Here is a 61421-nt window from a genome sequence, read left to right on the forward strand (position 1 = left end):
TCAATTACCAAACGATGTCTCAAGTAATTCACAATCCAAACACAACTACTAATCAACCAATAACTCAAATATCACTGAAGAACAATATCAATCCAAATGACAATAAGAATGATAATATGAATGCAAATTGGAATGCAACGTAATCATACACACATGCTCCGGGGGACGATGTTCACCTCTCGATAGTCATGACCCATGGAGGACTACTAAGTCCATGTACCGTCATTCCGTATCACACAGCCTAATATGACTCCTCCATCCAATATCTTTGCTAACCACTCTGTATCACACAGCATAGAGATAGCTACGCAAATATAGTAATGTCGCATGAATCATACTTACCTCCGTCATCACCATCTTCCAATATCAAGACCAAGACAGATATATTATGGATATGAGAACGTATGTCATGCAATGAGAATATCATAAATAACATATGGATTCCAGTCAATTCATATAAGGACAGTCATCATAGTACAAGTATTACATGAATCCGTTCTTTCCAACCTGTCTCCCATAATATATATAAACCACCAATTCACATGAGAAAAGCCAAGCATAAACCTATGGATTCTACAGGCCATGTACCCGAACACACAAGTCACACAACAGTACCAACCTAAGAATTCCATCCCAAACATCATACCTGAAGTTTCACATGATGTATCTAACAATTCCCTAATACTACATACGAGTCGCTAAACGAAGTCTAACAAAAAAGGTAAGCCATAACCTACCTGGAGTGTCGAACAGGAATCCCAAACAAATCATGCGAGCGCCTTGCCCTTCCTCAATTCCTCCAAATACTCAGGGTCTATTTATAACGTAATCTTGATTAGAAATTATGAAAAACAATACCCATATTGCTAGGCTTCTAATTTGGTCAACTTAAGCATATGGAATTTGGGAAAATAGGCCCACAAGGACAAAACGGGAACTTCGAAAGTGAAACATGCTATTCAAGTCTAAGTGATCAAAAACCATCAATCAAATTCTAAGCCAACTCAATATGAAGCGAAAATCATATTTAAAGAGAAACCCCCAATTTTGGGTATGAGCCCTAACTCTCAAATTCATAAATTGGTTACTAATAATGAAGGATTCATGATTAAATAGCCATTACTCATCAATTCCATACTAATATAAGCTTATTCCATCAAAAAATCAAGGTTTGATAATCAAAAGTTTATTCAAGAAAGAAACCCCAAAAACTCTCTTTAATCCTTAAGTTATTGGAAGGCTTTAGCATGAATTAAAGAGTTTCTAAGGTGGATTATGAATCATAAATCAAGAATAGGGTTAGATGAACATACCCCCATGAAGAATTGCCTCATAATATCTTGTTTTGCTCTCAAAATAGCTCTAGAACCGAGAGTAATGAATGAGGAGTGATAGAGTTTTAAAAAGGATTTAAGGCATTTAAGTCCCCGTCTACCGCTACAGCGGTCTGCAGTCCGCTACCGCAGTGACATGATCGTTACGGTGGTCACTTACAATTTCTCTAAGAGACTTTGGCGGCAGGGCCATCGCCACAGTGATACCGCTGCGGCGGACATTAGTCACTAGAACAGTATTGGTTTTTAACCATTCTCAACCTGAAATTTGACTATCACCCGAGGCCCCATAGATATAACACAAACATGTAAGCACACATAAAAATGGACTACGAACTCACCCGTGGCGTCAGATTTCCCAATGGGGGTCTCATTGACCAAGTCAACCCCCAATACCAAAAAACTAACTTTCCAACCCAAGTCCCAAAACGCACTCTAATGCGTTGGGAAACAAACTGAACATACCCGCAAGTCACAAAGGACCATCTGGACCTCTCAAATTAACGAATTTTCAAAAAAGGTCCGTTTACCTAAAAGTCAACTTTGGGTCAAATATTTTTTGCTCTAAGGCTTATTATCACAAAAATAATCTAGTATTCAGCCGATGACCTTAGAAATCGTACCACTTGTCCCCACAAGTCTAATATAAGCTAATGAAGCTCGAAAAAAAAACTCAACAAGCTCAAAATTACCGTAGCGTCCAAACAGGTCATTACACACCTTATCCCGGATGTCTTCATTCCTAATCCTTTCTCTCCTAATGTGCCCACACATCCACCGCAAAGATTCTCATTTTCGCGACTTTCATCTTTCCATGAGAGTTCTTGACTGGCCAACAATCTGCCCTGTACAACAAAGTCAGTCAAATTATCACTTTGTAGAACTTTCCCTTAAGTTTTGGTGGCACTTTTTTGTCACACGGCACTCCGGGACCGAGCCTCCATTTCATCCACCCTGCGCCAATACGATGTGTGACGTCATCGTCGATATCCCATTTTCTTGTATAATAGACCCAAAATACTTGAAACTTTCTTTCTTTTGGATGACCTGGGTACCAAGCCTCACTTCCACGTCAGCCTCATGAGGTACGCCACTGAACCTGCACTCGAAGTACTCTGTCTTCGTCCTACTCAACTTGAATCCTTTAGCCTCACTCAACTTGAATCCTTTAGCCTCCAACGTCTGTCTCTAACCCTCTAGCTTAGAGTTAACTCCGCTACGAGTCTCATCAATCAAGACTATGTCATCCTCGAACAACATACACTATGACACCTCACCTTGAATTTGTCGCATCAATCCATCCATCACCAAGACAAATAAAAACGGGCAAAGAGTTGATCCCTGATGCAAACCCATCAGAATTGAGAAGTGCTCCGAGTCTCCTCCTATTGTCCTTACCCTGGTCTTGGCTCCATCATACATGTCCTTGATCGCTCTAATGTACTCCATAGGTACACCTTTAGCCTCCAAGCATCTCCATAGAACCTCTTTCGACACTTTGTCCTAAGCCTTTTCTAGGTTGATGAATACCATGTGCAAGTCCCTCTTCCACTCCCTATACTGCTACACCAATCTCCTAACATATGAATGACTTTTGTAGTAGAACGCCCCAGCATGAATCCGAATTGGTTCTCTGAAATAGACACGCCTCTCTTCACCCTCATCTCTACCATTCTTTCCCACACTTTCATAGTGTGGTTAGCAGCTTTATATTACATAAAATTGACATGAATAAAAATTCTCATTTAATCTAGTCAAAGTAATCTCTTAATCCCCAAAATTTATGCTCAGATATTTAAAATTAAGAGCACTTGTCTCAAACTTTAAATGGAGGGCAAAATTGCACCATTTCAAATAGTTCAAGAGCAAATTTGGTCTATTTTCTCTTGTTTTGGAGCAGTATGAAGGGCACTCTTGAGCCAAAAACATAACAAGAAGGGCATTTTGAGCCAAAAACATAATGAAAGGTAAATTTAACCTATCTCAACTAGTTCAGAGTTATTTCGGGCCCTTTTCCTTTAATTGAATCCTATTATATTTTAGGGTGAATTGAAAATAGGTGAGGTCCCAAAGTCAATTTAGTATTACATGAACGAAAAGGCTATTTCCAAAGAAGAGGAAAGAGAATACATAAAACCTTCGATAAAGGAGATCTGGATGGACACAACTTAGAGGGGAAAATTTTCTATTTTCCGAAACATTTGTTGGAATAGCAAAAGAAATTGCAAGAACAACAAGGTACATATATCTGCATGGTGATAGGCCATGGAATTCACAATACCAATGTTAAAAATACATCTCCAGAATACTTTTTGAGCCTAACAATATCCCTAATATAGCATCGGTTTTCAAATAACTTTATACCTAAAAATTTACCTCATTATTTTGGTTTTACGTATATACTAACTCCACGAGATAGTCTTCGTCTCATTAGATTTTATGGAAGTATTCTATCTATGATTGGATTTTAGATTCATTTGTGGTTGTATCAATCCAATAGTTAAATTAAAAATTTCGACCATTATTTTTTTCTTTAATCCGAATGATGAAGATTAACGTGTTTGTAGGTCTCTAATTGCGGTTATTGAGCCATAAAAAGTAGCATGCGCACGTATATCAATTGCTTCAAATTTTAACATTCAATTAATGAATTTCAGCAATAAAATGTGATTAGGCATGTTAAAATTTTCAAGAAATCAGCAGCATCGGGTTAGTGTGAGAATGTGGAAATAATTTCAATGTGGTTGAGTTATAAAGTTGAAAGTAAAGTATGCAAAATGTCTGTGTTGTCTTTGTTGTTTTTGTAGTTGTAGATTATAGTTGTAGAGTTCTTACGTTATATTCTAACAATAAGCACCTGTTAGTGAAAGTGCTTATTTTCTTTAAAACAAATACTTATTTTAGCTAGTTGAATGTGATTTAATTTGATATCGGTTAACGAAGGTAATTTTTAACCAAATCCAATAGATCAAAGGCAGTTTCAGCCCTTTTTTGTTTTATTTTAAATCGCCCATTAGTTTTTAAGGCACTTTTGGGCTAACAACCAAATACCAAGGGCTTTTTTGATTTAATAGGTGGATGGAGGACATTTTGTACCAACTCTAATAAATCAACGGCATTTTTGACCCTTTTTAATAAGCTTAATGGGTAATCAAAATAATTAGTCAAATCTAAATTAGAATCACTTGCGCATATCATCCTTTGAATCTCCCAAAACTGAGTCCCCAATATTCAAAAGTAATGCAATAAACATAAATTCCTGATTTGTCACCTTTCATACTGCCTGACACTAGTGCCTTACGATCACGAAAGGGTACCTAGCAATCACGAAGAGCAACTAGGCGGAGACCCTACGCGATCACGAGAAGCACCACTCGACCGCGATGCACCAAATCATAACCCTTCATGATCACAACTCTAGGCCTCGAGATTGCGAAGGCTTGCAAGTTTACCAGGAAAAAAATTGATGCGATCCATTGGAGGTTTTGGGTTCCAAAACTCACTTGAATCCCTCGGGTCCCAACCTTAACCCCTCAAACAAGTTCCAAATAATTATTATGACATGTTCAATGTCTTCAATGTAAGGATTTTCACAATTATATATTGTAAACATAAACAATCTAGTATGAATCCTAACAATAATTTCAGGATCACGGAACTATATGATTTTCACAGGATGTACAATAACAATGCTTTAATCAAGAAAACTTACTTGAATCCATGATGTGTTTTCTTGGTAATCTTGAACGGAAGCCTTCATTGTTTGTTCTTCTTCATAAAGTATTTTCCCCTATATTTCTCTCCATTTCCTTTACTGAATTTGTTCAGAATAGAGTGGATGGAAATATGTTATTCTTCAGTTAAAAAGACAAAGAGAGGACCAGTTACTTTAGTCCCACTCTCCATCAAAGTGGATAGTGGGGAGTTATAACCAAAATTAACTTCCCCTATTTATCCAATTAGAATTTAGCTGATTAATAATTTATTAAACCAACTATTAGTATGGGCACGTGAGTCAAATCTTACATTCTCCCACTTGGCGCGTGTGACCTTAAACACTTAATGGTTTAATAAATATACAACTCATTATGTGCACAATTATATGCTAAATTCTTCTTTGATTGGAAACATCACTCATTGCTATTGAATAAATCAACTAACATGAGTCATGGCAGTCATACATCCTTTTATTCGACATAGCCCCTTCCATGTACTACTATATTAGTAGTCAATTACCCAACAAAACGTTTAGAAATACATAATGGTCCACCAATAATGCTTAGAATACTTAATCAAAGCCAGAACCTGTCATCGTCATTCTCAGCATTATGTATAAAAGAGAAAACACGTAACAACAGAAACATATATATGAATGAGCTCAGAGTGTCAATTACGTAAACACAAGTCTTTTCATAAAGTCGTTCATTGCAATCGATAATGCTCATTCTTTCAACATGTTTGATAAATGTTTTGAACAATCATCCTTTCGTCAAAGAATTTGCAATCATAAGATTGGTGCTAAAATGTTCAATTGACACTCAATGTTTCTGGATGTCTTCTTTAATGACAAAGTAGTCTAATTTTATATGCTTAGCACCTTTCATAAACTTGTCGTTTATAGAAGAAGACTACTGTAGAATTATCACAATAAAGTTTCAACGGTCTACATTAATGTCGGCTAGTCTAGGTCCTGAAATAAAGCTCTGCAGCCAATTAGCCTGAACTGTGGCCTCAAAGCATGCCAAAAATTCATCTTTCAAAAATTGCTCCTCCAACTAACAGGAACAAATAACAAAATGTGAATTTTCTTGTATCCACACAACCAAAGATATCTGAACCTGAATTTCTGACTGCATCATAATGCCCATATTTTCTATAAGTGAGCATATAATCTTTCAATGGTTTAGATATTTTAAACACTTTCTTTGCAGCTTTTCAAAAATTCATTCCTAGATTAATTTGATATGCCCGACATCACAAACATCTAAACTGATGTCTGGTCCCGTACATGTCTGGGCATACATTAGGCTCCCAAATATTGATGCATAAGGAATATCTTTCATTTGCTTACGTTCCAATTCATTTTTTGGACATTGATTCAGACTAAATTTATCTCCTTTTTGAATTGGAACGGGACTTGATGAGCATTTTTCCATTCTAAATCTTCCTAACACTTTATTAATATAGGCTTTCTGAGACAACCCCAACAATCCTTGTAATCTATCCCGGAATATTTCTATCCTAATCACATAGGATGCCTCTCCGATATCTTTCATCTCAAAATTGTTAGAGAAATTTCTTGGTGTCATGTAACAAACCAAGATCATTAGTAGCAAGCAAGATGTCATCAACATACAGGACTAACATAATAAACTTACTCCCACTGACCTTTAGATATATACACCGATCAACAATGTTTTCCTTAAATCCAAAGGTGACAATAGTTTCGTTAACCTTAAGATACCATTGTCGAGAAGCTTGTTTAAGTCCGCATATTGATTTCTTAAGTTTGCATACCATGTGTTCCTTGCTTTAATGGAAAACCCCTCAAGTTGATCCATATAAACTTCCTCCTTTAAATTCCCATTTAGAAAAGCGATTTTCACATTCATTTGATATAGCTCTAAGTCATAATGAACTACTAAAGCCATTATAATTCTGAGTGAATCTTTTCTAGAGACTGGTGAAAATGTCTCCTTATAGTCAATGTCATCTTTTTGAGTGAAACCTTTGGCAACAAGTCTGGCCTTGTGGCGTTCGATGTTGTCATTTGAGTCGTGTTTGGTCTTAAAGATCCATTTACACCCGACTCTTTTGCAACCTTCTGGTAATTCAACAAGGTCCCAAACATCATTCTGTTCCATAGATTTCAACTCATCTTTCATAGCATCTATCCATTTATCAGAATTATTACTTTCAATGGCTTGTCAAAAAGAAACTATATCATGATCAATTCCCAAATCAATTTCTGACTTGTGTAGAAATACCAAATAATCATTCGAAATAGCAAGTCTCCTTTGTCTTTGAGATTTTCTTAATGCTACTTCTTATGGTTCATCTACTGAAGGTTCATTAATTATGGCTTCATTCGAAATAGCAGGATCATTTATTTGTTGTTCTTGTTGATTGTTAGACGGTACAAAGAACTTCAGGAACAACAAGTTTAGAAGAAGTGCAGGGTAGATGAATTTGCACCCTAATTTCTTTAATTTCCAGATTATGTGGTTCATCACTCCCACTAACTTTACCATTCTCAATGAACTTAGCATTCTAGTTTCAACTATTCTTGTACTGTGATTAGGATAGTATAATTTTTACCCTTTTGATTTTTTCTGAATAACCAATGAAGATATCACTGATTGCTCTTGAATCTAGTTTCTTTTCTTGTGGATTATAAACTTTAACTTTTGTCAGACAACCTCAAATAAGAAGATCCCTTAAACTAGGTTTCCTTCCAGTTCACAGCTCAAAAGGTGTCTTCAGAACGGCTATATTAGGAACCCTATTTAGCAAATAAACGGCAGTCCACAAAGAATACATCCACAACGAGACGGGTAAAGATGAATTACTTAACATACTCCCGACAATACACATTAATGTACTATTACGCCTTTTTTCTACACCATTTTGTTGTGGTGTGGCAGGCATTGTGTATTGAGCACATATGCCACTCTTTTCAAGGAATTGAGCAAAGGGATGAGGGTGTTGTCCAGTTTCATCATATCTTCCATAATATTCCCCACTTCTATCTGACTTGATTATTTTCACCTTTCTTTCTAGTTGTCTTTCAACCTCATTAATAAATACCTCAACAGCATTTACTGCTTAGATTTTTCATGCAACAAATAGACATATCCATAACTTGAAAAATCATCAATAAAGGTGATAAAGTATTTTTTCTTACTAAAAGATGCGACATCAAAAGGACCACATATATCAGTGTGTATAATTTCAAGAAGTTCTGTGCTTCTTATGGCTCCTTTCTTTGTGTGTCTTGTTTGTTTTCCTTTAATACAATAAACACAAATATTAAGGTCTATAAAATTGAAATCTAGAAGGATTTTATTCTTAACTAATCTTTCCAGTCTTTCTTTGGATATGTGACCTAAATGTTTATGCCACAAGTAAGCAGATTGTTCATCCACCAAACTTTTTTTGGTTCCAGATTCAGATTCAGAAATGGTTTCTTATAGACTTAAGTATACTTCAATCAATCCTTAGATCATAAATATAGCCATTGTCATATAAAATAACGATGAGTTTGAATCCCTAAAATTCATAATTAGGGTTCACAAAATTAATAGAAAACTTTAATTCCATTGGGAAACTATTAGTTCCAAAACCTGGCACTGATACCACATGTAAGGATTCTCACAATTATAGATTGTAAACATAAACAATCTAGTATAAATCCTAACAATAATTTTAGGATTGTGGAACTATATGATTTTCACAGGATATACAATAACAATGCTTTAACCAAGAAAACTTATTTGAATCCATGATGTGTTTTCTTGGTAATCTTGAGCGGAAGTGTTACACCTCAAAAAAAAAATTATGCGTCGTTTGCGTTGTAAGTAATCTAACGTAAGCCCGGAGAGGTTATGGAACTCTTATAAGGTTAAGTAAGACTTCAGAAAAGTGATAAGCAAGTGTTCGGGATCAAGTGAATCGAAGAAATTAAGTTTATCAAAATTTTGGAAAAAACTTGGCAGAATTTTGGACTAGAAATTCTGGTCCAAATTGAGAGAGGTGTATCTCCTATAATATGAGGAGTTATGGAATGTCTAACATATATAAATTGAATTTCATTAAGTCTAGTTTTCAACGCAACAAACCGTTCGCCGATACGGCATCGGAATAGGAAGTTATGGGCGTTTCAAGACACACTGCCAGAGGCTTAAAGACCTTCACGTTCGCGAGCCAAAGGCCTCGCGATCGCGAAGGCCAATTGTGAGGCTGTGGAACCGACTATCAAGGGGTATAAATACCCTCATTCTCCCCATGTTATCATCATTTACACTTCCCTTGAGCTCTAGAAATCTCCATATACATCTCCTAAACACTTATAGCCCCTTAGATCAAGAATTCAACAAGATTTACACTAAACTAGTTCATAGAAAGTGTTGGTTCTTGCTTCTAGATAAAGTTGTGGTGAATAAGCTTTGGAGTAAGTTGGTGTGGCTAAAGTTCTTCAAGTATAAGGTATGTTATTCATCTTGACTTTGATATTGAGTTGTTTTTAGAGGATTTTAACGGTTTAAAGTGAAGAAAAACATAGTATAAAGGTCGTAGTTTGATATCTTGATGTTGTTGGCTGATGGATTGATTTTTGAAGGAAGTCTCAGACGGATTTGTATATGTTTGTCATGTAGTATCCTAATTATGTTACTGTTGATGTTGTTATTGGTGTTTGGTAGCTGTTTTGGAATTGGTTCAAAGTAGATAATATTGGGGAAATGTTGTCCGAATTCTGTTAACTTATTAACTAGCTAAGTTTGAGTGTGTAAGTGTTTCTATGGCCTGATTGTTGTATGAATCATCTTGGATGTAGATTTGCAGTCTCGAAAGGTAGACTTTGAGTGGCTAAGTAAGCAACAAGGTATGTAAGGCTGTCCCTTTCTTTCTTATGACATGATATTATTGATACACACCCATTCGCATGATATCCATAATGACCATATTCCTAGAAATACTAGAAGCCTATGGTTCTTGATGTTCTTACGATATTATTGATGTTGGTCTCATCTTATGATTATTGTTCCCTCAAGGTGAGATATGCCAATGATTTTAGCTCCATAATGGAAATCGGAGGTATAACGACCTTACGTCACTCCAATGAATTCAGAAATGTCTTCTCAAGGAATGTTTTGTAAGACATGAATAGTATGCTAGTTATAAGATTCCTAATGAGGTATTTAATGCTAGAAGATAGGCTTATGATGCATCCAGGAATTGACTAAAGTTTAGTTAATTCGGGAAGAAGTCTTAATGCCCTAGAAATGTGCTATTGAGTCTTATGTAATCATGTGGGCATTAACGGATAGCTAATGACCATGAGAAGTGCAGAGGAATTACCCATAGAGGTCTGGTTATGATGTTGATTATAGTTACCACTGGTCTACGGCCAGTTGAACAGTTATGTATTTACCACCGAGCTACAGCCGGTCAGGCAGTTACCACTGACCGATTGGGTAGATAGCACCAGGATGATAAGTAGGTCAGAGACACAGTATTGTACATAGATGTAGTTAAGCACATGAGAGTATAAAGAGACACACTTGCATTCATATTTGGATCGGGTTGCACGTTCCGCAACACATGTATTCATATTTGGATTGAGTTGTATGTTTCGCAACACACGTATTCATATTTGGATCGAGTTGCACGTTCCGCAACACATGAATTCATATTTGGATCGGTTTGCACGTTTCGCAACACACGCATTCATATTTGGATCAGGTTGCACGTTCCGCAACACATGCATGCATATTTGGATCGGGTTGCACGTTCTACAACACATGTATTTCTGTTTGGATCGGGTTGCAAATTCCGTAGCACATGCATTCATATTTGGATCGGGTTGCACATTCCGCAACACATGCATTCATATTTGGATTGGGTTGCATGTTCCGCAACACATGCATTTATATTTGGATTGGGTTGCATGTTCCGCAACACATGTATTCATATTTGGATCGGGTTGCACATTCCGCAACACATGCATTCATATTTGGATAGGGTTGCATGTTCCGCAACACATGCATTTATATTTGGATTGGGTTGCACGTTCCGCAACACATGCATTCATAGTTGGATCGGGTTGCAAGTTCCGCAACACATGCATTCATATTTGGACCAGGTTGCACGCCGCAACATATGTTTGGATAATGTTATGATAATAAGCTAACCAGGGCCATGGTAGGGTATAAAGACATAGTGGAGATTGCAAAAATTTGAAGAGGTATATATATATATATATATGTAGGCTAGATTTACATCGGTAGCTCGGAAGTGTCAGGTTGATTCTTAATCTCCTTCTTTGCAGTATATGTTTATTATGTTACATTTTCGCCTTACATACTCGATAAATTGTTCGTACTTACATCCTTTTTCTTGTGGCTGCTGCGTTTATGCCCGCAGGTATAGACAGACGAGGTGAGGACCCTCCACAATAGGCTGCCTCCAGGTACCAATTTTGATTGGTGAGCTCCACTTCTTCCTGGAGCATTGCCGAGTCAGGGATTGAATATGTATTTTTGTGTTATTGGTATGTTGGGGGCCCTCTCCTGATGTATATACTTTGGTCATGTCCTTAGAGGCTTTTGCAAACAGATCATGTGTATAGTCTAGTCATGTTTTGTCAATAGTGATGTCGATCTAGTAGACCCTTATATTTATACATACATACATATATATATATATATGCGTATTTTGGGAATGATATTTACAGAGATATATGTTGACCTTGAGTTCACATGCTTAGTTTTTGTATGACATTATACTCATAGGTTGGCCTCGTTGGCCTAGCTTGTCTTTTCGGACATAGATGATGTGAGTTATAGCTTGGTTCGCTCAGCCCTAATCAGGTGTCAGGTGCCAATCATGCCTCACCAAGGTTGGGGTGTGACAGGAAGACTTCATTGTTTATTCTTCTTCAGAAAGCATTTTTCCATAAATTTCTCTCCATTTCCTTTACTAGTTTTGTTCTGAATAGAGTGGATAGAAATACGCTATTCTTCAGTTAAAAAGGCAGAGACAGGACCAGTTACTTTAGTCCCACTCTCCATCAAAATGGGTAGTGGGGATTTATAACCAAAATTAACTTCCTCTATTTATCCAATTAGAATTTAACTGATTAGTAATTTATTAAACCAAATATAAGTATGGGTACGTGGGCTAAATCTTACATTCAATCCCAAAATTAAGCGTTTAAATTAAAAATTAAGGGCCAGGTTATTGCAAATACCAATCCCCTAAACTTGCCACAAAATTTTAATGGTATATCTAAATTATTCATAATCATAATTATACTCTTGACTAGGCTATTTAATAACTTTTACCCCTAAGTATATTTCCATAAAACGGTTTAGTTGAATTTATAGACGTAGTCAGGGACAGGTAGATCAAAGTGAACGATACGATTATGATGTTTGTATCGAGATAACGTAAATATAAGTAAATAAAGTAAGTAGAATGGAAAAGCCTGGGTAGAAGGTGACGATTCAGGACTTAGATTTCTCTGTTTCGGTCAGGCCGTGCACCGGAGCTTAGGAAATATGACAATAAGATAAAGTTTATGCAAAGAATAAGTGTGAGAACTGAGTATATTAGCTTGTACCTCGTCTCTTTACAATAGGAATGACAATCTTTATTATACTAAGAGCTAGGGGCACATATTCCATGTATTACGCCCCTGCCCATAATGAACATTAATTGGATATTAATAATGAGCAATGAAGAGGTCCATTAAGCATAATCACACCATATCCGTAATGCTCGAATTGACTCATAACGGAAAACCGTTATGCTCTCGACCGGGGCTATTCTAATGCCCCGCCAGGCCTAGCGCTTTCTCTGGTACCATGATTCTACTACCGGTGATAATGGTGCTGACTCACCTTATGACTTGTCCTCTGTGCCATGTGTCCTAACCGCATTGGTACAGCTGTATTATCCGCATTTTGCCCAATACAAATAGTCCCCCCACTTCTCGATATTCAAAAAGATTTTCCCGGAAAATGGAAGGATTCAAATTTATCCAGAACACACCGGATCCCGAAATGTTCTAAGACCTCAATCATCGCGTCAATCAACCAAAGCTTTATAAGGCAATGAAGATGACCCTTGGCACTTCACCGTCCCTACTGACGGCTCGATTTCAGGTGTTTCAAAGATTTTCTTCCTTACACAAACCTCAAATCTTTTCCCAATCTTTCCACTCAAGAAGATTATTTCTTTCCTTGCATGAAGTTTAGATTCCCTCTACTTAGGACTCAGACCTTCATTTCTAGAATATTAAAGTCAATTTTAACCATGGCCTTGTTTCTATAAAGCCCGGTGAATTCAGTCCCTTCTTTCTCTTTTCCCTCTGATAATTCCCCAAAGCTGGGATAGAAGAAGAGCCATGAAGCATCCATTTCCAAAGAAATCGACCTAGGATCCCTTGCCACATAAATTCTGCCCTTTGACTGCGTGTACAGAGGAGACTTCTGCATAGACACTCGCCATAAATCTGTGGGTGAGATTAATTCCCTCGTAACCAATGAAGATCTGCCCCAAGTTTATGCCAACTGTAATTAGGGCCGGAGGTCTTAGCCCTCACTGTTGGTTCTGAGGACAGGATGACTCACCATGTCCAGAGGTAGTCCATGGTTCATACTTACCTCTTTACCATCAGGTTCACCTTACCAGTTACCTATTTAATTGAGACCTTCTGCCGTAGGTATAAAGTTTTCTTAGGCCAACTCACTCCTCAGCTATGGAGGACCGTTTACTACATCCAGGAACTCACTGACCGCGCCGGACTCGCTTCTCTATTGATCACCTGATGCAGCTCTACTCCCCGTGCTTGTTCCGGGGTGGAATGATCCATTTGTTACCCCGCGACTCTCGTGGGCTGATTACAGTGTCGAAGATGACTTTGACTGGGGCTGGTATGAATGGTTTGTGATAATAAGAACAGACCTTCTCCACCATGCCTCTCCGGATCCATTCCCAGAGACATGGAACAACACTCGTAAGTTTGTAAACCCTTCCTTCCAAATTTTCCTTTGTCACCGCATAACATTCCCTAACTTTGCGTACCCCCCCGTGGCTCACGGTTTCATCCGAGGTTGTTTGATGATCTTTGGACTTCTTGCCGAGAGCCACAGCAGGAGTAACCAGAACTTGGAAAAGCATGGCTAAAGAGTGGTAGAGAGGAAAGAACCACATTCCCCGTGCTTCTTCATCTTTCATGACGGAACTTCATGGCTACATGCAGGAATCCCCTCTCGAAGATCATCGACCCGGAGAATTCCCTCAAGTGGTACCACATTTTAAAATATAATTTTTGCCACTACTCGGCACTATGATTGCCGAAAACACAAAGTTGAGAGTCCCTTACAGGTTGCCAAAGCCTCGACTGATGGGATAGACTCCCGAGTACGGTCCCGATGCCGCCTTGTTGAGACTTGGAAGGAGGTGCAAGAAAACCAAGGCATGATCAACCTTGACGGTGGAGAGGAGACTCCCTCTACCCCGGGAATAGTAGGGCCGGATGTCCCATCTGAGCAAGAAGGACCGGCAGATCCTTTGGAGCATGCATGTCCTAACACCTTACCATTGCAATTCAACACTAACGAAGCTGGTGAGACCTCTACTCAATCAGGGCCACACAGTCGGTCCGAACACCGAGGTCATCTCGTATCGGCTTGCTGCATCCTCGCATGCCATACCTCCACCACCTCCACAATAGCCGCGGTGGGGAAAATGCAAGTGCTGGACTCCGTAACTACTAAAAATCGCCAACTGCACCGAAGGGTAAAACGCTCCGAATAAGATGCGGTGAATCAGAATCCTTGAAGCACTCCCTACAACTGAGTTATGATGAAGCCAAGAAACAGTTGGACGACGAAAACAGGTCATTGCAGGCCAAGAATTCTGATCTCCAAAACCTACAGGTGCGAGTCCGCCGTCTGACAAGCGAACTGGAGGCCACCCGGGGTCAGCTGAGATGTTCAGAAGCTTCTCGGGCCCGTCTCTAAGGAAGGTGAGAAAGTTTACAGTGGCGCCGAGCTGACTGGGAACATAAGCCCAGTCTGATACGCGACGTTACCTTTCTGAAGTCCTACCGGGATGCCTTCCAGAAGGCCTTGGATAAGAAAATGGACCAGTCAAAAGCCTTGCTATATGCCGACATAGATTTATGGCTGCTGAGTCTACAATGGCAAACCTATGATCATCCGAGGATAGCAGCTCTGAGAGTGAAGGCCCGGGGGCTCCTCTTCCTGCTGAGCATGGTCTGTCCTCCCCCTAACTTTTAGATTCTAGTAACTTTGACGAGCCTGTGCGCTCATACTTTGTTTATCTTAGGGCTTGCATGCCCTTATTTTAATCCGCTTTTGGACAATTGTGTTTGTTGTTTTTGTTTTATATTGAGGTCTCCGCGAAGTATGGTTTTTATAGCTTCTTTTGCGGGCCTTGAAATTGTCTCTTGACTCCGGGCCACAGAGAGATTTTACATAGATATAACTTTTGCATTAGCTCCGATATTCTCTTATCTTTTCAAAGAACATGAGGAATAAATTTATAAGCCCAAAACCTCGAAGGCTAGGCACGTACGTTGTTTCTACTCTTCGGGTACAGGTCACCTGATCATTTAAGGCTTATTGTTTTAAAGATACCCCTTACTAAATCAGAATAATCTTCGTCCGACTCGAACTTTATGCTGGACTTCCGGACGAGCTCTTATGATTTCCGAACTTCGCCTTCTTTATAAGAAGTTTTATCATTATAAGAGAGGGCCCTTATTTCTTGGTGCTTAGAAATGGACGTCTCCTATTCGCTTTGGCACAAAATTTTCGGTATGACGCTAGTCGCATCCGTTCTTGTATTTTGCTTAACATGGAAAAGATTGATCATAACAGGAAAATTTCATTTATTTCCTTAACTTTGACTTGAGTTATAGAACTTCGGCTGCCATCTAACGTGGTCAGTCGGGTTACATCCATGATATTATTTCGTCCGGGCAATCCCCGGTGATGATCTTTCAATTTCTGTTTGAGCCGAAGCCACAATTGCTTTCTTTTCAGTCTTCAGTATATCCATATGTGTAGCCCCCAGTGTTTGGAAGTAAAGAATGAGGTTCCAAACATTGTAGAATGCCTTACAGAAAAAAACCTAGTAACGACGCGAAGCTTTCCTCATTAAAAACCTTGCCGAAAAATCGATTGGGGTAAAAACGAGTCGAAAGGAAAAAAAGTACGTTTGACCCGCCACAATTTTCAGGCTAAGCATAATATCTTATTAGGAAACTGACATTCCAATTACTAGGGACCTGATTATCATCTCCTTCTTATAGTTTGTATGACCCTTTTTCCGAAAATGCCGATCACCTTGTACGGGTCTTTCAAATTTGGGCCTAGCTTTCCCGTATTTGCGTCTCGAGTACCTTGTGTTACCTTCCGTAGCACTAAGTCCCCGATTTTGAAATATCGGAGGTTGGTGCGACGATTTTAGTAGCGCTCCATCCGTTGTTTTACGTGCGACCATCCGGACGTATGTGAGGTCTCTATGTTCCGCCAACAAATCTAACTGCACCAACATCGCTTCATCGTTGGATTGTTCTTGCGCCCAGTCGTACCATGGACTGGGAGCTCCAACTTCTACCAGGATCAACGCCTCTGCCCCATATACAAGGGAGAAAGGAGATTCACCGGTACTAGATTTTACCGTGGTTCTGTAAGTCCCATAGTACCTCCGGTAATTTTAACTGCCACGCCCTTTGCATCTTTCGACTTAACTTTCTTCAAATTTTTAGAAAGGCAAATGTTTCGTTGATTTCACCTGGCCATTACCGTTGGGATGATAGCGAGAAGAAATGATTCTTTTGATGTTCAATTCTTTGAGAAAATTCATTGTCACGACCCAATCAGAGGGCCATGATGGGCACCCGGAGCTAACCTCTCGAGCACCTCTTCTCATACATCTCATAATCATATCTAGGTGGACCACAAAGATAACTCATAACTATCATAATCTGTAAAGGCATGAGTCAAAAAGATAAATGCACAACTATATAATCATCCTTAACTAAGCCCATATGCACAAGCCGACAAGGCTGCCAAAAATGATACACAAAAATATGAACCGATGAGGTTATAGAACATCTAACTATATACATCTGTCTACGAGTCTCTACATAGAGTGCATGAAATCATAAAGACGGGACAGGACCCCGCCGTGCCCAAATATGTACACACAAGAATAATACCACTAGACTGCAGCTCCGAAGCGAGTGGAGCACTCTACGAGAAATCGGGCGATGAAGCACCTATGGATCTGATCCGTCTCCCAAGCAAAAGGACGTCAGCACGAATAATATACTGAATACGTAAGGCATGAATAATAACATAATAAAGATATGGAAAGTATCATGAGATAAGAGAGATAACCGGTACATCTGATGCCTCTTAAGGCGGATGTCAAGCATGCTTATCTTTTTTTCAAAAAAACATTTTTCATACATATATATATATATTGTGGAACGTGTAGCCCGATCCATATATCATATCATCTTGTGTCCGGGGCATCCCGCCTTCGGGGTAAAATCATAATCTGCCCACTACAGTGGTGTGCACATCTACATGCCTACCCGGCTGACTATAGCACGGTGCGGTGTGAAAAAATACATACATATATATAAAGTATGCATGAGAGCTCAAATAAAAGCTATGACTCTATCGGAGTGACATAAGGTTTGTAAACCTCCGATTATCACTATGGAGCTATCATCATGAACATATCTCACCTTGAAGGAACAAAATCATAAGATGAGACCAACATCAATAATCATGAAACAAGATTAATAATATCACGAGAACATCAACTATAAGCTTTGGTATCTTTAGAAATGGAATCACCATCATCATAGGGAACTTTTATCAACAATACCATAGGAACCTTAAGAATTATGAGTTTATAGAAATTTTAGGAAATAGGACATTATAGATATCATGTATGGGTTCACAATAAGGGAATCATGCCTTTAGAAAGAAAGGGTTAGCCTTAACATACCTCGCCTTATTAACATACCTCCTTGTTTCCTTAACTACTCAATGCCTATCCTCCCAAGCTCGTAAATCTACATTCAAGATGATTCGCACTTCGGGTAAGTCATTAAAATGCTTATGTGGTCAAACTAAATTAATAAATGAGCTAACGAAAATTGGGCAGCATTTCCTCTTATATCTTCTATTTTCTCCAACTCAAAACAACTCCCAAAAACCACAATAAAACCATCAACAATTCCATAATCAAAATATTACATTCCAATCCCAAACTTCTTTTCATGAACAATCCATAACAACAACTTCAATACAACCCCTTATACACTTGTATACCACACTTCCTCAACATCATTATTACCCCTCATAAAAAAATTACACCCATAACATGCTCACAATTATATTTCAATTTAATTTGCAACTCAAAATATCATCAATTCATATTTGAACTTTTCCCCATACCTCTTTTCACTTTCTAAGACTTGCTAAACATTCAAATCAAGTTAACATAAGAGATAAGATGAAAAACATACCTTGAATTTAAAGAATTTCAACCATCGTCTCTACCATAAGCTCAACTCCTTCTTCTTGAAAATATACTGGAGAATCTTATAGTTTGTATAAATATCAACATGAATGCATACAGATAATGCCTCCACATCTTCAATGCATGAATCACCGCGGCTAACTCTAGATCATTTGTTGGATAGTTTTTCTCATGTTTCCGCAACTGCCTTGAAGCATAAGCTACAACCTTTCCATGTTGTATCAACAACCAACCTAGCTCAATGCCTGAGGCATCACAATAAATAACATAGCCCTCCAGTCCTTCTGGAAGTCTCAGAACCGGGGCTGAACTCAATCTATTCTTCAGCTCCTGAAAACTGCGCTCACAAGCATCCGTCCATTAAAATTTAGCTGATTTCTGAGTCAACTTCATCAGTGGTGCAGAAATAGAAGAAAACCCTTCTACAAATCTTCTGTAATAACCTGCCAAACCCAGAAAGCTATGAACTTCAGTAGGTGTTGTAGGCCTTGGCCAAGTCTTCACCACTTCAATCTTCTGGGTATCCACCCGAATACCCCCCCCCCCCCCCCCCCCCCCCCCCCCCCCCAAATAATGTGCCCCGTAAATGTCACGAGAATTCAACGAACTCACATTTTGAGAACTTTGCGTATAACTTTCCGATCTTTGAAGAACTCTAAGGACACCACGTAAATAGTCTGCATGCTCTGCCTCAGATCGTGAGTATACTAAAATATCATCGATAAACACAATCATGAACAATTCTAGGAAAGGCCTTAATGCACTGTTCATTAAGTCCATGAATACTGCCGGTGTATTAGGCAATCCGAACGACATTACCCGAAACTCAAAATGACCATATCTAGTTCTGAAGGCCGTCTTCGGAATGTCTTTCTCTCTGACTCTCACCTGGTGATACCCGGATCTTAAATCTATCTTTGAGAACCATTTGGCACCTTGTAACTGATCAAATAAATCATCAATTCTTGGAAGTGGATACTTGTTCTTTATTGTCACCTTATTCAGCTGCCTATAAACAATGTACATCCGTAACGAACTATCTTTCTTTCTTACAAACAACACAGGTGCTCCCCACGGTGATGAACTAGGCATAAAAAAGCCTTTCTCAAGAAAATTCTTCAGTTGCTTCTTCAACTCCCTCAATTCAGCAGGTGCCATTCTATAAGGAGGAATGGATATTGGCTTAGTATCCTGTAACACGTCAGTGGCAAAATCAATCTCCTATTCTGGTGGAAGGCCTGGAAGTTCGTTCGGGAATACATCTGGAAACTCATAAACTATTGGGACAGATTGAAGAGTCGGCAATTTGCTTCTGTATCCTGAACCCGAACCAAATGATAAATACAACCTTTAGCAATCATCTTCATTGCCTTGAGATTGAAAGTAAACCTACCTCTCGGAGATGCTGTATTACCCTTCCACTCTAGAACTGGTTGGCCCGGAAATTGGAAGCGAATCATTTTTGTTCTACAATCAACATTGGCATAACAGGAAGCTAACCAATCCATACCCATAATAACATCAAAGTCTACCATATTTAGCTCAATCAAATCATCCATGGTATGACGATCACAAACTACAACCACACAATATCTATATACCCGTCTAGCTATCACTGGGTCACCAACGGGTATAGATACCTCAAAAGATTTAATCGACTCAGGTTTCACCCCAAACTGACCGGCAACATAAGGAGTAACATATGACAATGTAGAACCTGGATCAATCAATGCATATACATTGCGAGAGGATACTGATAATATACCTGTAACTACATCAGGTGAAGACTCGAGATCCTATCACCCAGCTAGTGCATAGATAAGGTTCTGAGGACCGCTAGAACTGGATGCTCCCCCTCTGCCTCCACCACGGCCTGCCGGTGTCTGTGTACATTTCCCCAGAGGGTACATCGATGATGAAGAACCAGCTGCTAATCCCGTGGGCTGAATCATACCTCTATCATCTCTCGATAGATAGTCGCGTATCATATGGCCTGTCTGGCCGCAAACATAGCAAGAATTTGATCCCAAATGGCACTGCCCTGAATGTAGCTTACCACACTGAGTACATCGTGGTAAAGGTTGTCTCACCTGGCCAGAATCACCCCTATACTAAGAACACGAGGATTACGGAACTACGGCTAGTAAAAAATAAATAGGGCGATCAGTCTCTTGCCTACAAATCGAGAAGGTGCACTAGCCACTGACTGGCCCGAGTACCTAGAATACTACTGCCTCTAACCCTCCCTTCCCTGAAGTCACTAATAGCACCTGAGGATCTGGGTCTCTTACTATAACCCCTATCATAATCACGCTCACTCCTCCGCTGTTGCTATCGTTCTTCCAGATTCAGGGCATGGTCCTGAATATGAGAAATATCCATACCCTCCTGAAGTGAGGCCGTCAAACAATCATCAATCAAATGGGGTCCCAATCCATTCACAAATCGGTGAACTCTATCTCCCATATCAGCAACCATAGTTGGAGCATAGCGACCCAAGGAATTAAAATGAAAAGGGAATCCCGTTGAGTTCTTACCCTTTCATGTTAACAACTCAATTCATTCAATTACTACAGGGATGAACCCGCTATATGCCCGAGCAATCATATTCTCCTCTCTGAGGTTCAGGAACCTATCAGCTCTGGCCCCTCAAATCTCTGGCAATAAATAGTGTCGGAGAAAAACATCTACAAACTCCTGCCATACCGGTGGGGGTGCATTTACCCCTCTAGAAGATGAAGAACCAGTTGTTGATCCCGTGGGCTGAATAATACTTTTATCACCTCTCGATGGGCAGTCGCGTATCATATGGCCTATCTGGACGCAAGCATGGCAAGCATTTGATCCCAAACGGCACTGCCCTGAATGTAGTTTACCACACTGAGTACATCGTGGTAAAGGTTGTCTCACCTGGCCAGAATCACCCCTGTATTAAGAACCCGAAGCTCTGGAACTCTGTCCTAGTCAAAAATAAATAGGGCGATCAAGTCTCTTGCCTACAAATCGAGAAGGTGCACTAGCCACTGACTGACCCGAGTACCTAGAATAATACAGCCTCTAAACCCCCCTCCCCCCCGAAGTCACTAATAGCACCTGAGGATCTGGCTCTCTTACTATAACCCCTATCATAATCACGCTCACTCCTCCACTGTTGCTATCGTTCTTCCAGATTCAGGGCATAGTCCTGAATACGAGAAATATCCATATCCTCCTGAAGCGAGGCCGTCAAACAATCATCAATCAAATGGGGTCTCAATCTATTCACAAATCGGTGAACTCTAACTCCTATATCAGCAACCATATTTGGAGCATACTGAGCCAAGGAATTAAAACGAAAGCTATATTCCCGAGCACTCATATTCCCATGTCTGAGGTTCAGGAACCTATGAGCTCTGGCCCGTCAAACCTCTGGCGGTAAATAGTGTCGGAGAAAAATATCTACAAACTCCTGTCATACCGGTGGGGGTGCATTTACCCCTCTAGAAGATATCCAGGTGTTGTACTAATGAACAACCACATCTCGCAATCTATAAGAGGCCAACTCTATCGACTCAACATTCGAAGCATGCATGACCCGCAATGTCCTCAATATCTCATCTATGAAGTTCTGTGGGTCCTCATCTGGCTTTGACCTAAAGAATGCTGGAGGATTCGAACTAATAAAATCACGGACTCTAACACTGACAGTTATATCTCCATGGCCCGTACCTTGCCACTGAGCCTAAGCGGCGACTAACTGGGTTAATAACTGGACTGTGTCTCGTAAGTCCTGATCTGGAGCAATAGGGAGAGGGGCTAGAGGCTGAGGGGTCGGAGCGTTTGGAGCCCTTCCATGCTCTTCTACCGCTGGAGGAGTAGAGATAACATGCGAGGGAGTAGCACTCTGAGTCTTGCTATTTCCTAACTCGATCGGGGGTTCTCAGCTAGTACCTTCTCCAGCAGCGCCCAGTATTGTACTGACTTTCTTCTTTCTCAGAGGCATCACTGAAAATTAAACAGGAAAAACTTAGATAGTTGCATTCTTAACTGGGCTCTATCGCACGATCTAAGATGAGAAAGAAAGGTCAATAGTTCCTAAATACTCTGCAGCCTCATGTTTATAAGTGTGGCATGCTTCACCCCCATAAATAAGACTCTACTGGACATGACTTGTAGACACACCCTAGGAGGAACTGCTCTGATACCACTTCTGTCACGACCAAACCAGAGGGCCATGACGGGCACCTGGAGCTAACCTCTCGAGCACCTCTTCTCATACATCTCATAATCATATCTAGGTGGACCACAAAGATAACTCACAACTATCATAATCTGTAAGGGCATGAGTCTAAAAGATAAATACACAACTATATAATCATCCTCAACTAAGCCCATATGCACAAGCCGACAAGGCTGCCAAAAGTGATACACAAAAATATGAACCGATGAGGTTATAGAATATCTAACTATATACATCTGTCTACGAGCCTCTACATAGAGTGCATGAAATCATAAAGCCGGGACAGGACTCTGCCGTGCCCAAATATGTACACAAAATAATAATACCACTAGATTGGCCTCCGAAGCAAGTGGAGCGCTCCTGAGAAATCACTGATGAAACACCTATGGATCTGTTCCGTCTCCCTGCCTACCTGCGGGCATGAACGTAGCGTCTCCAAGTAAAAGGACGTCAATACGAATAATATACTGAGTATGTAAGACATGAATAATAAAATAATAAAGATATGGAAAGTATCATGAGATAATAGAGACAACGTGTACATCTGATGACTCTTAAGGCGGATGTCACGCATGCTTAGCTTTTAAAAAAAAACATTTTTCACACACACACACACACACACAAATATATATATATATATATATATATATATATGGAACGTGTAGCCCGATCCATGTATAATGTCATCCCGCGTCCGGGACATCCCGTATCTGGGGTAACATCATAACCTGCCCACTACAGTGTTTTGCATATCTAGGTGCCTGCCCGGGCGACTATAGCGCGGCGCGGTGTGAGAAAATACATACATATATATAAAGCATGCATGAGAGCCTAAATAAAAGCTATGACTCTATCGGAGTGACATAAGATCGGTAAACCTCCGATTATCATTGTGGAGCTATCATCATGAACATATCTCACCTTGAAGGAAAAAAATCATAAGATGAGACCAACATCAATGATTAACATCAATAATCATGAAACAAGCTTAATAATATCACGAGAACATCAAGAACTATAAGCTTGTGTATCTTTAGAAATGGAATCATCATCATCATTATCATCATCATAATAGGGAACTTATATAAACAATACCATAGGAACCTTGAGAATTATGATTTTATAGCAATTTTAGGAAATAGGACATTATAGATATCATGTATGGGTTCACAATAAGGGAATCATGCCTTTAGAAAGAAAGGGTTAGCCTTAACATACCTCGTTATCTCCTTAACTACTCAACGCCTATCCTCTCGAGCTCGTAAATCTACATTCAAAATGATTCGCACTTCGGGTAAGTCATTGAAATGCTTATGTGGTCAAACTACATTAATAAATGAGCTAACGAAAATTGGGCAGCATTTCCCCTTATATCTTCTATTTCCTCCAACTCAAAACAACTCCCAAAACCACAATAAAAACATCAACAATTCCATAATCAAAAGATTACATTCCAATCCCAAACTTCTTTTCATGAACAATCCATAACAACTTCAATACAACCCCTTATACAATTGTATACCACACTTCCTCAACATCATTATTACCCCTCATAACAAGATTATACTCATAACATGCTAACAATTATACTTCAAGTTAATTTGCAACTCAAAATATCATCAATTCATATTGGAACTTTTCCCCATAACTCTTTTCACTCTCTAAGGCTTGCTAAACCTTCAAATCAACTTAACATAAGACATAAGATGAAAAACATAACTTGAATCTGAAGAATTTCAACTCACACACTTTGCTCTAAGACTTAATCCCCACGACTCCAGGTGAAAGCAAGAATATCCAATTCCCATAAATTAACTTAGGTTTTCAAGGTTAATCTTCACTTGATTTGATTTGGAATGATTTGGAGTGTTTATGGATGTTAGGGGAAGCTTAGAGAGAGATTAGGGATTTATTTTTTGGGTCAAAATGAGGCCCAAGTTGTGGGAAATAATTTTATAGGAAGTCTCCACCGACTTCCAAGTTTCTGGAAAAATTCGAGAAAATTACGAGTTACGGTTCACCTCGTACTTCAAAGTATGGGTTACTATTCATCCCGTACATTGGAGGTAAATTTTTTTAAAAAATTTCAACTTTTACGGAAATTTCAGGTAAAGTACATCCAAAATGTATGAGACGTACATTTTTGTACGGGCTGTACGTCATCACGTACTTCACAGAAATGCGATCTGTCAGTTTCATTGAAAAGAAGAATCATCGAACTTCAATATACGTAGGTTATGGATTCCGTAACTCCTCATATCCTAGGAGATATGCCTCTTTGAAGTTGGACCAAAAATCCTGCCCAAAATTCTGCCAAGTTTTTTCCAAATTTTCAACAAACCTAATTTTTTCGATTCCCTTGATCCCGAAACCTTTAAATAATTGTCTAACACTTATTTAAAGTCTTCCTTAACTTTATAGGGGTATCATAGCCTCTCCGGACTCACGTTAGATTGCTTACAACGACACAGAAATTTACGAGGTGTAACATTCGTGATCTTGGCTCCAATAAACTACGGGTCGTTATCACAAGTGATCTCTTTCGGGATCCCGAACCGACAGATTATATGATTCCAGATGAAGTCAATTACTTCCTTCTCTTGGACCTTTTTATACGCTGCTGGCTCGACCCATTTAGAGAAATAATCGGTTACCATTAATACGAACCGTACCGGACCAGGTCCCGCCGGCAACGGCCTTACTATATCCATCCCCATTTCATGAATGGCCATGGTGACATAACCGGATGCAAATCTTCACCTGGTTGTGTAACATTTGTGCACACCGTTGACATTTATCATACTTCTGGACGAACGCCTTAGCATCCTCCTCCATTCGGGGCCAATAATACCTAGCCTAAAGCAACTTCTTGGTGGGGGATTCCACACTGGAATGATTACCACAAATGCCTTCGTGAACCTCCCGCATGATGTAATCCGACTCCTCAGGGCCTATGCATCTTGTAATCGGGCCAAAAAACCACCTGCAAAGGAAGTAGCCATCAACAACACAGTACAGAGCCGCCTTGGATCGCAAGGCCCGAGAAGCCTTCGCATCCTCTGGTAACTTCCTGTGATTGAGGTAGTCTAGGAATTCGTTCTGCCAGTCCCAAACCAGGCTTATGGAATTCACCTCATAATATCCTAATTGATCTAATGTTGAGTGCAGTAGTTGGACCACGAATTTTAAGTTCGTGCCCATCGATTCTGTGGACGAGCCTAAGTTGGCCAATGCATCAACTTCTACATTTTCTTCTCTGGGGACGTGCACCACCGTCCATTCTTGAAACCAGACAAGCAACCTTAGAACCTTTTCCAAGTACTTCAGCATGCACTCCTCTTTGGCTTTGAACACTTCGTGAACTTGATTTACCACCAGTAGGGAGTCACATTTTGCCTCAATGACTTCTGCACCGAGTCCCCAAGCTAGCTCGAGACCTGTAATCAAAGCTTCATACTTCACTTCATTATTATTTAGAGGCATACTATTAATTGCTTCCCTCAAAACATCTCCCGTGAGGGTACGGAGTACCACACCTAGCTCCGTACCTTTCACGTTGGACGCCCCATCCGTGTAGAGTGTCCAAACTCCGGATGTAGCCCCCAAAACTAAAGAAGCTTCCTTCTAAGCTTGGAGGGCCACACCCGGACTGAAATCCGGCATAAAGTCTGCCAGGACTTGGGACTTGATCGCAGTACGGGGCCTATATTTAATATTGAACTCGCTTAATTCAATCGCCCACTTTGTCAATCGCTTTGAGAGTTCGGACTTGTGGAGCACATTTCTTAAAGGAAAGGTGGTTACCACGGCAATCGGGTGGCATTGGAAATAAGTCTGGAGATTCCGCGATGCCATTACCAAGGCGAAGGCCAACCTTTCCAAGAGGGGGTACCGAGTTTTGGCCCCAAACATGACTCGACTCATGTAGTAAACAGGGAATTGCGTACCTTGATTCCTCTTGTATAAGAACGGTACTTACTGCTACCTCTGAGATGGCCAAACAGACCAACAAAAGCTCTCCGTCTTTAGGTTTGGACATGAGCGGAGGGGAGGACAAATATGCTTTGAGATCCCGATGCGCCTGTTGACACTCCGGTGTCCACTTTAAATCATTCTTCTTTTTTAGCAAAGAGAAGAATTTGTGGCACTTCTCAGAAGATCTTGATATGAACCCGCTAAGGGCGGCTATTCGGCCAGTTAGCCGCTGCACCGCCTTTATGTCCTCCAATGTGTCCGGAATATATTCGATAGCCTTTATCTTCTCCTGGTTTATCTCAATTACCCTTTGAGAGACAAGGAAACCCAAGAATTTTTCAGACCCGACTTCGAACGCACACTTCTCAGGGTTCAACTTCATGTTGTATTGTCTCAAGATAGCAAATGTTTCTTGCAAATGACTAATATGGTCCCCCAGTATGGATACTTTTAACTAACATATCATTTATATAGACTTCCATGATTTTACCTATTTGCTGCTCAAACATTTTATTTACGAGCCTCTGATAAGTGGCTCCGGCATTTTTTAATCCGTAAGGCATTACGTAATAACAATATGTACCAAAATTAGTTATGAAGAAATTTTTCTCTTGATCCTCCGGGTACATCCTTATCTGGTTATACCCAGAGTAGGCATCGAAAAAGCTTATTATTTCATGTCCGACCGTAGTATCGATCATCTGATAGATACTTGGTAGCGGAAATGAATCCTTCGGACACGTTTTATTTAGATCTTTGAAGTCTATGCACATCCTAAATTTATTACCCTTTTTCGGCACCCCTATTACATTTGCGAGCCAGTACGGATATTTGACTTCCCGTATGGACCTAATATTTAACAAGCGAGCTACCTCTTCTTTAACAAACCTGTTGCAGACTTCCGCTATGGGACGCTTTTTCTGGCATACCAGCGGAAAGCTGAGGTTCGATGGACTACCTGTCATATCCTTATGGGACCAAGAAAAGCAGTCATTGTTATCTCTTAAATAAGCAAGTATAGTTTCCCTGAGCTCCGGGGTTAACCTTGTGCCCAGGTATACCTTTCGCGTTGGAAGGTCCGGATGCAATGCAATCTACTCAAGCTCCTTAGTCATGGATTTAGTAGCATCTAAATCGTTCGGTGGCTGGAAGTACCTTGGGACCCCGTAGAAGTGATCTTCAACCTCCTCATGCCTCACATCGTTCTTGTTCTTTGTTGGTGCCTGTTTGATCTGCATCTGATGCGGGATCTGGGTCCTGTAATTGCTATAGGATGGGTTTGTTTGGACTTTCCATTGCTACGGGCTCTTCTATGGAAAACGTTTCCCTTGAAGCCGGTTGTTCCCCCTAATCTGCTTGATCCCATCCGGGGTAGGAAATTTGAGCCACAGATGAAGCGTTGAGGGGACAACTTTCATATCGTGGAGCCAGGGCCTTCTGAAAATAGTGTTGTACCGCATGTCGCCGCCAATCACATAGAACCTCGTCAATTTCGTGACTCCGCAGACTTCAACGGGCAGATCAATCTGTCCTTAGTGGTCTCGCTAGACATATTGAACCCGGAGAGCGTCCTTATAGCCGGTATCATTTTCTCAAGAAGTCCCATTTCTTCTACCACCTTCCAACGGAGAATATTAGCCGAACTCCCCTGATGCGCGTCATGACCCGTTGGGCTTGATAGTTACCAATAAGTACAGTGACGACCAGGGCGTCATTGTGCGGTAAGGTGATGCCTGCCGCATCTTCGTCGGAGAAAGTAATCACGTCCTCATCTGGAAGTTCCCGCATTCTCTTTTCTCGTGTTACCAAACTCTTCATTTTTCTTGACATAGTGAAGCTGGTTCCAGTGATCATAGATCCGCCAAAAATCATATTGATGACGTACGGGGGAGCATTGGGCGCATCCTTCTCTTCGGTGGGATTGGCTCTGCCATAATTATTCCTACCTCCTTCGCTCAGGTACTCCCGGAGATGCCCCTTGGAGAGCATATTAGCTACCTTCTCCCGGAGGTGTCTACAATCAGTGGTTTTGTGCCCGGGGGTTTCATAGAATTCGCACCAAACCGTCTAATCTCTCATGCTAGGGTCAGATCGCAACGGCCTAGGAGGGCGTGATGATGGATGGGTTTTCAACACATCCACCATTTGGGATTCGCTAATGGTAAAGCTAGAATCCGCGAGTTTGGGGGACTCCGTCCCCTTCGGAGGAAGCCCGGCCTAGTTCTTGTCCCCGAGTTGTATTTCTTGTTTCCATTGGATTTTTCCAAAGATTGATAGCCGGACCCACCACTGGTAATTTCTGGTAGTGGTTAGGGTTGAAAGCGATTCTTCAAAGAGTTTCGGTCTGGTCCGAAACCTCAGTCCACCTTTGCGAGGGGGATCTGTAAAGGGAGCCCCCAGCAAATCATTTTTCACTCGGATCTTGGACTCGTACCGGTTATGCACGTCCTCCCATGTTGTAGCTTGAAACTCCAGGATGATTTCCTTGAGCCTTCGGGAAGCATTTGAACTCAAAAGGTTCAAACCCTTGGTAAATTCCTCTGCTGCCCACTCGTCCGGTACGACAGGTAGCAGCATGCGTTCCTTTTGAAACCGGGTGATGAAATCCCAGAGACGCTCAGATTCTCCCGGAGCGATGCGGAAGATATCTGCCTTTTTGGTCTTTACCTTCCTTGCACCGGCATGAGCTTTGATGAAAGTATTGGCCAGCATGGCAAACGACGTGATCGAATGTTCCAGAAGCTAGGAGTACCACGTCAAGGACCCTCGGGCGAGAGTCTCGTCGAATTTTTTGATCAGTATCGACTCGATCTCTATCTCTTGCAAATCATTACCTTTGACCGCCATAGTGTAGGCCGTGATGTGCTCCTGCAGATATGTGGTCCAGTCATATTTGGAAATATCGAGCATTTTGAACCGCTTCGGGATCGGTTCTGGAGCTGATTCTGGTGTGTACGCCCGTTGGCTGCACTTCTTGGAGCCGGGCCCTACTATGACCAGGGGCGCCTCGGGAATTTGACTAAGGTGCCTTTGAAGCTCCTTCGCATTCTTCTCGGCCTTCTTGGCAGTTTGGTCCATCTTTCTAGTGATCTCCCTCATAAACCGCTTGACTTCAGCTTGGAAGGGATCGTCGGGCGCAGATTCACTTCCGGATGCGTCTCTATTCCTTCCCATAGATTGTCTGCTTTCGTCGGTGGCATTCACATTGGCAGCAGTTGCAGGCGTGCCGGTGGGAGCTGAGACCCTGTCTGCCGATACACCCATGAAGGCCTCAACGATTTGCTTCAACCATTCCACTTCTGCCATATTCGAAGTGATTTCCCCCCCTCAGAATCTGGATGTTTTCCCCTATAGGCTCGTCGGTAGGAATGCCGTCCGTTCCAATGTTAAGATTATGCTCTCCTTCTGTTGTTTTATTATCCACGTTCGATGGTTGCAAACTAGTTGTGAGGGGCTGTCCATTTGGTCCCAGTGGAATATGGCCCTGTTGGTTTGCAACGTTCACGTTGTCGTTAGCTCCTGTCATACCTGAAATGGATACTTAGGCAAACAAGAAACTTAAGAAAGATTAGTAAAACAAACAATGGTCACAGTGACAACCACAACTGTCCCGGCCCCACGGTGGGCGCCAAACTGTTTACTCGTAAAACGGTTCAGTTGAATTTATAGACGTGGTCAGGGACATGTAGATCAAAGTGACCGATAAGATTATGATACTTGTATCGAGATAATGTAAATATAAGTAAATAAAGTAAGCAGTAAGGAAAAGACTGGGCGGTAGGTGACAATTTTGGACTTAGATTTCTCCGTTCCGGGCAGGCCTGGCACCAAAGCTTAGTAAATATGACAATAAGGTTAAAGTTTATGCGAAGAATAAGTGTGAGAACTGAGTATATTAGCTTGTATCTCGTCTCTTTACAATGGGAATGACAATCCTTATTTATACTAAGAGCTAGGGGCACATATTCCATGTATTACGCCCCTGCCCATAATGAGCATTAATTGGATATTAATAATGAGTAATGGAGAGGGCCATTAAGCATAATCACATCGGATCAGTAACGCTCGAATTGACTCATAACGGAAGACCATTATGTTCTCGGCTAGGGGTATTCTAATGCCCCACCGGGCCTAGCGCTTTCTCTGGTACCACGATTCTACTACCGGGGTAACAGTGCTGACTCACCTTATGACTTGTCTTTTGTGCCATGTGTCCTAACCGCATTGGTACAACTGTATTATCGGCATTTTGCCCAATACACCTACATGGATCTCTTTCCAAGGGTGTGATGTATGTTCATTTTTCATGTGACACGTTTCTTTAATTTTTTAAATCTTTAGAGATATATTAATTATCTAAATTATTTTGTGGATCAAATTAGTAAGAATTTTTTTTTTTCCAGAACTCCACTATTTAAGCTAATCTTTTTATTTGCCTGAAAATAATGAAGGTTTCAGTCAAACTTTTTACAGGTTTTGTCCAAAAACAAATGCAATGTTGAAACAGATAATCAATACGTCAAAAGAAGATAAAATAAGAATTATACAGTAGAAATAAGTGGTCATTACACCTAAAGAATCTTTTCTTTAAAAAAAAAAAAAAAAGTACGTGATTGCAACTCCAATATTTTTGTTAAACGGGTTGAGCTCGGGTTATGGAAAAAACCTTGGTAGTGAGTGCTTTTCTCCGAATGAGGCCCTATACGGCGTGGATCTGGATATAGTTGGGCTCCAATGCGAGAATTGGACACCGGGTGAGAAACCAATTTTTTTTTTTTTTTTTTGTTAAACCTTGCCATTTGACTAAAATTAATGAAGCTCTAAGATTTTAATTGATTTTGGCCCGAAACAAATAAACTTTTGAAATAAATAGTTATTACATCTAAAGAAGAGATATACGGTTGATATTTCATTATTTTGGATAAAACTAATTTCAATTGGCTAAAATGATGGAGTTCGAGCCAATAGCTTTTTACCAAATTGACCGTAGAAAAAGATATACATAGTTAGAACATATAGTCATTCCATTTAAAGAAGAAATTAAAAAAAATGCAAAGTTGGGATAAAATAAGCATTGCATATTAAACCGAAAGAAGAAACACACAATTGGAATAAATAAACTATTGTATGTGACTATGTGTGATTAATAGTTGAAAATATCCGATCTCGAAGTTGATTTTAACTTCTTCTTTTTTTCCATCCTCATGCATCTAAAGGAGACTATAGTCGCTCTCTTTGTCACGTCAGCATTTAGATAATAAAAGCTATCAAATAGCCCTATTCCGGGGATAATTAAGACTACGAACAATTTAAATATGCAACTAATAATACGTGTCAAGTTTAGGATTTTTTTTAGGTATTCTGTCTCATATTATTTTGTTTGAAATGAATAATGCATTACTTATTGTTACGAGTCAACTATCAACAGGGTGTGCCATAATAAAATAATAAAATAGGACTATTGCTATACTCCTATAAAAAGACACATCACACACTTGAGTGAAACCAACCAAAATAACTTGTTGAAGAGCAAATTTCTGCAATGGAAGTGCAAGGAAATCCAATGAGAAACATGGTGGAAGTGCTGGAACAGCTTGAAAAAACCGTAAGATCTGAGAACCATAAAGTAGACCTTCAGCTGATTTCTCATGCGTGCAACCTTGGAGCTCAGTTTGCTTCTTCCTTTTTTGAGGGTTTCTTCGAGTATGGCGCCGTGGAAATCGAAGATAAGGTATTTAACCTAAATTTAAGCTTTGAATTATATGAAGTTTCGAAGGAACAAGAAGAATAAAGTGTCTGTGTGTTTCTCAAATTAGCTTGTTACGATTAAGATGATCTTGAATAAAGCGATATAATCAGTGAAAATTCATATAATATGTCTCAGCTAGTTAGAATTGGAATTGAGATGCAATTGTTATTATTGTTGAATAAAATACTGTAATCTCTTGGTACTTATAGGAAATTGTTCTAATATATACCTAGCTAGTAAGTGCATACGAGATGTTTAATTACATACTTCTCCCTTTTTTCCATAGTTCATTAACAAAACTACACTGTCTACATGTATCTTTACATTAATTTCTTACACAGGAACTTAGAAAATTTAGGTACTTGAAATAAATCCAATTTATTTATGCAACACCCTCTTTAAATTTGACTTGACACAATTAGAGACATTCTGGAAGGCAACAGTCTTTAGCTGAAGATATCACAACTTAGGGTGTGTTTGGTGGGGAGGAAAATGTTTTCCACGAAAAATGTTTTCCTGGAAAATGTGTTCTTGGAAAATAAGTAAATTTTTTTTTACTTATTTTCTCATGTTCGATTGGTTGGTAAAAATATTTTTCGGAAAATACTCATCCAAGCCCCACCAACCCCACCCCAACCCCACCACCCCATACCAACCCAAACCCTACACCCACCCCACCCACACCATCCACCACCCACCCCAAGCACCCACCCTCCACCACCCACCCCCCAACCAAATCCCACTGCACCCTCGAACACACTTAATCTTCACCCACCCTTACCCCACACCACCACCACCCCAACCCCAACCCCCCCCCCCCCACCAACGCTCCATCCAACCCTCTCACCCCCGCTCACCCACCTCCTCCCTCCCAAATTTTCCATTTCATATATTTTATTTTAATGTTATAAAAAATTTATAAAAAGTGAGAAATTTTTTCTTACACACCCCCACTCCCCAGCTACAACCCACCCCCACCACCCCACGCGGACTTTTTATTTTTATAAAATTTTTATAAAGGTAAAACTAAAATGAAGAAGAAAATTCGGGAGGGGGTGGGGGGGGGGGGTGTAGAAATCAAAAAAGAAAACTTTTCAAAACCCTTTTTTTAGGGGTGGTGGGGTGGATTTGGTGGAGGGGGTTGTGGAAGTGGTTGGGGAAATATCAATTGTGAACTTATTTTCCTTACTTTGATTAGTGTCATATTTACCCTTTTCATCCGACTATTGGGTCTAATTGCCCTTTTCATCTAACTATCGGACCATAAAAAAAGACTTTATCCCTACTCCGTTAAATTCTCATGTCCCACCTTAATTTTTTTATGTGGCACTTATGTGACTTTTTTTCCAATTAAATCAAATTAATCATGCATTTAAACTCTTTTAACAGGCCTGTCCAACCCCGCCCCACCGATCCACCAGTAACAGTGTCCATGTACTGAGAACGAAGAAACTTGTTGAATTGCATTTACAATACAATCTAAATTGTAGCTGAAGTATGCTCTTTTCAACTTCCTTTACTTTTTCAAGTACCGTTGTCTGTTTCAAAATATGTGACATTTTTGTATTCTCGAGATTTAAACTTTGACTAATAGCTCTAAAAAAACTATTTCCTCCGTCCCAGTTAGATGTCTTTTTTTTTTTCCTTTTTTTTTTCAATTTCAAAAATTCTCTTTATATATTTAGTAAGTTGACAATTTAGACACATTAAATGATAAGTTTATAAAAGTTGACAATTCAGTCATATTAGATGATAAGTTTATAACCACAAAAAACAAATAATATTTTAGTACATTATACATATCTTTAATTTAGAATCATAAGATTCAAATGATATCTTACTACGTTTTATATATATATGAAAAAAATTTAAAACCACAAGATTAAAAAATCGCTTTATTTAAATTGAGACGGAGGGAGTATTACTTAACATTTAATAGGTGTATTTACATTTTAATTTAACAAAATTACGTGCTTCACTCTGATTCTTACTCATTAAGCAAGAGTACCCAACGAGTTGGATTAGAGGGAATGGTAAAAACGTTGAGACGCAAATTTCCTAGTTTTTTTAATCTCTCAATTATGCTTATCTGTACTCTCGATCGATAACTTCATACCAGTCTTGATTGAGTTTACATTTTATCCTTCAAATTTTGCTGGATTTTCACATTTTTATCAATTGGAGTTCTGGGTTTCTTTTCTTTTCTTTTCTTTCAGATTCCTTTTGGGGAGGTTAAATTTTGGAATATTTGAATACACAACTTTACTCTGGCGTGTTTGACAGTGTTTTTTCTCTATCTTGACAGTGTTTTTCTCTCTTTCAAATTCAACTTTACTACACTGGCGTTTTTTCTAAGGAAGAAGATGAAAAGAAAAGAAAATGGCTGGGTTTAATTATTTAGTGAGTCGGTGGTAGGGCTGGGCATAGTACGGTACATATCGAATATCATATCGAAATCGAAATTTTTAATACCGCGCTTTTGATATTACGGTATTTGGTATGTATTTTAATATTATTTGATATTCGATACGGTATTCAGTATTTATAAAAAGAATACCGAGATACCGTATACCGTACATCAAGTTTATACTACATATACAATCCATATATATTATACTTAATACTATTAAATATATAGACTAGTTTTTGTACAATTAAATACTTCTCATTCAAGTTAGATTTTGGATGTCACTAAATTGAATTTTTGGAGTAAAAATTGTGCAGGACTAAGGATTATGCTTAATTTTGGTTAATGTTGTTTAGACTTTGTAACTTCGACTACTCTATCGTGATTCAAATGTCATTTTTGTGTAATTGAATAACGAAGAAAATTGCATGTACTTTCTTTTGAATATGTCTAGATGTGTAAGGTGTTAGTTTCGTATAATTGAGACATTCCTTGAAAAGTCGAAGTCATAATCCTTTATTATATAAGTATATATGTAAGTTGAAGTCAAACAAGCTATAGTCACTGAATTACCGTACCGAAAAATTTCAAAACCGAACTTAAAAATACCGAACCATACCGAATTATTTTGATGTGGTAATGGTATAGTATTTTTAGAAACTGAAAACCGAAGTTACCAAACCGAAGTTTCCAATACCGTACCATACCGTATCATGCCCACCCCTAGTTGGTGGGTCTAATGGGCGGGTGAGTTAAAAGCGTTTGAATGGGGGTGTAGATTTAATTGAAAAAGCCACGTAGACGCTACATAAAAAAACTAAAGTGGGACATGCAGATTTAACGGGGTAGAGATAAGTATGACTTTTTTTAGATTACAAGGACAAATATAACCATAAAGTTGGATAGCAAGAACAAAGATGTTGAAAAAGTATAATGAAGAACAAATATAACTTATTGGTGAGAGTAGCATATCTAACCCTTTTCCGTTTACAAAATCTAGCTCAAACTTCTTTCTTGAATCTTCTTCCACCTCGGTCATGACCTCTTTCATGTGAGCCATAGCTTTCATCTTTATCCTTTGGGAAAAAATACTTGCTTGTGGAGTTTGCTGGACTGATTCTTGTTTCCACATACTTTTTCATGGACTTCCAAAGATTGGGCGGTTCATTAGTGATTTGTGATGTCTAATTCTTGAACTCATCAATATCAACGAAATAGTTAAATCTTGAATTCTAAAGAGTCATGGTGTCATATTTGTGTAATGTGACAAGTTTAATTCAAGTTTTAAATAAGTCTGTTTAGGTCCTTTAAGTTATCTTTTATTTATTTGCTTTCTAGTCCGTAAGTGAGTTATGGAATAATTGTTTATTAGTCCCTAATTCAGTTACTGAATTGTGATAAGTGTCATGCTGAGTTGTTTATCTCCGCTGTACTGTCATTGTTGAAGGCATCAATATACATTTCAGCTAAATTCTCTCATTCTCCCTTTCTATTTCTCTATTTTCTTTCACTGAGTAACAAGAGAATTGACCTCTTGTTACAAATGGTATCAGAGTAGCCTGCTCATCTGCCACTGACAATGGCAACGTCGCCAAAATTTCAAAGCTTGAAAGATGATTTACGAGCTATTAGAACTCAACTCTCAGTTTTTGTAACTGATACAAACACGAGGTTCGAATAATTGGAAATCAATCAGAACCAATTCCGGTCTCAACTAGATGAAACCCATGAGATGAACAAAAAGCTCGAACTTATCCTCTCCAATATGAACTTAACTCCATCGGCGAGTTCAATGGAGGAAATACTGATCACTAAAATAGTGAATACTACTCTGAGGCCAACACCAGATGGAATACCTACTGTTCCTGCTAGGTATGAATCCGTTCAATCTTCAAGTAGCAAAACCCCTTATCCTACTTCTCAAGCTTTATTTACACCATCTACATTTAACACCGGTTGGGGTTTTACTTTTCCACCAGCTCCTTTATTTTCGAGTCCACCTATTTTTAGAAACCCTATGTATTCATCCTCAACCCCTATTTACCTACTCCTAACATACATACTCCAGAACCCATGAATAACCAAAGAACTCTCAAACCCAAAATTAATTTTTCGAAATTTGATGGAATTAACCCCAAGAGTTGATTGAGGAAATATGAAAAATTCTTTGAACTCTATATAATATTTGGACAGGAAAAACTAAGTTATGCTTCTGTGCATATTGGGGAAAGGGTGGATGTTTGGTTTGATAGCTACATAGTGAATTATAGGGGGTGATGTCTTGGCAAAGATTTTGCACTGAAGTATATAGGAGGTTTGGGAATATCAGGTGTCAGGATATAGTTGATGAGTTCAACAAATTAATGCAATTAGGAAGTATGGATCAATACCAGGATAAGTTTGAAGAATTGACTTGTGACATGACTATTCTTAATCCACTTTTGAATGAGACTCACTATATTTCAAGTTTTATCAATGGATTGAGGCCTGAATTGAAACCATCAGTCAAACTAGCCAACCTTACAGCTGTTTTAGATGCTTATGAAGTATCTAAACTTTATGAAGAATCCTTTAGAGCACTGACCCCATTTGTTCCTACCAAAAATCCACAAAACTTTAAACAAAGACCTTTGGCAATCACTTACCCTAGAAATAACCAAACTACTACAAATAGAAATCTCACTATTCCCCAACAACCACTGAGACTGACCTATCCTAATCCAAGACTACCAACTAAAGCTTCATTCAAACCAAACAACTTACCCCCTAACCTTGAAGCTCTAAGAGAACAAGGGTTGTGTTACAGATGTAAGGAAAGATACTTTCCTGGACGTTAATGCAAAACAAGGGCCTTACATGTTATTGAGGGTGTAGAAGTGGAAGAAGAAGTAGAACCACATGAGGAGTTTGTTGATGTGCCCGAGACACTAGATGAACCTGTAAAGGAACAAGCAGAGATTTCCATGTATGCCTTAATGGGTTTAAGTTCCTCGAAGGGAAGAATTTCAACTATTAAGATTGTTAGATATGCTACAAAGATTCCCATGATAGTTCTCATTGATAGTGGTTCAACTCACTCTTTTATTGACCCTTATATTGTGAAAATTCTAAGATTTCCAATATGACCAATGAGAGTGATAGTAGCCAATGGCGAAATCTAGAGCTGTTAGTTGGAAAATCCAGCATTCAGTTGGAAAATGCAAGAAGAATAGTTCAACTTCAAACTGAGGTTAATGAAAGGTGGTGGTTGTGAAATGATCTTGGGTATGGACTAGATATATATGGTAGCACCAGTGATTCTGCACACCAGGCCACACAGTCTGAGCTTTTTGTGTGATGGAAGAATAATAACCTTGTATGGAGAAACTGATAACATATGGTAGCACCGGTGATTCTGCACACCATGACACACAGTCTGAGCTTTATGTGTGATGGAAGAATGATAACCTTGTATGGAGAAACTAATAACTCTGATGTAACTATTGTGGATACTGAAGAACTCAGGAGGATGCCACGTGTGGAACATGTGAAGTTATAGATGAACTATCAATGGTTAGTACTAGTGTAACTTTAAAGGGGAAATTAGAAGTACAAGTTATTGAAGTCATACAGTGCAGTGTTCCAAGAACCTAATGAGTTGCCACCTGAAAGAGAGTGTAATCATATGATTAACCTACTACGAGGGGCACAACCATTCAATCTAAGACCTTACAGGTATTCATACGACCAAATGAATGCCATTTAGTCCATTATTGATGATATCCTTAAAGTTGCTACTGTAGTACCCAGTCAGTCTTCATTTGCTTCACCGACTTTATTAGTCAAGAAGAAAGACTCAACTTGGAGGCTCTGTGTAGATTACAGAAGATTAAACAGCTTAACTGTCAAAAACAAGTATCTAATCTCTATGATTGATGACTTGTTAGATGAATTGTTTGGTGCTACTGTGTTTTCCAAAGTTGACTTAAATTGTGGTTATCACCAAGTGAGGATGAAAGCTGGAGAAGAGTCTAAAATAGCTTTTAGAACTCACCATGGCCTATGGGAGTTCAGAGTCATGCCATTTGTCTTGACAAATGCTTTAGCATCATTTCAGTCTTTAATGAACTCTATATTCAAGGAACAAATGAAGAAACACAACTTAGTATTTTTTGATGATATACTTGTCATGACCCAAGTTACCGATCGTGCGGGCACCTACCTTATTATCACCAGTAGGCGAACCCTTACCCGTTAACCCATTAATCACTAGCCAATTTTAACTTCTTTAATCATTCATACTTAAGCAATCAATGATCATGTGAATGAATAAATAAATAAACCAAGTCATAATTAATAGATAATATAAGTGCGGAAGTCTTAACTATTACACCCCCAAGATCTGAAAGTCATCGTACAAGGACTCTAACCAACAATGTCTAAAGAATGGAGTATATCTCAAATATAATAACAAATAATGTCTGGAATGAAAGTAGACATCTAAAAAGAGAGATCTTCATGTGGCATAGCATGGATAGAAGCTCACCCTAGGATCCGATCAAGCTAACTAGCTTCAAGCTAGAGATTGGTGCGGATGAAATCTACGAACACAATCGCACTTAAAATGGTGCGAAGAAGATAATATCGACAAACAAGGTATGTACCGGTAAGCATCATAGGCCGACTAAGATTTGTTCGCGTATATAAGCATAAAATCAACAAGATAAATAGATAGGCACTTAATACTGAAATCCAAGTCACATAATATCCCATAACAGAGTCACAACCTAAGATGAAGCTTCTAAACCACAAGTTTGTCAAGTTTTAATAATTTCACCTGATAATCACAAGTCCAAGTTCCGTCCCTAGGTAGAATCACTAATCCACAATTTAACTCAATCAATGGTCATATTTATATCCCAAAAGCCATTCAACAAACCATAGCAAAATCAGAACTAAACGAGCATATAATAATGCAGAATAAAATGTAATGATGTGCAATGTAAAATATGATGAAGTGCCTGCAATGCACTGGCCAAATACACACTGTACACATATGCTAATTCATGTCATTGCTCAGTAGTCATGACCTGCAGAGGACCCATGATGTCCATGTACCACTCGTTTCGGATACTCATCGGACCCGAGCCATAAATCCTCTGCCACGAAAAGATCCTTGGACGCGGATCCACATTATGTACCCCTCGTTTTCGAACGGACCTCGAACCACGAGCTCACAACTAGGCCACATCCTCACCCCCGGTCAAATGTGCCTTTTCATATATATATAGTAACACTGTCACATCACTCTCAATGATCAATTTATCATGAGTCATGTATCAAATAGTATCACAAGTTCAACAAGAAGATTATAATTACTTCTTCACTAATTTCACATCACTTTCCATCATGTATGAATGCATAAATGAGTGTAACATGGTAAAACAATGCAATCAAAATAGCAATGAAGGTACATGTCACAAGCCACAAGTCATATCAAGACTTAGATAAATCAGCTCAACTATGAAATGAATCATACCAACCATCACAACAAACATAAGGGTCTATGTCCCTCTTTACTTCCCAACATTGTACGTTCACCTCCCAACTAAGCCTTGTATCACCAAGGTGCTCCATTTTCTCATGTGTCATCATCAACACCAAGTCATAATCCAATATTAATATGCGTATGAATGAGAATGTATGCCATGCACGATATCATTATTAACAGTAAATCATAACCAAGATTTCAACTGAGTACTATCATAAGTATATATCACAATCCAAGTCTAAACTCATTATCCTTCCTTTTTCCGATGATATGTTTCGCAATAAAAGAGAATTGAGTGCAACACGTATTACAACACAACAATTCAGGTAACAAGTCAAATCACAATAACAGGGCAACGAACCACCATCATCAACAATAAACCTAATAGAAATCCATCCCGAATCGCCACAATATGAATACAACTACACCTCATAATTCAGTACATAAAGTAATGGCGATGATCCATAAAATCAGAAGTCATACCAATCTAGCTAATATCCAACCAAAACACCATGTTCGAAGACCTAATTATGCTTTCTCTCCTCAATTCTACACAATACATACGTTTTGCTAATCAAAGTCTAACTAAAGTGGCGTAACCACCTCGAATGCGAACGTGGAGCCGCGAACTACTCCACACTAATCTTCTATTTTCGAAGCGCCTCATAACGGTCAAAGTCTAACAATATGATGCTAAGTAGGCAACAAACCATGTATTTAAGCAAGAACAACAATTTGGGGAAGAAGACCCACTTACTTCTACCCTTTTCAATGGATGAAACCATCCTTTAATGGTGAATTTATCATAACTTCTATCTCTACAATCATTATCCTTCAATTCATGGGTTTCTAATCAATTTACCCTCTCAAACAGATGTTAGGATAAAATATCCATTTTTATTAGAACCTTAAGTCTCAACATGCAATTTCAACCATAAGAAATCAAATTCCCTTCCTAGAAAGTGATAATCTATACTCCTAGATGATTAATCAACAACAAAATCAACAACCCACCAATTATTTAAGGGTTTACTAATTCTAGGTTCTAGGATGTCCACTACTAATACGGACCTTAAAATGATTATGGAACTTGAAGAAAGGAAAAGGAACAAATAAAGGTTTGGATTTACCCTCCAAGATGTCACCACCAAAGAATGGAATGAGTTTGCCTCTTTTCTCTTGGCCCGACTTTGGGGTCGCATGGGTAATGGTTCGGAGTTGGACTATAAAAATAGGTGCTCGACTCCGTCGGTGTTTACAAATGCGGTTACCATGCAGCCGTTGCAATCCGTATAATGGCTTAAGCTTCGTTTACAATGGACTACTCAATGAATAGCCCCGAACGAAAAAGTAATAACTCCCTCATATGGAGGCAAAACGCGATGATTCTTTTTTGCTATAGCTTCGTAATTACGATACGAATCTAATGGTTCAAACCTCACACAAAAAAAATCATTTGATAAATCTGGACCCCTTTCTATCCAAAGAGCTACGGCGGAAACATCGAATATGAGCACGACAAAATCCAAACCCATCTGAAACTCTTCGAAACCTCGCCAAAACTTGTGGACAAGTTCAAAATCATCATATTAAACTTGTTGGAACTTGTAAAACATTGACACGGGATCATCCTAACACGACGTTAACCGTGGTCAACTCTAACTCATTAACTTAACTAGTTTCTCTATCAATGACTCAATTTACTCTCGAACCTTGCGGGAACCAACCCAATGACTACATTAAGTCATAGATCATACTAATAGGACTTCGGGAAGGGTCAACAAGGTTAAATGGGTCAAAACACTATAACGACTAAACGGATCATTACACATCGGGGTTTTATCCAAAAATTGGGAAAACCACTTTTGTTTTCGGACCGTGTTGAGTTGTTAAGAATCCTGTTTTCCCTAAGAAAACGGGAATTTGGCCAATCCCCGGATTAGGTTTTGGGAAAATAAATTAAGGACGGGGGGTTACTCTTTAAGGGTTAAGGGGGTTTGGGGGTAAAACCCAAAACCCAAAAATTTAAAGGGAGGCCAGGGTTCTTTGGGAATCTTAGGGGAAAATTTTTTTTAAAAAGTATGCTCAAAATTTTAAACCTTTGACAAACGATTAAAGAAGGGGAAATTTTGTAAAAAAGGGGGATATTTAAAAAAATTAAAATAGCCTTTTTAAGTACCCCAATAAAGATTTCCAAAATTTTTAAAAAACCTTTTGTTTAAATTAGCGAATCCCGGGGTTGGGGCTTTAAAAAGGGAAAAAACCTTTGGGCCCCTTAGCCAAACCTTTAGCTTGGGATCGAAATTTCAACTTATGAAAATGAGTTAATTGATTTGCTTCAAGCACTGGACAGGTGGAGACACTACTTGCTTCCACACCATTTTATTATAAAGACTGATCCTATTAGTTTGAAACTTTTACATGATCAGAAAATCACTACATCCCTACAGCACAAAGGTTTGGCCAATCTAATGGGCTTAAGCTTTGAGATTCAGTATAAAAAGGGTGGAGAGAATGTGGTGGCTGATGCACCTATCCAGAAAAAAAATAGATCATTAGGTGGAAGATGGTACTGCACAATGTCTGGTATTTCTCAAATGCAGCTCAAATGTATTGAAGAGATACTAGATAGTTACATAGGTGATCAAGAGGTGTTACAGGCTATTACAACTTTAAGCAAAGAATCCTGATGCAGATATGGATATCTCTTTACAGCAAGGGGTGTTAAGATACAAGGGTAAGGCTTAGGTGGGTAAGAATGGATCCCTAAGACGACAATTGATCCATACTATCCACAATTCAAGACTTGGTGGTCATTCATGTGTGGGCTACATATCAAAGACTCAAGGTTGTTTCCTATTGGCCAATTATGATTGATCAGATCAAAGTAACAAAGACAAGAGTGTGATATTTGTCAGAGGTGCAAGGATGAACAAGTTGCTTATCCAAGACTACTTCAACCTTTACCTATTCTTGAAGGGGTATGGAAGCACATTTAAATGGATTTTACTGAAAGTTTGTCAAAATCAGGAGGAAAAGAAACGATTTTGGTCTATAGACAGGTATAAGCAAATATGCTCACTTTATTGCTATTACTCATCCTTTCACTGCTTCTCAGGTTGCTAGAGTTTTTTAGGACAATGTATATAAACTCCACGGTCTTCCTAAGAGTATTGTATCTGATAGGGATAAGGTGTTCATCAGTAATTTATGAAAATAACTTTTCAAGTTGTTACAAATTCAACTATTTTACAGCTCTGCATATCATCCACAAACTAATGGGTAGACTGAAGGGCTTAACAGATGTTTAGAAAATTACTTAAGGTGTATGACTGGACACAAACCAAAAGAGTAAAATAAGTGGTTGTCATTAGTAGAGTTTTTGTACAATAGTAATTATCACACCTCACTGAAAATGAACCTCGTCAAGGTATTATATGGATATGAACCTCCTCAATTATCATTTGAACTGGTTGCTCAGTTCAAGGTGGATGTTGTTGATCAAGTGCTTAAGGCAAATCATGGCTAAAGTGTTGAAAGAAAAATTGGCTAAAGCTCAAGATAAGATGAAGATGAATACTGATAAGAGAAGAATTGAAAGAGAGTTTGAAGAAGGAGATTGGGTGTTCCTAAAAAAGTGCAACCCTACAGGTAAACCTTTATTGCTGTAAAGGAAAGTCCCAAACTGACATCCAAGTTCTATGGTCCATATCAAGTGATCAAAAAGATTGGACAAGTGGCTTATAAGTTAGCATTGCCAGTTACTGCAAAAATTCATCCCCTCTTTCATATATCGCAACGGAAGAGGTAAGTAAGAAATCATGTCATCACTGTTGTTGATCCTCCTCTATGTTCAATTGAAGGAAAACCATTGATAGAGCCTGTTGCTGTACTGGACAGGAGGATTGTCAAGAAAAGGAACCAGGCTATTACTTAGATTCTAGTGCAATGGGCAAATTTATTGCCATAGGAAGCTACTTGGGAGGATTACCAGTTCATTAGATCACAATCTCCAAAGTTTCAGGCATCTTGAAGACACGTTCTATTTTGAGGAGGATTGAATGTCACAATTGTGTAATGTGACAAGTTTAATTAAGGTTTTAAATAAGTTTGTTTAGGTCCTTTAAGTTGTTTAAGTCATCTTCTGTTTATTTGCTTTCTAGTCCCTAAGTTAGTTATGGAATAATTGTTTATGCGGAGTTGTTTATATCTGTTGTACTGTCATTGTTGACGACATCAATATGCAATTTCAGCTAAATTCTCTCATTCTCCCTTTATATTTCTCTATTTTCTTTCACTAATAACAAGAGAACTGAGCTCTTGTTACACAGGGAAGAAACAACTTCATCATCCATCTATTCTTCATCATATCTCCTCCTCATCATCATTATGTTTTCTCGGGCTTCATAGAAAGAAGCCTTCTTAAATATCTCGGCATCTAAAGTCATTTTACCAGTTTCAAAAAAAAAAAAAAAAAATCTCGGCATCTAATTTGTGATTGGATGAACATAAGGATCTCTCTTTATCCTTCTTTTTCACGGCATCTACAATATTTACTCCCCCTTCACTCAATCTTCAACCTTTAACATTTGCACTACAAGCAACTAATTTATTAGGGATGACACAATTAACGCTCATTGCCATCAAATTAGTTCTCTAATAGTTGTTTAGCTTTTTCAAATCTCAAGAGTTCCACGCACCAATTTTTTTTTTTTTTTTTACCAATCTAGTACTTTTCTAGCTCAACATCCTCTCGCAGCTATAATAATTAACTTGGCTAACATTCATTTAAAGATTTGATTTTTCAGATCTTCAAGAATTCCAAAGTCTTCACATGTCCTTCAAGATAATTGAGTCTAATATTAACTATTGAAAATTTGAAAACAATGAGTACTCTAAGATCACTCAAATTTGTTTGAAGACAATTGGAGGAAAGCATTTCCATTCTTTTTCGATTTTGGCTTGAATAGTATAATACTTATAGTCAGTAGGTATTTCTATTTACTCTTCAAAGAGGTACTTCACCCTGTTCCCTAGTTCATAAATGAAACAATTGTGTCAAATGGTGGGTTGGCTGAATTTGGATGAGTCAAAACGGGTTGAGTTAATAAATGGGCAAGTCATAAGTTATTTGAACTGAAATGCGGTGAGCTAAAAAGCTAGTCATAACCTAATCCACCCAATTCTTACTAAGTTTTAATTTCTTTATTTGTTCTTTTATAAATTTTTAAGTACCTAATAAAATTATTTTGTTTTCTTCATTATGGATATATATAACATACCAAATTTAAAAAAAAAAAAAAAAAAAAAAAAAAAGAGAAGAAGGAAAAAGGACATGGCGTGGCCACTAGTAAAAAAACAAAAGACCCAAAAAGACTCAATTTTATGTAAATGACCCGAAATAGCCATAGGCCCAAACTAAAGACAAATTTTAGACAAAACCTAAAATTTCACTCTACACTCTTATCCAATTTTTCTTCACCCGCGCCGATGATAGAGGATTCATAATCCTGATCCAACTAGTTTCTTTTGTTTATTGATTGATAAAAATGAATATCAAGAAAAAAAAAAAAAAAAAAAACTAAAACGCTGAATATTCATTCACATATGCAAAGGGAAGCAAAATTTTACACACAAAAAAAGACCCATCATTTTAAATTTTATAAAAAAAGACTCATACTCGACGTGTAGAGATTGCCCGTACCATGTGGGAGGATTATATTAAAGAATAATTAGTTACTACGTACTATTGTTGATTTATTGGACCAGTAGATCTTTGTAGAATTATGTGTATTTGAAAGTTTGTAATCGCAAGCATTTAATTATAAAAGGAACATGAAGATATGCAATTTATTAGTGCGGTGTTTATGAACTATAATTTGCTCATTTGGTAAAATTGTATAAGAGTTGGGGAAGTTTTGATAGTTGTTATAAATTGTGGGATTTTCATGTTTATGAGAAAAAAATACAACTTACAAATCTAAATCACATGTTAAAACAAAATTTCAACTTCAAATCAACCTGATTTCAAATCAATAATTTCAAATAATGCACCACTTTATTTAAAGGTTAATTCATTCTGCTTAAAATGATTTGTATCTCACTGTTTTTCAATTGTTAGGCAAAGAATTTGAAAGAAGCTGCAACAAAGTACATTACGGTGGAGGCTATGCTGGATTATGAGATTTCAAATGGTCTCGCAAGAAATAACAATAGCCATACAAGATTTCTTCTCAGGGTGAAGCGCTCAGCAGATTTACTGAGGGTGTTTTTCCAGGGAATCCTTGCAAGAGAGTATGTTGAAAAAAGACATAGAAAGAAAATCATTGCATTAATTTGTCTTAGTATAATTTTTCTAAACATATTTTAAAATTTAAAATTTGGCAGTGCAGGTGAATATTATCTAGCACAATTGATTGCGTACAAATTAAATTAATGGGCAAAAACACAGCTAAACTATCACTGTTGCTACCTGAATTATTACTAACTATTTGTCAAAACACGCCCTAACTATTAGTTCACTTTTTCTACCTATATCGTTCAGGTAGGAAAAGTGAACAACTAATAGTTGAGGTATGTTTTGACAAATAGTTGGTGATAGTTTAGGTAGGAAACTCGCAAAAAAGTGATAGTTCAAGTGTGTTATTGACCATTATCTCTTTTGTTATTGCAAACTAAAAATCAACTTCAGTCTTATAATTTCGAACACTCATTTTTTTCCCTTTATCTCACACTCTAGCAATTCTCTTTGTTGTCCTCTGTTGCTCTCACACTTTGCATTTTATCACTCACTTCTTCTTGTTTGCTTGTCGTCACTTTTTACTTGAGCACACCTACAACTCAAATATATCTCCTCTATTTATTAGTAGTAATAAAAGAATCTAGTGGAATTATATTATAGAATCTTACATTCCACTCATTTCTATAGATGCTTCTTTTAGAATATTTCTAGACTTCCATTGCAAAACTCTCATTTTAGAATTGTTACGATTTTCTAAAACTCCTTAAATACTAACATTCTTCATTGAAATATCTTGGATATTTATTAAGTTTGCGATGATTTTTTTTTATCATTCCCCCTCAACATCAACTTAATCCATTCTTTGCAATCATTTTGAGTGATTCTCGAGATTTTGTAATCATCTTAATGTCTAGGCATTTTGTAAATTTCTTCCTCTATCGATTTTTGTCACTCACCACTCTTTGAAGCTTCTTCAAAGGTAGTCTCTTCAATATTATGCTTGGTATTTGGATCTTTTTTTTTTTTTTTTATCGTGTAGACTTTCTTAGTTGCGGCAGCTGTGCTTCTTGGACTTCTGAATTTTCACATGCTCCAATTTGCCATGAACTCTTGTTTTCCTTTTGTGGATATCCCTTTGGCATATGTGATTCAGGTTATCCTCTTGCCTTTTGGTTATTTTATTTTTTTCTCTTGTTCTTCTTCTTTGAGCTTATCTTGCAACTTTTGCTCAAAGTGATATTGAGTCTAGCAGGGTGACTACTTTAGACTACCTTGAGGATGCATCATCAAATACCACATTTCTCAACATATGTGTTCAATTAGTTGTAGGGTTACGATACCTTCATTCTGCCGTAACTGATAAATATGCAACAAATAGTTTCTTTGTCAAACTTGTTGCGACGTTCATCTCACACGAATACATAGTACACGTATCCAAATCTCGAAGGAGACTTACGATTGGTATCATCTTCTTGAGCTTCTTGAATGGTGATATGAATCTCAATCTCGCATGTGGCAGCCTGTTAGTGATGTGGACAATAGTATTCATGCATTTTGCCTAAGACCTTGTTGGTACATTCATACTATGCACATACTTCTGTATATCTTGCTAGGTGTCTATTTTCTTTCAGCTACTCTAGTTTATTGTGGCCCATTTAGACAAGTTAATTGTCGCCTTATCATCTTTTATCCAAGGTAATCATAGAACTTACATGACGTATATTCTCCCCATTGTCCATACAGAGACATTTGGTTTTTTTCTCCCATATCATTCTCTACAGTATATTGGAACTCTTTAAACTTTTCAAATACTTCATGCTTCTCCTTTTAAGAAGTAAATCCACATATGAGAAGTCATCGATGAATGCACTATATATTAGTAACAACTTATAGAAGGCTGCTTGAAAAGACCAAACCCGTCTGAGTATACCAACTTCAGTGCCACTGTGACTGAAAATTTAATTCCTAATAAGGGGTTGATGTGCTTTCTTATATTGACTTCTGACAGATATAACATCTCCTCTAATCGCAAAAAGAGAAGGCCTTTTAATTTTGACTACTGCATCACGACTTTTAATTTGCGGTAACTCTAGGGGCCCAAGGCGTAAATGCTATTGGTCAGTTGTTTCATTACTCCGAGTCTTCTCTATATAAAGTTGTCTCGGCTGACATAACATAGTTTGACTCTAATTTTCTTCCCTCCATGATTGACAAGCTTGTAAAATTCATACTTCGGTATATTGTTACGTCATTCAGCAAACACAACATAATTTCCTAGAGTATTTAGCTGCAAAATAGAAAATAGGTTCTTCTTAATACCTAGAATATGGTAGACATTCTAAAGTTGCACTTTTCTCGAGTAGTAATGAGCATGGATATCATCTTGCCAATATGAGTTATTAAAATTCTTGAATTATTTGCAGTCGCCACTACTCAATCGCCCTTATATTTAACTATGTTGATTAATTTTTTCTTTCACCAATCATGTGATTGGGCATTCCAAGTTAACAATTCATTCATGTTCATAAACGACTAGTTTCTCACTTACAGTTGTAAGTGTTAATTATTTTTCCGATTCAGTAGAGTGAGAGGTGGAAAGTTCTTTTGGTCCATTATTTTCTTCAACTATGTAAGAGCTCTCGAAAAACCAATCTTATTTCTCATCTTGTTTGTTTTGAGTAGAAGTGTCTATGTTGCCTTCAACTTTCTGCTATCAGCAATCTCTGGCATAATGTTCTCAATCTCTGGCATAATGTTCTTTCTTTCCGCAACTATAGCACCTGTCCATTTGTCGGTTGTTGAAATCTTGGTTTGCATTCTTGTTGGATTGTTGTCTTCCTCAATCTTGCTTGTTTTGTTTCCTCCATGGTTGTAAGCTCCTCTCATCATCCATATCTTGGTCGCCTTTCTTGTTACCGTTTCTTCTTGTAATTTTGGCTTTTCTTGAAGAGCCTTTTTTTCTTCATCTTTTATAAAAAGACCTGATAATGCATGGCTTCTCCAATTCTTCTTCGTTTGCCAATATATTTCAACTCAGATAAAAACAATTAAATGGTCACCTGTGTGTGGTTGTAACTATGTCTTGATACTTCAGCCTCCGTGAACCATAATTCTCGTCATCTTTTTATTTTTTATTCTTTATTATTACACAAGGGTAGGGGACGGGGAAATGGGAGAGGGGATTACAAGGTGGGAAATCGCACCCTCACCAACAGGGTGAAAGTTCAGATAGTCAACCAATTGAGCTATTAAGATTCCCCACCATAATTCTCTTCATGTTTAGCTTTGTGATAGCATTCTCTGGATCTAATTTTGATATTTCATCACATAAAGATTAAACATTTGAGAAGTATTGACTATCATGATCCATTGGGCGATTGATAAAAGCTCGTTCTCAAGCCTTTGTAATCTAGCATCATTCTTCTTTGTAAAACACGTTGTCAGTGTGTCTCAAGCTTCTTTGAGTGTCTTGGCTTTCATAATCTGTTGCAAGAGCTTAGGATCTATATTGAGTTGCTACTTCTCTAGATCAACCAAGCTCTGATAGTGATTGTTGAGCACAATTGATTTGTCATAACTTGATCAATTTCATTATTGCAAACTAAAGACCAGCTTCGGCATTACAATTTCTTACACTCAATTTTTTCTTTCCCTCACACTCTAGCAGCATTTTTTGCGCTCTTACTTCTCACTATCTTTCACACTTCTCACTTAATCACTCAGCTATTCTTTGCTTGCTTGCTTGCTTGCTCGCTCCAGATTCTTACTTGAGCCCTTTTTTTACTTGAGCACACTTACAACTCAAATGAACCACCTCTATTTATAGGTGGTAAATGAAAGGATATAGTGGAAGTTTTGTTCTAGAATCTTACCTTCCACTCATTTCTTGAGATGTTCCTTCTAGAGTAGTTCTAGAATATTCACTCTAAAATTCTCATTCTAGAGTTCTTTTATTTTTATTTTTTAAACCACCTATTGGTGGAGGGTTAGGTATAGGCCCCGACCTTTGGATTTCACCGCAAAAGTCCCAAGGGTTCTATTGGTGGAGAGTTCTTCTTTATTAAGATATTTTGGATATTAATTAAGTTGGTGTTGATTTTTTAATAGTCCCAAGGGTCCAAATTGAATGTTGCGAAATGAACAATTGAGAGTATACTATATATGACTCTCAATCTGATGAATTTAGCGAGATAGCATTCGTAAATGAATCATAGAGAAAACATGGATGTCACATGAGAAAAGCAGATAATTTTAGGAAATGGATCAAATACAATGGTGAAACAAACTTTATGAAGTAGATTTAATCAATTCTCCAACAAACGCGACAGCATCTTCTTGAAATATTTCTGCAATTTTTGTTTTTATGTATTCTGCACTTTGTGTGCGTGTATGTATGTGTTAATTATAGCTTTATTTTTTTCAGGACACCAAAAAATAAAAAAAAATAAAAACCAAAGTTAACTAAACAAGTAGCATTTCCAAGACCTATAAGTGAAAACAAAAAGTAATGTATATCCTAAAAGTAACATCCTTAGTGTGACTAACTGTTAGTGGCTTGACAGGGGAGATTCTCTAGTTCCTCCGCTCAGGAAAGCATATGATGAGGTGTTTGGTGCATACCATGGGGTGAACACCAAGAGCGCTGTTTATTCTAGCATGGAAATTATGGAATTGCTGGTCGACAAGACTGACTTCTTCCACTTGATTGATAATAATGGTTAGTATTATTTATCCTTGCACTAAGACACCATGTGTGTTTGAGAACTTATCTAATTTAATCTTTACATGGTATATTAGTTAGAGCTAAAACAGGAAAGGTTGAAGTTAAACTTCTCCAACAAGGCATAATTATTGAAGTACGAGGTTTTGCTTGTTAGAGTTGCTCATTTTTTTAGTTCTACTCCGTTGAATACAATTAGTTGACCATAATTTAACTTCCGATATTGGTAATTAAAATCAGCTTTGGGCTTACAAAACTTTTATACTTAATTTGTCCACTCACTCACTCTGGCACCTCTCTTTGTTAATTTGTTACTTCTTGCTCAGTTACTTTGGTGGTTCCTTCTTGAATGCACTCCCAATTCAAATGACTGCCTCTATATATTTAAAGGTGATAATAAAACCATTTGATTGAGATTTTACTCTACAATTATACCCTTCACACATTTCTATAATTGTACTCTCTAAAATACCTCACTTCTTATTCTAGAACTAGAGCTTTCATTCTATAATTTTTCTTTCAATTCCCTAGAATTCCTTAAACATGCTAGATTTTGCATTAAAGTATTGTGGAGATTAAGTTTGGTGAGGGATTTTTAAAATTCCCCTTAGCACTAACATGATTTGTTCTTATAGCAATTTTGAGCAATTCCCCAATTTTGCCTTTTCTAGAATTCAGAGACTAAATTGGTGACGGATTTTATAGGCTTTGAATTCTAGAAAAGGAAACTTATTAGTTTTGCATTCTAGAAGTCAAAACTAATAAATTGCCTTTAGCCTATAAAAAAATTCTGAATCTCCTTTGCTCATGTCGTCCTAACTCTTTGTCAATCTCTAGCTTCCTCCATTGGGCATTGGCATTCTTCACTTAATGCTCTTTAAAATACTACTTCATAAATAAAATACTACATCATCCTTGTATTTCAAGATCCATAGTTTTCCATTGAGCCTCTCAACATTATTGTGGATAATTTACAAGGTTAATCATTGATTGTGCCTCTTGACTTATAATAGTTCTGTCGTTAGCTTATAGGATCTTCTTTGAGTTGATCTCTCTCTCAATCAATCGTGCTCTGGTACACTTGTTGAATATAATTGATTACTTACAATTAATCTTTGTTATTGTTAACTGGAAAACACCTTTGATCTTACAAGTAGGACTAAAACTGTTGTATTTAACTTTTTATGTCGTTCAGTCACTGTAGCATCTCTCTTAATTGTACTTCATGCTAACTTTTTCTCGCGTGCTCTCATACTTCTTTCTTGATTACATTCACAACTCAAATGACAGCCTTTTTATAGATTGATGGTAGTGGTAAGTATCTAGAGAAGGTATTGAAAAATAAATCTAACACATAATTCGCAGGATATACTCTATTTATTTTACTAGCAAACAGTGTGATAACAATGAGATTAGAAAGATCACGGAACTTTAGAGAAAATAATTAAAACAATTATAGAAGCAATGAATGAAATAAAATTAAAAATGAAAAACCGATGACTAAATGGGTATGTGGAAATTCAAGGAAAAAGATCCAAGAATTCCAAAAAATAGATAATCCATATTTTTTAAAACGATCCTAATAACAAGAAGTTGTTATGAAATCAATCGTCTTTGCTAGAGAAACGACCAAGAACTAAATTCTAATCTTGACTTCCAGATTGAATCAAGTTGGATAACAACTAGCAATTGATTCTAGTCGCCTTCTAATAATAAAAAGAAGAAATTTGATAAATCATAAGAAGAATATATGTTATTATCTTGAACTATGACTAGTAAAGATTAAAACATAAATCTCAAAATAATTAAAAGTCACAAAGATTCAAAAAAAAAATTCTCAAATTATTATTTACTTATCAAAGTGTGAATCACAAACAAATAAGAAAGAAATCCTTCTTCGTAGCGGCCAAGACCCCTTCAAGGATAGAAAGAAAAAAAAACCTGAAATATTATTTTAGAATTAACTAGAAAGCAAATAATTTGCTATGAAAAAAATTAAATTAGAAATATAAATATCCTAACAAACATGAGAAATAAATAAAATCCGACCTAGTTAGAAAAATATTTAAAAGTATTATAATCAAATTAGGAGACAAATCCCACAAAATAGGGCAGCTTTTTGTGCCACTCTTCAATGACATGGGCGCCAAGCTAAGGAGAACTGGATGTATTGGGCGCCTAAAGGTAGCTTGGGTGAACTTGCTCCTTTTTGGGCCTTTTCGAGGCTTCCAAAGCTTCATACTTGTCCTTTAATGGAGTGGAGTTCAATTGATGTTATTATTTTTCATTTTCTAAAGACTATTTATCCTCGAACTCAGACCTACATCAAATAAGAAAGTGTCAAAAATTATTTAATGTAGCGCTTATAACTTGATACTCGCAAAAAAGATCAAGTTTATAAGCATTGTTTCCAATTCTTTCAAAAACTTCAAACGTCCCATAAGATCTAACTTGTATTTTATTTTGGATGAAAATCTCTCTTTCTCATATCCCAAACTAAATCTCCATATTTAAAACTAACACATGTTTTCCATATTTATTCCTCTGCTGAAATGCAAACCTTATTTGTTCATCGAGTTTGTTTATAATTTCAGTTTTTTTCCTACCATCAAGGCCAACAATATTATTAGCAAGCAAAGGTAACAAATCAAGGAAGTAATACTAAAATCATAAACTGCTTTAAAGAAGATACACCCGTATAAGAATGGATCATTTTGTTACAAACAAACCTAAAGTAAATTTTCTTCACAGATGTAAATTCTCCTTTTAAAGCAACCTTAAACACTGTTTCCTGAAGTCCTATTAACTATTTTTGTTTGTTCATCAGCTTGTTGGTTACAAGATATAGAGAAAAGCAACTTGGTTCCAATTTTTTCAAAGAACCCTCCAGAAGTGATTTAATAACTTAACATTCCTATCATTAACAGTAGTTCTAAATTTACCATGCAATGTAACCACTTCATTAACAAACAAGTAAGCCACATGAGATGAATCATTAGTGTTTAAACATGAAATAATTAGTAATGAGTCCTCTTGAAAAAATTATCAACTACCACAGATATAATTTTCTTACCTCGAGTCCTAACACAAAATCGTTAGAAGCATCATTTAAGGAGAAGTAGGAATATTTAAAGGATCGAGATTATAAATATCACGTGACAACGCTTTTGATTTGGCTTGTCTACATTCAAAACATTGAGAGAACATTTTCAACATCTTTTCGCATGCTTGGCCAATAAAAATATCCAACACATATATTCAAAGTTCTTGGTACACCAAAGTGTAGCATAAGCTAGCCCACCACAATGTGCTTTCCTAACAGGTATTTCATGTGTAGAGCACTTAATACAAAAGTTGTTTTTATTAAAGAGTAACTCATCTTGAAAATTAAACCTCTCATAAGGGCCAACTGACATTCAATAAAATCTTGCCCAAGTCAGAATCGTCAGCACAACATAAAATTCTTTGATTAGATTAATAATTCATCAAAAGTAAGAGGAAAAATAAAGGCATACCTTCTGAAAAGTGCATCACCAACAACATTCTCTTACAAGCAAGAATTTACATAAGAAATTTTAATGAATTCTACCTACTTAGCATGTCTCTACTAAGCTTACCTTGACTCTTTAAATATCACGAGGTATCATGATCAGTTAAGCGACAAACTCCCTTGAACACAACTAATGTTGCAATGTATACAAGGCAGCTTACCAAAACATATAACTCTTTGTCAAAGAGAAAAAAAGATAATTATAACAATGGACCAGAAAACACAATTTTTTCTTCAATAAATTAAAAGTATCATGTTATTTTTCCCATTTAAAAATCGTATTGTTTTCAATAACTTCAGTTAAATGAGAAGCAATTATGCTAAACTATTTCACAAACCTCTTAAAATTTAAATGTAACAAGTCCAAAAAGAATATAACTTTAGTTACAATCTTAGGTTAAAGTCATTTTTTTATTGCTTTGATCTTTTCTTTGTCAACCTCCACTCCCTAATTAGCGGTTTAGCACTAGCCACAAAACTCAACAAAATCACACGGTCCACACAAAAAGTATACTTCTTGAGATTAACAAATAAACATTACTACTTTCTAAGACTTCAAAAGCTTGTTGTTCTTCACACTCTTCTAGATTTTTTAGAATAAATTATGATATCATGGAATACACCAGAACATACTTTACATGATTATCCTTAATAATATAATTCATCAACTTCATGAAAGTGCTAGGTACATTATCAAGCTAAAAGGTATAACTAACTATTCATTAAGCCCATAGATGGTCTTAATAGGATTTTTCATTCATCTCCAAGATTTATTCGAATATGGTGGCAATTATTTTAAGATTAATTTTAGAAAAGGCTTTGAATCTATGCAATTGGTCAAACATACATCAAGGTGGGGAATAGGATGGTGATACGTCACCATAATCTTATTGATAGATCTCCAATTTTTCCATATCCTTCAAGATCTATCCAGTTTTTGGAACCAATATGATGGGAACATAGCAAGGACTCGTGCTCTCTCGCACAATGTTCTTTTCAAGCAACTCCACAATTTGTCTTTGTAATTCTTTTATTTCTTCGGGAGTACTCCTATAAATAGGCCTAGTTGGAATTTGTATGATAGGCGCAAACTCAATTTGATGCTTAAAGTCACGTAAATTTAAAGGTGACAAACCTTTAGTAATATTTTTAGGAAAGACATCATCAAAATATATACTGTAAAATTAAGATAATAAATTACTACTTGGAAAATTAAAGAATAATTTAGTAACTCTTTGTAAGTAAGTAGTATTATAGGTAGCCCCATCTTTTCTTGCATTTAAACACTTTGAATTCTATATAGAAACTCTCCCTTTTCTTAGCCTCTTTCCTTTTCACCAAAACTTTTCGTTTTTTCACTCAAATCCCTTTTTACCTTTTATATCTTAGCTCATGTTGACGCGCGCGTTCTCTATCTCTCTCTCTCTCTCATCTCTTTTATTTTTTCTAGCTCTTAGGCCTTCTTTCTTTTCATTTTTCTCAGGCTTACTTTTTATGCCACCCCCTTATTTTTCCAATATTTACATCGATGTTTTATTTTATCTTCAAAGACAGAGAAGAAAATAAATTTGCAAAAGTAAAGTTTTTGCCATTAAGCTCAAGAGAATATTTATTCTTTCGCCCATTAGGAATAACACTCGTACCAAACTTTCATGCGGTCAAGAAATATATGTCAAGTTTGCATAGGAATCATATCACAAGAAACATCATCCACATATATATCTGCCAATATTGAATAAAATCATACATTGTTGGTCCACTTTTAGTACCCCATTATTTCACCCAAGCATAGAATTTTATAGGGAGTGTGATGTTTCATTCATGCAAGCTCTAACTTTTTCACCAAGTATGAACTCACCATATTAGTGCAATTTTCACTAGTAATAATCATAAAATGCGCTTTTCCCTTTGTCCCATACCTAGTATCAAAAATATACACTCCCATGGTTCTTCGTTATTATTTTTAAAATTGATAGTTATTGTAATACTCCCAGCTACCTCAACTAAACCATCATTAGGTAATTTTAAATCATCATCATCATCATTCTTCTTCACCTTTTTCACTCTCATATTCTCTAATAAGCATGTTAATTCTATTGAAATATTCATGCACCATATATCCCCTTCCACGATGTTTAAAAAATTAATAGGAGCACCCTTCAACTCTTATTTTGGCCATGGCATCTTGAAATTGGTATTTAACCGACTTCTCCATGAGCTAACTTGATGTCTTACAAACAAATCTACTAACTCATATGAAAATATATCGTGTTGTATTTCTACTATGTCAGATATCCCCTATTAAAACCGTCAAGAAATCTGATTATAGTGATCTCTTCTTCTTTCATACAATCAGCTCAGATCATAGACATAACCATAGCTTAAGAACTCATTTACAAACATGAAACCTTACTTTAAAGTTTAAAGATGTTGTTGGAGATCCATTTGTTATGATTTTTGGAGAGAGAAGCAAGCAACAAGTTAGAAAATATGAATGAAAGATAACGTGTAGAGGAGATCACTCACCAATAATAGGAGCCATCGTCTTCTTACTCAGATAAGCGGCCATCATGAAATTGGCTTTACTAGGAATCCTATAATAGGGAACTTTCATTCCCAGTAGAAGTCCTCTACCTTTCTTTCTTTACCCTAGACTCCGTTCTTCGAGGAGACCCATGTGCATTTCCTCTGTTCTATGCTCGCTACGCCCTTGTACCTGTCTCATATAAATTTTATTAATCTTAAGCCTTTCTATAGGCACATAAATAAAGCAGTAGATTCCTCCTACAGCTAAAGTATTACACTCTTATCAAAACTAAGAAACTTAATATTCTACTAAATCAACTACTCCCTCTGTTTCAATTTGTATGAACTCATTTCCTTATTAGTCAGTGCCAAAAAGAATAACCACATTCCTAATAAGGAAACTCTCCAATTCTTGGATTCCAGTATTGCCCTTACCGTCTTCTCTTTTGAAGTCTGACACGGACCCACTAACTCTAAAAGTAAGTAGCTTTTGCATTTTTGTTGCGTTGAAGAGTTAAAGATGGACTATTAAAGTGAAAGGAAATCTGGACACGGTAATTGACGTAGTCAGATTTGTTTTGACTCTTGAAGAGCTTTTCGTTGAAAGTTAATTAGAGGGCCCTTAAGGGTATTATTGGAACTTGTTACATTTTTAGCTTATATGGCAAAAGTCTTCCCCCATTTATTAAACTCTGTGCCCAGTCAAATGGATTCATACAAATTGAAATGGAGGGAATATTAGACTCCTCTTATAACTAAACACCTAATTATTCTAGAAAACTGTAGCAGTAACAGATGCAGATCAACGCCTTTGCAAGTGTAATGGAGGACATCTCTTCCTCTGACCCTCTTGATCTCAACCCAAGTAGCAATAGGTGGTTCTCCTTCTTGTTTTTTGTACCTTGTAAGCTTTTGCACAAAATAGCAGCATTGTCTGAAAATTCAACGACGACTTCAGAGTTCAGAGTCATATGGCATTCAAAGATCGCTTCAACTTTTCTCTTTTGATCACGGCATAAGTCTAGGTCGCTTGTTCCCTTGAAATATGACATCTTCATTTTTCTACTACTAATGTGCTCTCACTCTACCTCTTTATCCCCTCGTCTTCCTACCTTTTCTAGATTTACATCATATAAAGGATTCTCGATTTACAATGGGAGCACGAGATACAATATTTCGAACTTGGGGTCTATGGTTATTTTGTAAAACACGATTTCCCCTCTTATGTTCAACATTATATCATTTTATTCAGCAATGATGGCCCTCATTTGTTGGAATTGCAAATTTCATTCTTTGTATTGTTGACTTATTTCTTATAGTGTGCAATCATTTTGTCTTCGATCACGGCTTCTTGAAGAGCCTTCCTTTCATCTTCCCTACCACTTGCAAGAGATAATTATAAAAGTAATTTTGAATTACTTAAAAAATTTGCATTTTATCTAAGTTGTTCTCATACACTCTTGTCTTTTTCCCCATTAATAATTGAAAAAATACTTTGTGACTTTATAATTAAACCCAACTCGTATAAGTCCTCAGTAGGACAATACAAGATTCATTGGTGGACGAAAGAAAAGTGAAGAGTGAGAATAGAATTTAGTTTCAACAAGACACGAACAAAAGGAAAAGATATAGAGAAAGACCAAAATTAGTAAGAAAAAAGATTCTTCTGTGTCCGGAAAGATCTAGAATCCCCTCTTCTTGTTCTCTTTCTTTATTGTGATACAAAAAATAAAAATAAAAATTGAATTCTTGAAGAGAAATAAGATTCATCTTTCCTCCTTTTTTAAAAAGAAATGAATTTTGTTCCTTTTTTTTTTTTTTTTTGGTTGCTCTTGTTATCAATAAACTCCCAAAATTAACAAGAATGCAATCTTGATAGAACCATTCTGATAGCATTGATAATATAGAGGCTAGGACGAACCAAAAACTTGAGAAACTAATAAAAAAAATGTGAAAGCAATGAAAGAAATAGAGCTAATTAAAAGCGAGAATTAAAAGGATATGCGCAAATTCAAGAGAAAAGATCCAAGAATTCCATAAAAACAAATAATCTAGATTTTTGAAAAAATCCTAGTAACAACAAGTTGATAATGAAATCAAACGCACTACTAGGGTATTTATATGTATCATTCCTAAAAGGAGCAACAAAAGTGATGATTAATTAAGGCAAAGGGATCAATAATGTATGGCTTGACTTTTTCATTATGAGTTATTATCAAATAAAAAGCCTACAAATATACAATGCTTAATACATGTTTATTTCAGCTACGACTGCGAGGGAGGTGATGCAAAGATACATTTCAGCATCAACCTGTGTTTGCCAACACGCTGAGCAGTTGTATCGCTCTACCAAAGTTGGTGAAGAATTGCTTAGGATGATTTGAATCACCTCCTTTTATCTGCTAGAATGAACTTAATTAGTTCTATATCTTGGATTGATGTGTGGTTGTACTTACGATCTATTTGGAATGTTGTTTCTCGTCGTTTCGTGATATATTGTATTGTACTGTATTATGTTGTTTAAGCAATGCTCGGACCGTGTTGTTTGTTGTTGAATACTTCCTCTATTTTAACATACTAGTTTTCGAACACGTGCGTTGCACGTGTATTCTATGCTAATTAGTACAAATAATAGAGATAATATTAAAACATCTTGTGGCACGATCCCTGAATGGACCAAGTGATTTAAGGAATAAGGAGCACTACAAGAAATTTCCCGAGACAATACTCAATAATCCTCAACAATCTTATTTTTGCGCTAAGTATTACAGTAGGTTGTTCGCTTTTATCCAAAAAGGATTAAAGAGGAATATGTAGTTGCAACATAAACTAATTGAATAAAAGTTGACTATGTAAAGGTCTTGACAGCAGTCCTTGAAATTTTCTATTACAACATATAAGCAGCCGGGAAATACGAATCCGGAGCCAAAATGGCTCGTTTTTGGAGCTAATAGCCCAAAATAGAATGTCTTTTTTTTTTTATACCAAAATGGGTATTTCATTGGTTATCCAACGAAATACCCACGAGTACTGTTCCGGTCCGATTGCATTTAGCTACACTTGTAGCGAAATGTAACAAATAATATATATTTTTTTTTTGCATTTCGTTTGAATACAAACGAAATAGGATTTTTTTTTTTTTTTTTTTTTTTTTTTTTGGCATTTCGTTTTTAAAAAAATGAAATATGAATTTTTTTTATTTCATTCATATAAAAATGAAATAAGAAAATATAATTTTTTTTTTTGTATTTCGTTGGTAGTCCAACAAAATAGGATAATTTTTTTTTTTTGTATTTCGTTTATAAAAAAATGAAATAAATATTTTTTTTTTATTTTTCGTTTATATAAAAACGAATTAGGAATTTTTTTTTTTTTTTTGTATTTCGTTGGTAGTTCAACTTTTTGTATTTCGTTTATAAAAAAACGAAATAGGAAAATATATATTTGTATTTCATTCATATACCAATGAAATAGGATAAAAAAAATTATATTTCATTTATATAAAAACGAAATAGGAATTTTTTTTTCCCGTTTATATACCAACGAAATGTTTTGTTCCATTTCGCAGGTATATAACGAAAAAACCCCTCTTTTATTTTTACCAATTTTCTGCTCTCCATATCGCTATGGTTTTAATTTTATTTTTTTGTTCATTTCTATTGGTTCAATCAGTTTCAGACGAGCATTGAATAGTTGTCAAAATAATATCATTTACATTTCGTGACTTAATTTGTTTTTTACTTTTCTTCGTTTATAAATATTGTCCTTCTTCCTATGTATATTGCTTTAAATTTTTTTATCCCTTATCTTTCACTATTGTTTTTCTTTCTTTTTATATCCCTTTTTTTTATTTT

General features: G+C 37.2%; 1 protein-coding gene across 1 annotated transcript; it reads left to right on the forward strand.

Moving 5' to 3' along the window:
* The first annotated feature begins 32340 nt into the window (after positions 1 to 32340).
* LOC132030633 (accelerated cell death 11-like) lies at positions 32341 to 60123 on the forward strand. The gene is made up of 4 exons (XM_059420347.1): positions 32341 to 32575; positions 46652 to 46824; positions 51334 to 51488; positions 59833 to 60123. Exons 1-4 carry the CDS (start codon positions 32387 to 32389, stop codon positions 59949 to 59951), a joined length of 636 nt encoding a protein of 211 aa, XP_059276330.1. The 5' UTR covers positions 32341 to 32386; the 3' UTR covers positions 59952 to 60123.
* Positions 60124 to 61421: the final 1298 nt, after the last annotated feature.

The sequence above is a fragment of the Lycium ferocissimum genome, chromosome 1 (genome assembly GCF_029784015.1).
Source record: "Lycium ferocissimum isolate CSIRO_LF1 chromosome 1, AGI_CSIRO_Lferr_CH_V1, whole genome shotgun sequence".
Classification (NCBI taxonomy): Eukaryota; Viridiplantae; Streptophyta; class Magnoliopsida; order Solanales; family Solanaceae; genus Lycium; species Lycium ferocissimum.

Coding starts and splice junctions, on each gene's coding strand:
- LOC132030633 (XM_059420347.1), top strand. CDS start 32,387: ATGGAAGTGCAAGGAAATCCAATGAGAAACATGGTGGAAGTGCTGGAA. Junction 32,576..46,651: donor CCGTGGAAATCGAAGATAAG/GTATTTAACCTA, acceptor TTCAATTGTTAG/GCAAAGAATTTGAAAGAAGC. Junction 46,825..51,333: donor CAGGGAATCCTTGCAAGAGA/GTATGTTGAAAA, acceptor GTGGCTTGACAG/GGGAGATTCTCTAGTTCCTC.